Source organism: Plecotus auritus (genome assembly GCF_963455305.1).
Source record: "Plecotus auritus genome assembly, chromosome: 4".
Classification (NCBI taxonomy): Eukaryota; Metazoa; Chordata; class Mammalia; order Chiroptera; family Vespertilionidae; genus Plecotus; species Plecotus auritus.
The window spans coordinates 185,838,447-185,910,535 of NC_137775.1; positions in this window are offsets into that span (position 1 = coordinate 185,838,447).

The window sequence follows — 72,089 nt, forward strand, 5'->3', positions numbered from 1 at the left end:
CCATTTTCATTTGGGCAAATTAAATGAAAATGAAAACAAAAACCCCATCCTGCCTCTGCTGTGTCTCTGCAACTGAGCCTGGGGCTGGGGGTGTGGCTGGGGACTGTCAGAGGTGCTCCTAGGGACTTAACTGCTCATCTTCTCCCACCCCCCAACCACTTCTCCTCTCACTTCCTTTTCTCCTTCCTGAAACCTCAGGGGGGATCTGAGTGGAGGGAAAAGGGTACCGCCAGACAATATACCTCTGCAGAGGTGGCCATGCTGACTGTCGATGACAAGCTTTCATTCTAATGTGACTGTCCTTGCGGTCACAGGCCACAGCGCTATCTGTCGTTTCACTGCTCCCTGCATCCCGTCAGCTCTGGGAAGAGTCACCATCAAGGAAACAGTGGCATTCAGAGACCCATTGTATGTGAATGTGTGTGTGTGTGTGTGTGTGTGTGTGTGTGTGTGTGTGTGTGTGTGTAGGGGGGAGGTGCTGTGAATGGAGTCTGTAAATGTGGGGGCGCTGCCACCCGCAACACAGGGACCATGGAAGACAAATGGCCTCATCTCTTCTGCACAGTCTGTTCTAAATTCCAGATTCAAGTCATCCAACTGCCTCCGTGCCATCTCCATGTGGAACTCTAGCAGGTAACTCAACCTTTCTGTGTCGTCCTGAGCTAAGCTCATCATGTCTGCCTGCCCGCTCACCTCCCCCTCCTACAGCCTCCTCATTTCAGTAAAGGAAGTAAGCTTGGAGTTGCAAAGCCTCCTGCAAGGAAACTCGGGGTCACCAGTGAGGGACTGAAAAGACCAAAAAGGTAAGAGGGGACTCCCATCCAAGGGAGTTTGGTTGAACTGATGACTGCCATGGGCTCCTGGGGGCTCAGTTACATCCGGCTCTCTCTGAAGAGCTGTTGATGTTATCTGACTATTCCAAATCCCCAATTGCCAAAAGATGGCCCTGCCGTGTGAACTTCCTGGATCTCTCAGGCTTCCACAGGTACCCAAATGCCCTGGGACAGAAGCAAGAGTTGCAAAGTACAGGCAGCCAGACCAATGTGCCGCCAGGCCAGGCAGACTATTGATGCTCATCTCAGCTGGAATAAATTCCAAATCCCTTCTAAGATCTATGCTGTGAATCCTTGGTGTTTTGGTCCTTTGCTCCCTTTCTGACCTCATGTTGTACGTCTCTGCCCCTCTCTCACTCTGCTCTAGGCGCTGGTCTCCACTGGCCTCTTGCTGTCTCCAAATTGCCTGATATGTTCCCATGTCAAGGCTTTTGCACCTGTTGTTCCCTGTTCCCACAATGCTGTTCCTTCAGCTATGTGTATGGTTCATTCCTCATTCAAGTCCCTGCACAAAGATCACCACATCAAAAAGTTTTTGTCCTAATCATCTTTTCTAAAATAATACCTTTCCCTCCCAGAATCCATTTCCTTTCCTCGTTTTTCCCCCTTATCTAAACATTATGAATTGATTCCTTTGCTTTTGTCTTACCCTCCCCCAATTCAGTGCTAGTTCACGAATGCAGGGACTTTGGGGGTTTTTTATTTTGTTTTGTTTTTTACTGACATATCTCTGTGCCTAGAACAGTCCCTGGCACACTGTAGACAAAATTGCACTCAACGAGGATCCTCCAGAGAGGTGGGTGGCAAATAATCTAATCAGATACTTGATTTTGGACATACCCAGAGCAGGTGACAGTGTGAGGGTAGAAGGTCTCAGACCTTGGTGTATCCTGAGAAATGCTGCCCTCTTGCCCTGGTTCTTCATTTTCCATGTTGGATCCTGCAGGGGCCAGGTTGGCAGCATGGCCAAGAAGAAGATGCTAGACATGGTCACCTCAAATCTGGGTATTCTTACCAAGATCTCCAACATCACTGAAAGGAACCTGAGCTCACATGACTCTTCCTCCTTCACTCCAGGAATCTGATGAATAGAGCCGTTGAGTCAATGAGATTCTCTTCAGAGAGCTCTGGCCACCAGGTTTCTTTTAGCACAAATATGCACTATCTTCTTTGGGATGAACAAACCTGCTTCTCCATGACTGTAAGGAATTTCAACCTAGAAGACGAGAGAGGTAAAATTATAATCTGAGACCTGGTTGGAGGTGTCAGTTTCATGCACGGGGCTACCCTGTCAAAAAGGAAGGAGGAAAGGTAAGTCGGTGCCTTGGTGTTGGGTTGGAAAGTACCTAGCATACAATTTAAGAACCTGGCTAAGGATGCTGGTGCTATATGAACCAAGGTAGTGGCCTACTTGGGTGGGGCACATACGGTTCATGGGGAAATCTGGCCTACTGCCATTTTTTATAAATAAAATTTTACTGGAACACAGCTATGCTAATTCCTTACAAATTGTCTAGAAATGTGTTCATGCTACCAGGACAGAATTGAGTATTAGTGACAGAGACAGTAGACTGAAATATATACTAGCTGAACCTCTATGGAAATCTGCCAACCCCAGAGTGAGTGGGAAGAGCCATGTTCTGAGAACCTGATTCTTTAGGATCCCAGTCCCTGCCCTATAACTTAGCATGTCTGTGAGCAACTGGTCTGCCCTCAGTGAGACTCGGTTCATTTAAAAGCTCTTAGCCTAAAGAAGGTACTCAACACAAACTGGCTGAACAACAGCAGAAAAATAAATTACAATGTCATGGGAGTGTACTCTGTGCCTGTCAAGTGTACGGGGCTACAGTGACAATCAATTAAATGAGAACATTCACTGGGAACATTCTGAAGCCTGAAATTCTCTCCCAGTGATCACTGAAGGCCAGACTAGACCTCTACTGTCCACCCACAGCTGCACCACAGGCATTGGGGGAGGTGGTGGCTCCACAGGTGACCTTCCCTGACCTGGGAGGTTGAGGGAGAACCTACAGCTGCCCCTTGGAATGCTTCCTATGCTTAGAAGAGGAGACTTACAAATGATTCCAAATGACATATGGAATAGGGAGGAAAATGAAATGGGGTTGGGATAGAGGTGGGAGGGACCACCTGAGGTCCATTTGCCCTCCTCGTAAGACTGTCCTCAGGGTCTGGTCTCTTATGATGTTCTTGTTGCTATTTAGCTGTGTCTGTGCTGTTTCTATATGTATAACTTGGATGATTTTTTTGTTTTGTTTTGTTTCTCATTCTGGGACCCCCCTTCCTTATTTCCAGGAGTGTCCGTGGGGCTCCTGGAGAGAGCATGGGATTTGCAGTTAGAGAAAGCCAACATTATATTCTGGATTCCTCATTACCATGTAGTGTGACCTTGAAAATGTTGCTTCCTCTTTCTGAACCCCTGTTTCATCGACTATGAAGACAATCCATCCTCATTAAAGCATCATGAGCATTTTAATGAGACTGTACACCTCCCACCACCACCCCATTCCCCACCCTTTGTAAAAATAGCTAGCTTCCAAATGAGATGTTTAAAGTCTTGAGGCAGCCTATTGTCATTTCCAAGAGATGAATCCTGGCAGGCTGGTGTCTGATTATTTTTAAACCCTGCTAACATATATATAGAAGGTACGAGGGAGTGTACCCCTCACTTCTTTTAGAACAAGCTCCCACAGGTCTGAGGATGTTTAAAGCAGAAATGTATTTAAAGGCAGACATAGGTCATAGAAGGACAAGAGTCTCACATGGAGCCAAACGAACGATGGTTCAATGAGGAGGTAGCCGGGACCTTGCAGGTGTCCTGGGCTTTCTCTCCATTGTGTGTTCTTTGGGAGGCCTGTGCCAGGAGGGTCAGAGAAGCCAGGTGTTCCTATCACTCACCTGAAAGCTCCAGGTACGGGATGAAGCATCGGTTGTTGGCCAGAGAACATTTTCACTTCAGCTACTGTGAACCCGGGGCCACGATAAGATGTTTGCATTCTTTGGACTACACTCTGCACCACTCATTTGATGGAGCCCTCGCTCCTCACGGGGAAGAGGGTTAGAGAGGTAGGGGGACCTGCCCACATATAAGCAGCTGGTGTATGGCAGAGCCAGGAATTAAAAAGCCCATTGGACTTACATGATTTCCCCAGCCACCTTGAAGCCCAACAGGATGGCCTGCAGGAAGTGGGTGTTCTACTAAGTTCAGCATCCTGCTAATGGCTTACGGAAGGAGACAAGTGTGGAGGATTAAGCCATCAGCAGTCATTGCCCTGGGAGGGGTGGAATTAAGGCTTCCCACTAAATTTCTGCTGACTCACCCTGTTACGGCTCCCGGCACGGCTTCCACTGTCATAAAGGGTAAAAGGAGGGGCTCCTCATTACCACCAGGTGGGTAGGAAAGTCCTAGTTCCCTACTCAGTCTTCTCTGACACCACCCCGGCAGGGCAGTTAAGCATCTCATTACAACCTGGTGAGTGTAGAAGACTATACTTTCCAACCACTTGTCTGATGGGGGTGCTGGTGCTGAATAGGGTAGTTGTTGCCTAAATGTTTCCTGTCTTGTAGGCTGGAGAGAGCAGTCATTTTTAGAGCTCTTTTGTCTGTTCTCATTGGCAATTCTGGGTTGCTGGCTTCTCCAGCTCCTAATTTCTTTTTAAGCGAAAAAGAAAGCTCGAGGGACTCACTCTTATGTCATCAACTGGGTCCCAAGGACCTCAGCCAGTCTGCCTTCTCCTGTCTATGATTCTGAACTTTCTTGTTTGCTTGTCTTACACATGATGTCCAGCTCTTCCTGTACTTCCACCGATCACTTTTCTAACGTTTAATGCACGTGGAATCTATGCTAGCATAGGGAGCTGCTGAACCACTATTTGGACAAATGTCAAATGAACTTACGAAGAACCATTAAAAAAATCCCTTTGCCTGTTGGCTACAATTGCACTGAATTTTGTATGTTTGTTTGAAGATTGAACCTTGTTGGAGTAAGTGAGGAAACTGAATCTAAGGCTATACAATGAATTTTTACTATCCCTGAGGTCTAACACAATTTACGTTCAAACAGCTTCTTTAGGTTAAAAAATATTTTTATGTGTATCAATCATATCATATGCTCTGTGCCCACTGCTCTGCAGGTAGCATCTCATTTAGGTCTCTCAAGAACCCTGTGCAATAAATAATATTTTTATTAGACCAACAAACAATGAACTACCTTGCCTAGGGTCACATGCTAATTAGCAACTGAGTTTGGGTCATAAGTTAAGTTTCCTGATTTATACTCGATTTTTCATTCCTTATGTGTTCCAGAGCCTGAATGATTTTCCTCAGAGGATGATGGATTGCTTAGAACCTGCCAAAATTAGATAAATAAAGCACCGTGACTGGATATCCATCACTAGGAGTATGGAAATGCTTTGCTGAGATGTAGCTGCAACATTCTCTTTGTAATATATTTGTTACAGTGCGTTTTTTAAATAAATGTGTCAGCTCTCTTCCCACTGGAGGAGAGAAACAGCAAGCATAGACAACTCAAGTCATGGAACTATAAACAAAGCAACATTTTAAATAATTCCTCAGATAGCATTACTCTTCTCCCTTTATGACGAAGTGTTATGATTGCCTTAAATGATTTGGGTTCAAAGGAGAAGAAAAATACTTGCCCTTGCCCCCCCCCCCTTTTTTTTTTGCCAAGTGAAGTCCCCACTCACATCTCCTTTAAGAACCACCTTTCCAAAGTAGGTGAATTTAACCTGGATGGGTTTAATGAGACAATAATTAAAGTGTTTCTGAGATAGTGTACGTCTTTATTCCCAAATATGTTCAAGCAGGAGCAATTTGAAAGTAAGGACCATGAGCTGATGTCTCGTGACTCACAGAAGTTGTGGAAATAATTCTCAAGAAAAACTTCATGACGAGTCAACAATGTAGCGGGTGTTTGAGGAATGGAGGGAAGTAAAGGATGAGGAGCCTGAGGTGCGGACCTGGGTCTGGGGAGCAGGCTGGGACTCAGGCAGGAGGGCCCTGGGCACGAGATTCCTGAACTTGGCTCTGGGGCGGCCACAGCTGCTCAGCTGGGCGTCCACGTTCTGGAGTCTCCCGGCCCAGCCCCGGAGCACGCTCGGGCCTGGCGCTCCATGCAGAGGCAGAAGTGACCTTCTGGGAGGGAAAGAGTTATCTACTCCTGTCTCACAATTTACTCCCAAACCCAAAACCACAGCTTCTATCATCGCACAGGAGCCATGATCACGGTGTCAGGCCTGGGACCTCAGTCCGCCTCAAGGCTCGGCCTGGAAAAGGTCCGTGCGAAGCACACTGATGTGGTGTTGGCACGGGATTGGTTCACCCGAAGGCGAGTAAAGAGGTCATGAGGGCCCAGCTGGCATGACTTAGTGCTGGAGCAGAACCCAGAGGTCACAGTTCCATTCCCAGTCAGGGCGCATGCATGGGTTGAAGGCTGGATCCCCAGTAGGGTGCACGCAGCGGGCAGCCAATCAATGATTCTCTCTCATCATTGGTGTTTCTATCTCTCTTCCTCTCCCTTCCTCTCTGAAATCAATAAAAAATATTTCTTAAAAAGAGATAATTAGATAGAAATACTATCTGAAGAGATAATGAATGAGGTTTTCTAAAACATAAAAGAGACTAACTTATGGATCTAAGAAGTACTGTAAACTCTTAACAGGATTTGTTTTTTAAAGAGCAGACATACCCAGGCGCCCATGATCAGGCACATGACTTTGAAATAAACAGCTATAAGACTAACACCTGACTTCTCCATGGAAATAAGAAATCCAGAGAATAATGGATTTTCGTAGTTTTAGTACGATTAGTATGAAAAGAAAAGAAATGCCAATCTAGAAGTCTATGCACAGCAAAAAAAAAAAAAAAAAAAAAAAAAAAAAAAAAAAAAAAAAATTCTTAGAAATAAAACCAAAATGGATTGCTGAAAATATATTTTCAGAAAAAAAAAATCTGAGGGAGTTTATTGCCAGAAAGCATGCAACTCATGGGAATTTTCAGACAGAAGAAACCGATCCCAGAGAGACACATGAAGATTCAGACAGGAATGGGGATGCAATCGGAATGGTATTCATGTGGGCAAATAAGATTGTGGGTAAGTAAATACTGACTGTGTGAACAGTAATGACAATGTCGTATTTTACAAACACAGAGAATAACAATGGCATGACAGCGATACAGAAAAGATGGGGAAAGAGGTGAGTGGCATTAAAGTGTTCCAGGGAACTTTAAAGAGTAAAAATTTCTGTTAGACTTAGTTAAATCGCATGTGGTAGGTTCTCGGATAACCACAGAAAGACTCATGAAAAGACAGTATAGCTAATGGGAGTAACATTGGGTGATAACAGAGGGAAGGGTGGCTGTCCTTCAGTCTCTAAGTCAGGGGTGGGCAAACTTTTTGACTCGAGGGCCACAATGGGTTCTTAAACTGGACCGGAGGGCCGGAACAAAAGCATGGATGGAGTGTTTGTGTGAACTAATATAAATTCAAAGTAAAGGAGCAGAGGGGAGAGCAAGAGAACCCTCCGCTCTTTCGGCTCCGTGGGCCGGATAGAACAGCCGAACGGGCCGGATCCCACAGCTGCCTAAGTGGTCTATTTACTCAGGAAAACCCCTGGAGGGACTAAGTGTGACATGACAAATCCTCAGTTTGGTCTGGATGCAGAGAAACGAGAAAACAGGTATGGCCTTGATTCCACACACAGACATTCGTGAGCTGTGCTCCGGGAGTTAAAGGTATTCACATGAGCCCTACAAAGGAAAATCAGAAAGTACGGAGAGAGGCCAGCACCCAGGTGGGCTGTGAACAGGGAGTGAGACTTCGTGGCGGTGTTTGGGTTGCCTCCAAACCCTCAGACAACCAAGGAATTCACAAGCCCAGGTGACAGGTGACAGGTGATGCGTGGGAAGGCCTCACCTGAGCGTAGCAGGCAGGCGTCCGACAGTGCAGAGGGCTGGAGAGTTTAACCAGAGCTCACACTCCCAGCAAGCAGCCTCCAGAGAACAAACCCCGCTGGGAATTTCGGTGACATCTTTATGATTTGCTTGTGTACTTGTCTGTGGGATGAAGGGGTGGCTGGACTCCCCCGGGTGCTTGGGTGGTAAGCATTTTATCTGGAGATTCAAGTCCCCCAGAGAACAGGGGAATCGGGGGGTGCTGGCTGTGCATGTGACGTGTTCCTGCCCGTGGTAGCCCTGGGTAAGTCCTACTATTCCCACTGCAGCTTCCACAGAAGATAAAGTGTGTTCCATTCAATCCCTCCTCCGGCCCCTCCCCCTACTCCAATCTCCACTGAAATGAATGGAAGAAGTTAAGTTAGGGATGGTTATCTGGAATCCTACCTGGAAGCTTTATTACCACAGACAAAAACCACTAATGAGGAAACAATGTTGCCTTTCACATATAAAGCTGCTTTGAGGAAACTAATTTATGGCCAGTGTTCTCTCCTCCAGGCTTCCTTATAAAGGGCTGTGTCCTGGGCTTTCTCCCTTCAAACCCCCCACCCCACCACATCACACCTCTACTTTCATTAACTCAACCTGCAGGAAATCAAAGAGAGAGTGCTCTTCACACCTTTTACAGGAGAGGAAGGAAGGAGGTGGCCAGGACCAGAGCCAGGCAAGATCGCCAAGTCTCTGTGCTTTCTCAGGGAGCCTCTGGCTTTCCTTGGCTGCCTCCCCTCACACCTTTGTCTCTCTCATCAGCCCACTGTCATTTACTCCGCGGCTGCTTAAAGGGTCTCCTCTGCCCTCACCTAATGGATCCCCTTCCACGCTCTTTATTGCTTAGAAACAAGGAGCTGAGCGGGTTGCGGGCTGGCTGTCTGGGTTGAGAGCAGTGTTTTCCTGCCTATGGGGGAGGACACAATGTGCAGCCTTCGGGAGGTGGAGGCTGGGGGGAAATCAAAGTTATTTGTTAAAAAAAATGTCCAGGGACTTCCAAGTGCTATCACAGGAGGAGGTGGGAAACCCCAAGCAGGGGCCAAGGGAGTTAGAGACAGTTACAGATGAATAGGCCTCCTGTTTTCATATTATTTTTCTTTCCCGGCTGCTTCTCCCTAGCATCAGCAATAAAAGCCATACATTGGCCTTTGCAGCGCAGGTGGGCTTGGCCAAGGCCACTCTGTATCCCGCCAGTACCCCAGGGGACCTTCAGGGGTGTCCTGGATGGTGGCTGCTCTGGAGAGGGAGGAGAAGGAGGCGGGATGCCCAGTCTCTGGGGCTGTGACATAGGAAAGGAGACAAGTGAGTCCCTTGAGGACCAGGCAGTGTGCTCCTTCTTCCAGCCTGAGTCCTCCAGGAACAGGCCAGGTCTTTTCACTTGTGTATTCTCATTTCCTTCAAGATCTTGACACATATCCTAGGGGTTCAACATGAACCGCGGAAGAATAAGTATACGGGGGCCACAGCTCCCCCCTAAAATGAATTACGCCAATCTCGCACCCAGTATGTGTCGATCTCAACACATGTGGCCCTCAGAGTACACACAGGCTGGCTCACTAGTCCCCTTTGTGCTCACACACCTCTGTGTGGGCAACCAGGGCACCATGGGGGTACACTCCCAGAAGCAGGGGTCAGGCTGGGGCAGGGTCCGGGCTGAGGGTGGGGTCTGGTCTGAGGGTGGGTCTGGAACCACAGCAGAAGCCAGTGGTCTGAGGACTCTGAAGGCTGGATGATGCAGAGCAAGCTGGGGAGGGCTGGTGGTCTCAGTCAAGACTAGTTTGAACATGGCAAGTGTCTGGGGGCCACGCCACCAATTCTGCTACTCTCAGCTCACCTGACCTTGGGCTGGTCACTTATCCCTTGCCAGAGGAAGCCATCCAGATGTACCTGCCGTGGCAACGCAAAGCTTTGGTGGAGGCTGAGACTGGAGGGCACCTATGGTTCAGGCCACGTGCCCACCCCCTGAGGTGGCAGGGCTGGGTTGATCAAGGAAGTCAGATCTGGATGGCCCAGGGGACTCTGAGCCATTCACAGGGTCTGCCCCGAAGGAAGGAGATGTGCTGTGCATCTGCTGATCCTGCCAAGGCTCTGAGCGTCCCTTTCTGGATCTGGGCTGCCAGGCCCACCTGCGGTGGTGCTCACAGCGTCTCCACAGCAGCCAGCTCCGTGCGGAGCGAAACGATACATGGGAATGGTGAGTAAATCATTTAGGGGGAAGTCGGGAGGCATGGAGGCCTATCCCTCCTGGGCCTTGCATTTGGAGCCAAGATCATTTTCCTGTGGAGGAAAAGGAGGCCCTGAGACGGGTCCAAAGGGGCAGAGCTCCGTTTCCCCAGGCCAGGCCCCTGGCAGCACACAGGCTGCCGGGCCGGAGTCTGCCTGCGCCCAGCCTCTCCCGCTGCGCCAGGCCCACGCACAATAGTTACTCACTGGTCCGTCCAGGTGGCTGGAGAACGCTTCACCTTCTTCAGTTCTTTCTTTCTGCTTTCCAGGCCCCAGGAGCATGCTTCCTTCCGGAGGGGAGCAGCAAAGCCAGGCTCTTTTTGCTGGACGTCACACAGCGCCTCCGGCGGTTCCAAGCGCATGGCCTGGCGTGCCAAGAGTGAATTAAATGTTTCCACAGAATCATTTGCGTCGCTCCTCCTCGGCGCTGTGAAGTATTTTCCTCCTCTCACTCGTTTCAGAGGGACTCACTGGCTCCCGTGGCTGGGACTTTCGGGAAACAGAGAACTAGAAAACAGGAGAGGCCCTTCTAGAAGCGTAGGGGGAGGATGGAAAGGTCTGGGCTGAGCACTGGCTCGACTGTGGAGCAGCAGGGAGGACAGAGGACAGCACTGCTGGGAAGCAGGGAACTCTGGGTCCTTGGCCCCGGGGCTCCACAAGGTCACCCATGGTGGTCACAGGTGCCAGTGCCGTGATTCGCTCCCAATGTGAGATCCTGGCTGGCCAGCCCCTCCAAACCCCTTTCTCCAGCTCAGAGGGGACTTCCTTCCCACATGGCTCACGCCCTGTGATCTGCCTCCCAGTGGCCTTCCGGCTACCGGTTGCCATGGTGACCACCTGGAAGCCTCACAGGTCCGGGTACCCACATTACCGCCGTGATGCTTCTCTCCTGCCTGTTCTGGGAGACCCGGTGGGCTCTCCTTCCAACCCAACAGGCCCCACGCCGAGGGAGTGGGAAGAACCTCCGTTTCCCCAAGAGTGTCACGCTCCCTTTCGGAACCACAAGGAGCACGGCCCGTGTCCTTCCACGCCCAAGGTTTTCTTTGGTTCTTCTTCCATGACAGTGCTCTCTCTCTCTCCTGAGGACTCTGGAGACCCAGGCTGGAGGCCAAGCTGCGTGTCAGGGCCCCGGGCCATGGCCCGTCCCACATGGCTGTCCTGGGGGTCAGCCTGAGCCTCGGCGAGGTGTGCACAAAGCTCCTCTATCCGCTCAGCACCAGGCTCCACTGGACACTACCTCAGCCTGCTGCTCTCCTGAAATGTAGGGGGTCTCCTGGGGAAAAGCTGACTGGTACTTCCAAAGCACTCAGGATGCTCTTCCCCCAGCTCCCCTTTTATCTCCCACGAACAAAGCATCACTGGGCTTGTCCCAGCAGCCTCGCATCCGGACACCTCTACATAGCAGAGGCTCAGGAGCGGGGTAAAGTGGTGTCCCGGCACCATTCCCGCTTCCAGCACTTGGGGTGGGGGGGTTTGGGAGGGGACCATGGCTAACGGAGCAACTCTCTCCTGTGAGCCTCAGAATCCTTCGCCACACCACGCACCCGCCTGCTGGTACCCTTCATCAGCGGGGATTCTTAGGAGGACACCTTAGTGCCTTCCTCTGCTTAGGCTCCGCCCTGCCTCTCCCCTCCCTCGAACCAACACACCTCTATGTGCTCAAAAATAGCAGATACTTCATGGCAGCCTGCACGTGACTCTGACCTTAATAGAGCGTGCTCTCTGCCAGAGAGCTTACCGTCTGTTTCAGATACACCAGTGAGATGTAAATATACGTGATGGGGGTGGAGGAGGTGCTGGAGCCCAATTCTATGAGGGACAGAATTTGTCCCTTTTCAGAGCTGGGGACTGGCTGTGCCTTTTCTTCCTGCTCCGTTGTCTCTCGCTGGCCAGGTGAACGGAGGCTGTGCTCTGGAATTCATGGGCCCAGATGAGCTGGAACTCGTCCCGGGAGGCAGAGAGGGCGTCTTATTCAGCAGCATCTCTCCTGCAGCGAACGCTGTCATAACCAGGCCAACCCCTGGCCATAGGAGCAGCTGTAATAAGCGATTCTCACTTAACAGATGTCATTATGTAATTAGCTAACTTATTATGTAACAAGTGCCATGTGCACATTCTCCCTGACACAAAAGAAGAGGGACATGATGAATTGCAGCTCCATTATTTTCGTGAGTTACTTATATGTTGGATTCTTTAATAGGGGTCAAAGCGGGGCGGAGGGAAAGATGAAGGTAAATGAGGTAGGAATTTATTATGTGAGAAAGTTAAAAGATGTTTTCTTTATTAGTGCATCAAACAAATAAGTACAAAAGCAAGCAAAGAGAAATAAAATTCTCAGTTCTAGCCGTTTTGGAAATACAAGACTCAGTTATATAGCTGAGGGCTAGAAATCAGTTTCTTCTGACCACCCTCCCGCCTGTCTCCCCCCGCCCCCGCCCCCCAACTGCGCCCACAGTCCCATCACCACAAGGGTTCTCTGGCCAGACGTTTGGGAAGGTCATGTTTGACTGCATTCCTTCCCGTGCCTCCTCATGCCCCCATCTCTTCTGTTCCCAGTTCGCTGGCTTTACTTGCCCCCCCTCCACCCCCAGGGCAGCCCATCCTGCACTCAGGGGCTCCAAGGGTGCCGGGTCAGGGTCTGTAAACCCTCCTCTGACATAGGACCTCCCTGAACTCTTGCTTTGGCCCAGGCCTCGAAACAACTCCCACCTGCTTCCCTGCCCAACACTCCAGCTGCTCCAGGGTTAGGGGTCGGGACTCATCCTGACTTTCTTCAGCTCAGCCAAGGGCGCCTTCCAGGCCCCAGTCGGTCTCCCACTCTCTCCGAGGCCCATGTTCACAGCCTCCCTGTCCCTGCGCTTGGGGTGCGTGAACTGCTGCTCACCCAGCTTTTCCTTGGCTTTGCGGTCCCGGAGAGGAAACTCACTTACATTCCATCTCAGGGGGTTGTTGCTGTCTACTCCAGGGGTGGAGACCAATAGTCTTGGCCTTGGTTTCCAACGGCCCCTTTCTGAATGGCAGCTGCACTCTCTCTTCGCTTTCTGTCGTTGGTTTTTACTCTGAGGGGGGACTCATTCATTCAGCCTGGAAGCAACTTGTAATTTATCCCTCCAAGTTGGGAGAGTTTTGAGAACGAAAGAGGTGCTATTGGTAATTATGCCAGAACAGCAGGAATAAGCCAGGACCTTCACAGGCAACAGTTACCTTCTTATCCTGACCTTGCCCTTGGCAGCCAACGCGCAGCAAACGTCCCTTGGCCAGGAGCCACATCTCAGGCCATTTCTCTAAGAAGCGATAGGTGGACGTGACAGCCATCACATGACTGCTTTATAAATGAATGGACCTGGACAAGTAGTTTTCTTCGGTGACTCAGTTTTTCCATCTGTATAATGGGTATGACAGTAACTCGTTCATGCCTGGTTTTATTAAGTAAGATAACGTATATAAAGCATTTGGCTTGGGATAGATCAAAGAACTCTAGGTTTTCCTGATCGTCATCATGCCCTAATGAAACCCCTAGAGCAGGGGTGGGCAAACTTTTTGACTCGAGGGCCACAATGGGTTCTTAAACTGGACCGGAGGGCCAGAACAAAAGCATGGATGGAGTGTTTGTGTGAACTAATATAAATTCAAAGTAAAGGAGCGGAGGGGAGAGCAAGAGAACCCTCCGCTCTTTCGGCTCCGCGGGCCGGATAGAACAGCCGAACGGGCCGGATCCGGCCCGCGGGCCGTAGTTTGCCCACGGCTGCCCTAGAGCACGCCGACTGTAATGTGTCTAAAGCATTTGGCTTGGGATAGTTCAAAGAACTCTAGGCCTTCCCTTTCTTCATCCAGCCCTTATGAAGCCCCTAGAGCACATCAATTCGGCTCCAGCTCCCCTCTGCTGAGGGGAAGATGGTCTGTGATCTACTCAGTATTCTATCTCCAGCCGGATTCTGATTTTGCATTCCTCACATCTTCTAATGTACCAAATAAAAGGGCTGAAATTCAATGCATTAAGTGAAGTGATTTTAATATATGAGACAGAGATCTCGCTCATGAGCCAAATGTGCAGGAGCGTGCGATGCATCCAGGAGACGGTGCTGCTGGGTGATAAGAATGAAAAGGATTACTGGTGCGCTGGGCGTAATGAAATCACCCAGCGGACGGCTAATGGCACCAGGATGACCCTTTTAGCTGCGGGCCACTGGTTTTAATTCCACATCGAAAGCTATTATGCCCGTTGCTGGTTGCTGAGCGAGGAGACAGAGCGGAGCCAGTTGTCATGCGGCGGAGAGTGGGGTCTCAGCCAGAAGCCCTATGCCCTGGACTCAGTCTCTCACTCTCTCAACTCCAGGTTCCCACCTGCAAAATAGGCACCACAGTAGGTCCTGCACAGGACTGTGATTATATTAAAAAGGGACCCAGCAGAGACCGGGTTGTGTGTGACAGTCAAATATGCCCTTAAATGCGTTCACATGTTCATTTTTCCTCTTTAGGAATCCAATTCGCCTCTGGAAAACCATGTGCTCTTGCAGCTCCCCTTGTAACTTCAACTGGCTTTTTCTACTGGCTTTAATGAAAATGTCTTGTTTTTAGAGCTTTGGAGTCTAGATCTGGAACACTGACTGATCTCAAGTAAGAAGTGAAGAGGCACCGGGTGAGAGATCCCTTGGGACCCGCATCAGGCCATGTCAGAGACTGACCCCCCAAACATGAGTGTTGTGCCATGTATAGTTGTTCCTCCAAAAAATGGGATGCAAGCTCCATGTCTTTGGGAAGTGCTGGGTAAATGAAATGCAACGGATTTCTCCACCGCTCAGCTTTTCAGATATTTAAATGAACCTACAAGCAGCTCCAAGATGGGGCCCTGTCACACGTAATATCACAAATGTGTTGCCCTGGCCCTCACACTTCCTGTGGGGTGTTCTCCGAGGCCAATGGTCCTTGGTTATGCTTTGGCAAATAGTTTTCTAATCATTTTTTTCAGACGTAGAAAAATGTTTATGTTATGATATTCAGCGAGAAAGCAAGCTACCAAAGGTTATGCACTGTAAAATCCTGACGATGTGAAAGTGCATTTAAGAGACTGGCAGGGAATATATCAAAATCTGAACATATTAACTAACAGCCGTCATCTCGGGAGAGGGGAGAATAATGGGTAGTTTTTATATTTATTTGAGTTATCTACGCTTCCCAATAATCTTTTACAATGAGCACGTATTACCTTTATAGGCCAGACATTTTACGCCTTTCTCCTTTTGGTTAAACCGCGGCAGGAGGGAGAGTTTCTTCTCTGGGGACCACGTTAGACCCGCCTGAATGACGTTTGCCTTTCTTACGCCCCGAGGAGATGCACGGAGCAGCCACAACCACTGGAAGCCCTTGAGGAATTTTTTTTATTATTAATTTCTTTATTGATTAAGGTATCACATATTTGTCCTCATCCTCCCATTCCCATCCCAAACCCCTCCCCATGCATGCCCCCACCCCCCTGTTGTCCATGACCACTGGTTAGGCTTATATGCATGCATACAAGTCCTTTGGTTGGTCTCTCCCCCTTACCCCCACCCTCCCCTACCTTTCCTCTGAGGGTTGATAGTCTCATTGATGCTTCCCTGACTCCGGGTCTGTTTTTGTTCATCAGTTTATGTTGTTCATTATTTCCCCTAGATGAGTGAGATTGTGTGATACTAGAAATACCCTTATAAGAACTGAAAATGAGACAAGCAATAATGGTTATGCTGGAAGGCAGGAATGTTGAGGGCGGTATAAGCAAAGGCCATAAACCAAAGGAAAACACAGCCAGTGCTGAGAATGGTCAGAGGGAAGGCGGGAGGAGGGGGCCGGGAGCAAGGGATATTGGGTAGTGACAGAGGAAAAGTAAGAAACAGCCTTTCCTGGAAAAGAAACGAAATCTCATGGTAAAAAAATCAACTGTGGGTTTTTGTGAGAACTCGCCAAGCAAAGGAAGAAGCAGCCAATACCCCACAGCCCAGGAGGGTCCCTCATCGCAGCCCACCTTCCTGCCTCGGGGTCACCCTGGACATGCTCACAGATGACAATAGAGGGATCTGCTTACACGGCGGCTCCTCGAACCCATGTCTGGATCCTGAATGAAGAGGCTGGACAAGCAGCAGAGGGCCCAGGAAGGGCTATCTGCGGGTGGGGCTGGGGGCGTGGGAGGGAGGTGTGAGCAAAGTGCTGTGAGCACCACCGATTCCCAAAGGCAGCCGTTCAACACCCTCTGGACGTCCACTGTCTGGGTTTAAATCTTGGCTCCACTGCTTACACTTGTGTGGTTTTGGATGCTTCTCCTAACCCCTCTGTGCTTTCGTTTCTGATAATGGAGACATACACATACATAGATGACCTGGCAGGGAGCCCTTCATAAATGGTAGCGTTCGTATTAATTCAGAAATGACTCACACTTGTAAATAGTTATGCAGGCTTTCCTCAATTATAACGCATGGGAATCCCATCCTCATTCCTGGACTTCATATTACTTATACAGTGAGTGGCATGTCAGCCACACAAGGCCATATTCAGACAACACCGAGTGAAGGAAGTTTCTTACCTGGCTCACTCCCCTTCTGGATCCTAGGAACTTAAATGCAATTATCAATTGAGTTGAACTTCTCGTAGGTATTATGGGAAGTCTCTTTAACTTGGGACTTGTGTTAACCAGGTTATTCTGCAATGATGCTGTGTAACAAACAGCCCCCTCACCCCTCACCCCTCACAGTAACAAATATTTCTTTCTTACTCACAGGCTTATGTCAGCTATGACTCTGAGGGGCCTTGCTGGGCTCAGCGGGGCTTGGTTTCAGACTGTGGGCTGGATTCAGGCCCGCTGTGTGGGAGTCTCGTTCTGAGACTGCTGAAGGTTACCTGGGTCGTGCGCAGGTCATGGTGAATGAGAAATAGCTGAGACTCCATGGGGACCGTAGGGAACTGGCCACGTCTCAGCTTGGGACATGCTGTCACCTCCACCAACAGGGGATTTCAGTTTCTGCCTGCCTGTTGCTTTAGGTTTAACGCTTTTGTCAACTGAATGTCTATTCCTCTGATGATTTTTGTGTCCTGGGCTTCTGTGTGCTCTCATCTCCAGAGATGCCCACGTTGCCATTCATTCATTCATTCTTGAGTTCAGGATGCCTGCTTACTCTGATTCTCCTTGCAGGACAACTGTCCTAGTTATAGGTGGCCATTACTTCCTGGTCCTGAAGCCTTTGGTCTCGCTGACAACCCTGTCTGCCACCCTGTGCTTCAACAGCACTACCTCACTGTCTGCCATGCTGGGCAGTAAGAAGGTTATCTTTTTAAATTGAAATACAGTTGACATACAATTTTATATTACTTTCAAGTGTACAGCATAGTGATTTGATATTTATATTCTTTATGTAATGAGTAGAGGCCCGATGCATGAAATTCATGCAAGAGTAGGCCTTCCTTCCCTCGGCTGCCGGCACTGGCTTCCTTCTGGCACCCGGGGCCCAGGCTTCCCTCGCAGTCCCAGCTTCGTCCGGAAGGTCATCCGGGAGGACGTCTGGTCTAATTAGCATATTACACTTTTATTATTATAGATCATCACAAGACAAGCAATTATTTGTCATCATACAAAGTTATTACAATGCTACTGACTACATTCCCTATGCTGTACGTTACACCCCTGTGACTTATTTATTATATAGCTGGAGCTTTGTACCTCTTAATCTCCTTCGCCTCTTTCACCCATCTCCCCTGCCCCTTTACCCCTATGGCAAACATCAGCTTTTTCTTTGTATCTGTTCATCTGTTTCTGTTTTATTTTGTTTGTTTGTTTTATTTTTAGATTCCACATACAAGGGGAACGATGTGGCCTTTGTCTTTCTCTGTTTGACTTATTTCACTTAGCATAATACCTTCTTGGTGCATCCATATTATCACAAAAGGCAAGGTTTCATTCCTTTTTATGGCTGAGTAATAGTCCTTTGTATATATGTACCACATCTTCATCCATTTGTCTGTCGATGGACACTTAGGAAAAGAAGGGTTTTATAAGCTTTAGCAGAGGGTGCCTTCCTGACCGGGACCTGGTTGAAAATTAGTTCCTCCTCCTCATTATTTAAAGAGGTGAACACAATGTGTCATATCGTGAGACAGCCATGAATAGTGTCTCTTAACTTCAACAGGCCGCTTAACCAGGTAATTCTCAAAATTATACGGGCGATTCATCCTCCAGGGGCGCTGCAGGTCTTACTTACACAAAACTAAACAAACAGAAAGACTGCAAAGCCTCTAAGGGCTGCGTGTGCCCACTCACTTGGAAATATTTGTCAATCCCGCTCCTGCACCTGAGAATTTCGGTTTCCCTTCAGTAATCTACAAGTCCATATGTCTGCCTCTGGGGTAAGAGATACACTGAGGTCACCCAAATATGGACAAGGCACATTTTCCATGATTCCCCCAAAACATTACTCATATAAGGTGGGTTGTGTCTAATTCACTGTCACTGAAAATATTTGGGGATATCAGAGAGAAGGCGGCCCAGAACAGGAAGCAGCCTCTAGTTGTTCCCTCAGGAGTTACTATTCCTGGTACTTTACCTGCCATCCGCTAACCCCCAGAAAAGTCTCAGTATGTCTCTCCTAGTTGGACCTGGCTTCCCACCACATTGCCAACACCCCGTCTTCCTTCACAAGAGCTTCTCCTCCCACTTCTCTCCATTCCAAGACCCTCTGTCTCCTATTAAATATCCAAGAACCCCATTTAACTATTAACCTTCTTCTCTTAGATTATGGCAAAGCCTTATCTTTTACACTCAGCAGGGCCATTCCTAAGACCACCAGTTTCCCTTGAGATGAAGCTCTCAGAACACAGAATTGATGACAGTCCCTAAATATATAAAATGCGCCCTCTCCCTCCACTGAACATTAAGTAGCACAGCCCTTAGAGACTGGTCCACCCAACCTTCCATCTTGGCCATCAACGTCCACACACACCCCTCTCCCATTCTCGCCCTCCATCTGCCTCTCTCCTTGGATTCCATTTACGCAGCCAACTCTGCAGCCCTTCTCACTTTGCTGGGATTGTAATTGATAGACCCAGACACCCGACCTCTCTGCTTACTCTTGAATAGCAGGTACTGGGCCAAGATGTTTAACGCCATTCACCTTAACACATGTTATCAGCCAACATCCACTTCCTCTATTTCCATTTCCTCTTGCTCATGGGGCTTCCTGAACTGCTGGAGACCATCCAAACAGTACACTAACCAGGTCTTCTTGGGGTTTATTTTTTCTTTCTTTGACCTGCACCATTTAGTAAGTGATTACTTTAGCACACCGCATGGTTAAAGGAGCCTCACAGAGGTCCTTCACCTCTTTCTTGAGAAAATGTGTGATGTTTGAAGATGGGGAGGAAGCCTTAGCCATTGCTGCCAAGTGCTCTTACCCTGGTCTCCTTCAGAAAACTCATCCATCAGTGGGCCTGGCCCTCCCACCTGCCTTAGACGTGCTCATTTCTCATGAGTATAATTCATTGCCGACATTGAGAGCTTGGCGTTGATTCATATCCACTGCCTCCTGTGGCTTCTAAATAAAACATTTTAAGCAAAGAATAGACAAAAGGGAAGGCTGAGCACAGTGATGAATTCCTACATCGCTCCCAGCTGACAGGTGCTCCTCCCAGACCAGGACCAGGGCATTAGGAGTAAAGGGATCACTCATATCATGATATTTTTGTAATAAATTACAATGCTCGCTGTAGTGTGATTGAAGCCTTTTTTTAATGCAGGATGCTTTTAAAATGAAAAAAAGTTCTCCCTCAGTTCCGATAAGATTATACTGAGATTTTGATAGAAAGTCTTTCTGGTTAACCTAACACCAAGAATTCAGCCAGGAGGAGGCTGCCTCCATCTGAGATGCCGGGACCTGGAACCACACTGATACATCTTTACTTCTGCTCCACCTGAATCCAGAACTCACCCCAGCGCTCACTACCAAAGGTGGGTCTCAGGGCTGTCTAATGTAGGTCTTCTCTTTGTTGGCTACTCCCAGGCCCATGAAAGAGCTGCTCTCTTTACTCTTCAGGAGGAGGCGATACTCACCGTCCCAAAGCACTTGGAGCACAGGGTTGGAGGTGGAGCATGTGCTCTGGAAAGGGGACTAACCATGAGCAGGGAGGAGAGAGAGAATGTGACGAGCACTTCTAAACTGTGCTTCTCAATGGGTGGCCAGCAGCATCAGCATCCCTTGGGAGTTTGTTCGAACTGCAGCATCCCTTCCTAAACCATAATTGGCATTCCTGACGGGTCTAATCCCAAGGCTCCCAGATGGTGATCCTGGGGCCGGAAGCATCAGTATTACCTGCAAAAGACTAAGTTTTTTTTTCCCTAAAACTATAGTTTTAGAAATGCAAATTCTCTGTTCCCATCCCAGTCCTACTGAGTCATCAGACTTTGGGGGCTGAGCCCTCCAGAGATTGTAGGGCACACACATTATCTTTTCCGGGAGTTGGTTTAGAAACCCAGGCTTCAGACAACTAATGGCCATAGCATTGCTTTAGGCATGTATATGGGTCCCCGATGCAGGTTAAAGAGACTCCAGTAGCCTGGCTGGTGTGGCTCAGTGGCTGAGCGTGACCTATGAACCAGGAGTTCAAAGTTCACTTCCCAGTCAGGGCATATGCCTGGTTGTGGGCTCGATCCCCAGTGTGGGCATGCAGGAGACAGCTGATCAATGAGTCTTTCTCATCATTGATGTTTCTATTTCTCTCTCCCTCTCCCTTCCTCTCTGATACCAATAAAAAAACATATATTTTTTTAAAAGAGAGAGACTCCACTGGAAGGTTATTTGAATATTTGAGAGAAGTTTTGTCACATATAGACAGAGCCTTGGGGATAACTGGTTTCTTTCACTGTAGACAAGTCTGCAGCCATCTAGTTGATATACTAAAGGGAGCAAAGGTAGGGATGGGCACAGAGGAGAGGGGAACACAGGCAGATGACCTGGGAGCCTACCTTCCTCTAGATCAGCCGTGGGCAAACTATGGCCCGCGGGCCGGATCCGGCCCATTCAGCTGTTCTATCTGGCCCGCGGAGCTGAAAGAGCGGAGGGTTCTCTTGCTCTCCCCTCCACTCCTTTAATTTGAATTTATATTAGTTCACACAAACACTCCATCCATGCTTTTGTTCCGGCCCTCCGGTCCAGTTTAAGAACCCATTGTGGCCCTCGAGTCAAAAAGTTTGCCCACCCCTGCTCTAGGTTATAATTATGTAAGCCACTTCCTTTCTTAACTTCAGCCAGCTCAAGTTGGCTGTTATTTATAGCTTAAAGCATCTCATTGACACAGTACTGATGCAGTGGAAAAGCTGCTTTTGCCTAGTTTTGCTGATGACCTCAACCCTCTTCAAACACTGGCAGGCTAATCAAACTATGTTTCATAACTGGTACAGTCCAGGCACTGACAAAGGGGAGGGGGTGATGGCTGGAACATTTCTACTATTCACTTAGCGGGGCTCAACCTAATCAGACCAGCCTTCTGATCATGCTTGTAGCAATGGTGGCACCTCATCAATGATACACCATCAGCGAAGAGCCTGATTTTTTCTTTCTCTAGTGGGCCATTTTTGCTTTTCTGAAATCCTACTGGCTGGCTGGCAACCACAGGGACAGGTTCTACTGAGAATTTTCTTATACTCCAATTTCAGGACTCCTTTTTCTTCTCATATTTTTCTACACATGTAAAAGGAATAGCAAGTACTCATATTTTAATAAATCATAAAATATTTTCTTCAACTCTCTTCCTCCCCTTCCTTAACATTTCATAAAATTTTGACAAGTAACAATTAATAAAATAAAATTTATTTTTAAAGCTATATTAAAATTAAATAAATCAGGGTTTAACACATTTATACTAGCACAATGTATGTGAATCTAAGGTAGTAACTTTTTTTCAGGACTATTTTAGTGTTGAGTTAATTCTGTTCAAATTCTTTGAAAATTAGTAATGTCTATATGGTGTGTCTACATGGTGATCGCTCTTTATTAGTCAGGATATTTGATTCATTAGAAAGTCATTGCATCTATCTCAAACCAAATAGTCTGGAATTTTAATGTACTCCATAAAGGAGAGAGAGAGTGGTTAAATTAATTTATTCAAATCAAACCCCAGAGCCTTTAACATAATGATCATGGGTACAATGGCGTATGAAATGAGACTTTGCATTTTAATAGAATTTTTGCCTTCAGAGCCATTGGTAATAGCTGGAGCATGACAGCCTGAAATTTCAATCTGTGTGCCGGCTCCTGTTTCTCCTGCCCATCAAAGGCATGCGGTTTCACTTGAGTGTGAGACACTGGTGATCAACAACTAGATTTTTCCCTTCTGGAAACAAACAATACTGAACATTTCATATCTTATTGTTTTCAGAAAGTGATAGCATAGTGGGATTCTACTTTAATTCAGACCGAGATGTCACTCTGATCACACCAGTAGCTATTGTAGACATGGCATGTGTCCTGGCACAGCTGAGCCAATTATGCTCATGCAACAGATCATGGCTGCTGCCCAGTGGCACTTAGTCTTAACCTGTATGTTTGCTTTGACCCAGTAAGTCTTACTATGTTGGATGATTTCTCTTCCTTTGCTTAACCTTATCAGGTGGGGTGTCACTTTGATCCCGTCTGGTAGATAAGGGAATTTCACTTAGAAATTGTGGAGGAGCTTTATCAAAGAATACAGGTGCAGGTAAAGGGGGAAGGGGAACTTCAGATAGACCTCTAGATAGATTTGGCTGTAAATATTGTCTATGTAAGTGGCTTTTCTATTGGGGCAGGAAGAGAGCTAGAGTCAGAAGCACAGCACAGTGAGATTCCTACTGAAGAATTTATCTTCCAAGTCAAAGTTACCGTGGGCAACGTCCCCTTTTTTATCTGGCATGAGTGCAGTGGAAGCTGTTGTGTTTTATTAAAAAATGCTCTCTGGGAATAAGCTGGGAGTTAGCTACTTCCCATACCAGCCTTGTACTCCCCAAGAGACTCTATTATCTTCTGTTTCTCACCAGCTGTGCTAAAGGTTGTATTCAGCTCCAGCCCCTGCAGCTTCAAGTTTTGGGAGTATTTGGATGTGTCCTGTGGAAAGTGCTGTCCACTTTCTGTCCACACACACTTCCCTCTGTGAAAGGTACATCTCAGCTCCACCGATCCCTTCCTCGAGCCCATTTTTCCTCCTCTAAGTATTACATTATGTTCGTGGCATTTGGATGGTACCATTATCAGTTACAGTTCTAAACTAGGTTTTCACTTCCCTTTTTGCAACAAGGATCTACACGGAGTGGAAATGATTTTGGATTTGACTGCAGCAACCTTCTCTCACACGTGTTCGCACTGATGGTTTGTAGAGGAGGTCAAAAGGGAGAATGATAAACAAAAAAATACTGTCTATATTGTATTCAGGCGTATTCTCTGGTAATAAGCAAAAGTCTCTCCTTTAGTGGGCACCTCAAGTTCATCTCACTAGCATGATGTTGCTAAGTCTGGGGCAGGACAAATATGAAGCTGGCAGAGCTTGGCCTCAGCACCCTCACTCCTTTTCCTGTGTCCCTTTCTCCCCTATTGTGTCCTCTCTCCACATCACCCACTCTCCCACACACACATTCTTGTGTTTTTTTCTGGTCAGAGGAACAATGAAAATTTAGAATGAAGTCGACTCATTAGGGCTTTTTCACTTTTCAAAGAGAAGCTGGAGAAGAGGAGCAGTCTTTAAATAATAAAACAGTAACATTTCAAGGCACTGCATCCCTGAGGAACTTTCTGGAGACTCCTTAATCACACTGCTCAGTTTGCTGCCCCAGCTGTCAAATTGGAGAGCCAGACCTCTGATGAAGGTCGAGATTGTAGAGTCTGAGCTATTTTGAACCTGGCCATCAGCCACAGAGTCAACTACTTCCTGTCCCAGCTCCAGCCCACCCATCTGAAGAACCTCACATTCAATTCCAACTAATGTGCAAAGAGCACCTAGTATGGGTTGCCTTCTTTTACTCATCTTTTCCCACATTTGTATGTTCTGTGGATACGGTGGTTGAATACCTCATTGATTTGTTGACTTAGTCAAAGTCACACAGCTATGAGGACTTAAAACAAGAGCTGATCCTGAATCCAGCACTGTAGCATCCTCCTCCATTTCACCCATATCTTACAGTTACAGAAATTTAAATTTATCTCTTAACCTCGAAGGGCTTGCTGATGAAACCATATAGGTTCTGAGCTATGTTTTCTCTTGAGTAATTTTTCAGAAGAAAATCTCTTAAAGGTTTTCACCTCCAGCAGTTATGGAACCAACTTGCCAAGTGTGGAAGACCCTACAATGTGCCTGCCACCATTCGGATCTTCAGGAGGGGCCCCAGAGTCCCACACCTTTACTTCTTCTCTTTCCAGATGATAACTTGAAGCTCTTTACATGCCACAATGTGGCTGAGTGGTTCCCAAACATGGCTTCATAGAATGATTGCTGTCAGGTTCCTCCCAAAGGACTCAGTGGACCTGGAGTGGGGTCTCCTCGGTGGTTTTGATGCACGGCCACATCTAGGAGCTGTTGGACTGGTTGAAGAGTATGGTCATGATGTTGGAGACCAGAGGCTTGGCCCTGGCATTACTACCACTCCCTGGGGCCTGGAGTGCTCACTTGTGAGCTGGGAATGAATAATTCTTGCCTTTACACACCCTCCGAGGCAATGAATGTCATGGATGCTAACACACACGGTAAAATGCTTTGTGAATAAGAGTTTATCTCTATTTCTCTTCTCTACAGGCACTGCCAAGACAGCATCGAAAGTGTAGTATATCAATTCAATATTTAATATCCTTCAAATTTTTATCCAAGGGGAAAGATGTTATGACTTCTTCCTCATAAAGAGCAAAGAACAGTTTCTTTCTTGAGATCTCCCAGGTGATCTGTCTGTCAATATCTAGTCTGCTGGGCCCCTTCCAGCTCTAAAACTCCATGACTCACCGCTTCAGCTTTAACCTCACTTTCACACCACAGAGGGAAAAGCTTCCTTTTGCCTTCCAGGAGATGTCATTCAGGCTCCTTTGTCTGCAGGTCTGTCTTAATAAGCTTCCATGATCATCATTTTCCTTTCCATCCATTCAGTGCTTGGGCCACACAAGAGTTTCTCAAACTTGAATGCACCTTCTCAGGCCTCACCTGCTATGATTTTAGTCCAGAAGGACTCAGGCAATGCCCAGAATGTTGTATTTAAAAGGCATTCCAGCGAATTCTTTACACATGGGGCAAGAAGCACACTTTAGGAAATACCTTCTCATTAAGTCAGTATGTGTTCATTTTGATCCAGGACATGGGATTGGTGGCATTAGGAAGGGACTGGCCTGAGGAAGGCCTTTTCTCTGGGATGGAAAATTTAACTGAGCACTACAGAGCTTGCTACTCAACTTGTGGTCTGCAAAGCAACAGACTCTTCTTACCTGGAAGATCATCACAAATGCAGAATCTTGGGCCCTGCCTTAGACCTTCTAAATCACCTCCTGCATTCTAACAAGTCCCCCAGGTGATGCATGTGCTCATTAAGGTGTCAGAAGCTCAGCTGTCAAGACAAAACATGCATTTGGAGTGAAGCTGACTTTGGTGTTAGTGGCTTGACCTCTCTGAGTATCTTTTTCTTAATAAGTGAAATGAAAAGAATAGAAACTGCAAACATTGTTTGATTTACTCTCCCCTCTGATCTTAATAGAATCCATAGACAGAAAATAGTGCCTCATAAATGACAGTTTCTTTGCACTCTTTCTACCTTACTTAAGTAATAATGTCCACTATTTATAGGAGAGAATATGGAAATTGCTGAAGAAACCAAGTTATTGTTTAAACACCGCTGGCAGACAATTTAGATATATATTATAGAATTACACAGGGTGGCACCTGAGAGACCTGAGGACTGTCTGAGAAGAGCAGGCCAAGGACACTTTGTGTGACAAAAAGAAAAGAAAGATGAGGGAGAGAAACCAAGATGGCGGCATAGGTAAACACCTAAACTGCTGCCTCGCACAACAATTTCAAAACTACAACTAAAAGACAAAACGGACACCATCCAGAACCACAGGAAAGCTGGCTGAGTGAAAATTCTACAACTAGAAGGAAAGAGAAAAGCTCACAGAGAATTGGAGGTACAGCAAAGAGTCTTTGTGCACGCAGAGAGGAAGGGCGGCTGAGAGCCTGGCTGACTTTCTCTGGCGGAAGGGGGAAGGAAGCCCCCGACCGCACTGAACCCCAGTTCTGACTGCACTGAACCCCAGTTCCGGGCGAGCCCCTGGGGACCCACGCTCTTACGGGGGGAGTCTGGACCCTCGGGCGGAGACTCGGGAGCTGGGGAAGGCGGAGGACTGAAAGCGCGCGCGTGCCAGTGCGCACAAAGGCTGCGGAGGTTGCCACAGGCTTTCCCTAGTGGAAGGGAGTCAGAGGCTCCTGACGGCACTGAGCCCCAGTTCTGACTGCAGTGAACCCCAGTTCCAGGCGAGCCCCTGGGGACCCACGCTCTTGTGGGGGGAGTCTGGACTCTCGGGCGGAGACTCGGGAGCTGGGAAGGCAGAGGTCTGAAGGCACGTACGTGCGCACAAGGGCAAGGCTGACGGGAAGCCAAGACTGAGACTCCACCCCATCCAAGCTGAGCACAGAGGCTATTGCAATTTGGCAAGTCTAATCCTATAAGGCTGTCTCCAGCACCGAACTTCTCCCAGCATAGACACAGCTGATCCTTACAGCCAACTGGCCTGGAGGTCAATTCTTCCCAGTGATACCAACAACAATAAAGACTTAATTACAACAAGGCTGTACACACAGTCCACAAAGGGGTGCACCAAGAGTGTCCACCTCAGGTTAACTGGGGAGGCAGACCCACTGGGCCATATTGGAAACCTAGCACACAAATCTACCTTACCAACTCAGGGAAGCAGTGAAAATGCGGCGTCAAAGAATCAGATCACAAACGAAAGAAATGGAGGAAAGCAAACGACTGGATATAGAATTCAAAACCACGGTTATAAGGCTTTTTAAGAATATCCTAGAAAAGGCCGATAAATATAACGAGACCCTCGAAGATATGAAAAAGGACCAACTAGAAATTAAACATACACTGACTGAAATAAAAAAAATTATACAGAGACCCAAAAACAGACAAGAGGAACACAAAAATCAAGTCAAAGAATTGAATTACAAAGAAGCAAAAAACACTCAACCTAAAAAGCAAAAAAAAAAAAATCCAAAAAGTTGAAGATAATGTAAGAAGACTCTGGGACAACTTCAAGCGTACCAACATCAGAATTATGGGGGTGCCAGAAGAAGAGAGAGAGCAAGATACTAAAAACCTATTTGAAGAAATAATGACCGAAAACTTCCCCCACCTGGTGAAAGAAATAGACTTACAAGTCCAGGAAGCCCACAGAACCCCAAACAAAAGGAATCCAAAGAGGACCACACCAAGACACATCATAATTAAAATGCCAAGAGCAAAAGACAAAGAGAGAATATTAAAAGCAGCAAGAGAAAAACAGTTAGTTACCTACAAGGGAGCACCCATATGACTGTCAGCTGACTTTTCAACAGAAACTATGCAGGCCAGACGGGAGTGGCAAGAAATTTTCAATGTGATGAATAGCAAGAACCTACAACCAAGATTACTCTACCCAGCAAAGCTATCATTCAGAATTGAGGGGCAGATAAAGAGCTTCACAGATAAGAAAAAGCTAAAGAAGTTCATCACCACCAAACCAGTATTATATGAAATGTTGAAAGGTATTCTTAAAGAAGAGGAAGAAGAAAAAAGTAAAGATAAAAATTATAAACAACAAATACATACCTATCAACAAGTGAACCTAAAAATCAAGTGAATTAAAAACCTGAGGGACAGAATAATCTGGTGAATATAATAGAATCAGGGGCATAGAAAGGGAGTGGACTGATAATTCTCAGGGGGAAAGGGGTATGGGGGGTTCATGAAGAGAATGGACAAAAATCATACACCTATGGATGAGGACAGTGGGGGGGAGGTAAGGGCAGAAGGTGGGGTGGGAAATGGGTGGAGGGGAGCTATGGGGGGAAAAAGAAGAAATAATTGTAATAATCTGAATAAAGATTTATTTAAAAAAAAAAAAAAAAGAAAGATGAGGATTTGCAGAAGACGTTGGGGATGGGTAACGAAGGACTGGGTTCCCTCCCCAGTGAGGCCACAAGGACTAGGCAAGTGGCACTGGAGGCTGAGAGAGGAGGCCAGGCAGCCACCAGTGACAGCATGCCTGTGGCTTTCTGGAAGGTCCTGAGAGATGGTGTTGCGCTGGAAGTGAATCAGAGAACATTTCCCACCTGATGCCCAGTCTCAGCATGGGCAGGGTCAGAGTTAAGTCTGTGGAAGTGGTGAGCTTCGGAGGGGCTCTGGTCAAGGCATTCAGGGCAGAGCTGAGCAACAAGAAGGTTTGTTACCAGACTAAAGGGGTCCATGTGTCTGCTCCCATCAGAGCTCAATAAGAAGGAGCAAGAGCTTGCAGCAAAGAAAGTAAGGGTTTCTTTTTAGGAAGTGGCCGAGCCTCGAGTCACAGGTTGAGCTAATGCTCATAGACCTGGCTTCCCGACGGCTTCTAGGGGATGGGTTATATAGGGGGAAATCATTAATCATGATGACTAAGGGAGCTAGGGTCATGGCCAACACTAGGGTAGGGGTGATGGTCATTGCATCTGGTCCTGATATCAGCCATGGTGTGGCTTTATCTGGTTTTGCTGCTTTTCTGGGCCTGGAGCAGAAACACAAATGAGGCCTGGATGTTATTTCTAGTTTAACTGAAACTCTGACTCTGTGGTCCCGAGGCTTTGTTCCTAAGATTATTTGATGCTGATTAGGACCTCATTGTTCTGATGATTAAGGGAGTGGGTGTACAAGGGAGAAGGAGGCAGGTGAGTCAGGGTGCTGGGTGAGGCCAGTGTGAATCAAAAGGAAAGAAAAGGCGAAAAGGTCATATTTAAATCAGAAAAGTCAGTGGCCATGCCACCTGTGACAACCAGAGCCAATAAGTAGAGACAAAGATTGAATCTTTATGGGCGCTTTATTCAGATGGCAGGCGATCTGAGAAGACGGCAGGTTGTATATATTCTAAAAGACCGTCTTACCTCTCATCCCAAGCCAACCCTTTTTAGAAGGAGAAGAAAAGTGTCAGTAAAGGGTTTGGAATTCAGGAGAAAGTAGGTGAGGGGTTTGGAGTTCAGGGGGAAAGGTTTAATCAGATAAAAACTGCAGTCTGGTGGTTTTTCCGAGCATCCCTTCATCTGCTGACCCGTGATTCTCTATCTGTGTCCTGGGTCGTGGATGTTCTATCCCCGGAGCACAATGACTCGGAGACAATGACTCTACCTGCCTCCAGTCCCCTGCCGAGCCCACTGTCCAGATCTAGGCCACGCACTATGTGTTCTTGGTTGAAAGACACCTTATTCTTTTAGTTAGATCCCTCTTGAAACATCTGAGGAGCCGCATCTCCAAGCACTGATTCAAGTCTGATCAGTGGCAGAGAATAATTTTATGGGCCGCCCCAAACGAATCCAACTGAACCGTGGCCATTCTGATTAGGTAGCTTTGGAATCTATGTGACACTGTGATTTAAAACGCACATATTAAACTTTTTGGTAGGGAGGGTTAATTTTGCTACTTCCATTGGGTCTTCTAATAGGATGGATTTGTCACTCTTCGGGGGGCAGTACATGACATATCCAAAGGGTGTTGGTAATGGTGACTCTCCTCATTGTCGCCATCATTCTCATCGTCCTGACAGTTACTCCCCATGAGGACCAAGCCAGGTGGGAGGTCCAGGAATCCATTCCAGAGAGCATTGCTGTATAAAGCTGGTCGCTGGTGCAATGTTGGGGTTGGTCCACCACAGGGAAACCGTCGCCCTAGGCTGAAATGCAAAGGGAACCTTGACAAAGATCCATGGGGAGAAACGGGCCAGTTAAAGGGGCCGGAGCCCTGGGCCCTGACTTTGCGTGGCGAGCATCTTCAGGCAGAGAGCGCAATGACATAGGAAACAGCATCGCATCGCTTGGGGTCCTTCGTGCATTAACACAGTTGGTGCGGGTTTATACCCTCGGGAGTGGGCAAGAGCCAGGGAGAGAAGCCCAGAGGCATAGTGGCAGATGGTGGGCGATCTCCTAGCCATGCAGGGCAGGGAGGGGGTGTGTCTTGATCTTGCACAAGCTAGGAATAGTATGTATAAGCGTAATCGGGTCAGAACCAAACATATTTCCTGGTAAAATCTGTGGCGTGTATAAGGAATCTTCCAGAGACTTCAGGGATAAAAATGGCTTTACAAGAGTATAAATGTCGCAGATTCAAGGCTGCTGTAAAGCTACAATGCATCTCATCTCCCACCGACAATGGCAAAGCAGCTGCATGTAATGTTCACAATATGACTGCTCCACAAATAGTTGCTCCAGCTTCCCCAGCACCTGTCTTGATGGCCACACAGGCCTCCCTGGGAGGCTTCAGTCTTTGACCCCTCTTTCTATCCCTGCTCTTTCTATCCCTGCTCTTTCTCTCCTGCAAGTTCTCCAAGCAATATTTAAAGCTGTGACCTTTTAGATGAAATAAGTATTTAAAAGTCTTGCTAGCATTTAAATTCTGAGCATGAGCCAGCTGCTTTTTACCTAGACATGCCGTGGATATGAAAAATCCTAGAGCAATTTAGGAGAGAACTTTCTATTGCCAATTGGCGTCCAATGACGAATCTCAGTGTTTTTCCATTTTTTTACAACTCATACTGTGTCACACAACTAGATCAGAATTCACTCTTGCTGCATTTTGAGGCACTTCCTGGATGATCATTAGCTAGCTCAGTCCTACTCCTAGAGAGATGGTGGGGCCAACTCTTTCTCACAGCTTACAGTTTGGATTTATTTTTCCTCTGCTGTCTTCCAAGCTCTGATTTTACTGGCAGGGGGAAAAAAGTGGACCTCTTATGCTATCAGATAATATTTTGGAACCAGTATCCTTTTCACGTTCATAAAAGCCAGCTTGAAACAATCAGCAGGGTTATCGAAGTAGCCATGTTTTGTCTTTTACAAATGACTGGAAATGACTGAGAGTCCTGACCGAGGAATTTCTGGACTCAACTCGGGTAATGAATTATGATTTAATCTTTATTTTGAAACTGATTATCCTAAACTAACTTCCAGTTTATATCAGGGATTTCAAGGAAATTGGGATATGTTCTACATGAGATTAGGAAACTGGCTTCAGTCAAATAATCCTGTATGATTGCTGGTTACATCTCCTGAAACACATGGTCCTTGTTATAGAAAGAAAGCATTTGTCTTTAGTAGAGTTTCTGACTATTGTCACTCTTTTTTTTATTTTTCAAAGAAATGGGAAATGTGTAGGGAAGTGTTTGAGAAACTTAGAATTAACATTGAAAGAGCTGGGAAATGGGTAGGGAAATGTGTGAAACACTTAGAATTCACATTTACTATTGTCACTCTAATTACTATTATTATGGTGAGGGTGTGTGTGTGTGTGTGTGTGTGTGTGTGTGTGTGTGCGCGTGTGTGCTTATGGTGGGCAGTGGGGGAATGGACTGGGGTGTGGAGCTCCAGGAATTCTTGTGGTGAGGGCTCAAGTGAGACCACTGTTGGTAACCTATGTGCTCTCTTGTCTCAGATAGGTAAGAGCTGGGAAACATGGGTTATTTTATTAGAATTCACATGAGAAAGCCAGGGGTATGAACAAAGTAAATGCAACCCCTTCCACACTTCCACTTTCCAGCCCTTAGTCTTCCCGTTAATGACTCATGAGGCAAAAGCTCTTACTCTTTTTCAAGATCTAGCTCTCAGATCAAACTGAGACTGTCTGTTCACGGGCAGTTTATAAAGCAACTAACTGATAGTTTGACTTTGAACCACGTGTAAAGCCTTGGGCAAGGTAAGTTGGAGAGCCCTAGACACAGTGGCCTCGGTCCAACCATGTTCTAACTTTGGCCCTGTCCGGGGCTTCCATATTCTTTTCATTTATCATTTATTTATTTATTATTTATTTTTTCCAATTAAAGTTTACATTCAATATTATTTTGTATTACTTTCAGGTGTATAATATAGTGGTTACCAGCCGTGGGCAAACTACGGCCCGCGGGCTGGATCTGGCCTGTTCGGCTGTTCTATCTGGCCCGCGGAGCCGAAAGAGCGGAGGGTTCTCTTGCTCTCCCCTCCGCTCCTTTACTTTGAATTTATATTAGTTCACACAAACACTCCATCCATGCTTTTGTACTGGCCCTCTGGTCCAGTTTAAGAACCCATTGTGGCCCTCGAGTCAAAAAGTTTGCTCACCCCTGGTAGACAATCCTATGCTTTACAAAATGTTCCCTCCAATATTTCCAGTACCTACTTGGCACCATACATACTTTTTACAGCATTATTGACTATGTCATATATTCTAATAAGAAAGAATGAATGTGTGGTTAGGAGGGAGGTAGTTTCTCTTGACCTGGAAGCCACTGCCTTTATCCACACCCCTATTTCTAGTTCAAATGGATTTTGAAATTCATTTAGCAACCCTAGCTGAAAGTCCATTATCCTGTCACACTCAATATATGTTATTCCTACCATATGAGATCCTCTCTTCCTCTCTTAATTCTTATTTCCTCAATGGAACATCTCTCCATTCTCCCAATCTCCAAACTTGAAAAAAAAATCTTTCATTTTTCTCCTAAAACTCTTCCAACCCATAAAACAACACATCCTTAAGTTGTTCTGACAATTATTCTTAAAATGGCTAATCTCTTGCTCTTTGTCACCACTGTCCCACCATAACAAGAGCGTAGAGCAGTTCACTCCTGGACTAGTGTGTTCCTCCTCTACTCCAAGGCACTGGCACCCCTCGGTGTCCCTCTGCTGTTCAGAGATCTAGTGTGCTTCCCACTGCCCGAGCTGGCAGTTCAGCCTCATGCCCCGCTCAGGGCTGGCTGACCCAAATCATGAAATTCCCATCTCTTCTCAAGAAACAACCTCAACGCCTGCCAAAGTCTACACAGAGCCCATGCATTTCCTCATGGACGCCATTGCTTAGCTAATTCCCGAACCTGGCAACTCCTCCTCTTCCTCTTTTTCTTCCTCCTATCAGCTCTACTCTTTTACCATCATATAAGCCTATTTGAATTATCACCGGGTGAGTAACATGATCCTTAGTCACTTTGGCAGCCACCAACCTTGAATAGCTCTGAGCTACACATTTTTCGACTCATGATGGACATTCAATAAACACTTGAATAAAATTATATTCTGTCATATTAATCTCCCTCTCCTTCATGTGAGAAAGTATTGGCCATTAAACGATAGTATATGATTTTTGAATTTGATCACTATCTGCCAAATTGAATTGACTAGCTCATATCCTGGAATTAATTTCAATGTTTAACTCTGTGCTTGGGCATCGTCTAAAGTGGCCCTTTAAGCACAAAGGAAACATAAGCACATGTTTCTCTGCCACAGTTTATCTGAGAGGAGGAGGGATGATGTGATCTCCCTATGCTTTTCCCTTCGGGGTACATGATGTTCTCTCATGGGGGAGGGCAGGCTCTGCCACTTTCATTTCCCGACAGCATCACGGGGCACATGCTCTGACACACAGCGCTGTGGGGGAAGACAGGTCAAGGAATGGTCCCTACTCTCTGAACCGCTGTATCATTAAGGGAAGGTTAATGGAGCAAAGCAAGCCATAGCAATTGCTCTTGGAGGTGGGCTAGAGGCATCCTGGAGGGGTTAGCAGTGGACGCAGAGCAATCAGAAGAGGCCCGGAGGGAAAGAGGGCGCCAGAGAGGAACCTTGAGTAGAATTTGATAGGGAGTGGTAATGCTCTGTGAGGGTGGGTGCCCCCTTATCCTATATAATAAATAAGTAATATGCAAATTGACCATCATTCCAACACACAAGATGGCTGCCCCCATGTGGTCAAAGATGGACACCTCCATGTGGACATAAAATGGCCACAACAAGATGGCTGGCAGGGGAGGGCAGTTGGGAGGGACCAGGCCTGCAAGGGAGGGCAGTTGGGGGCGATTAGGCCTGCAGGGGAGGGCAGTTAGGGATGACCAGGCCTGCAGGGGAGGACAGTTGGGGGGGACAAGGCCTGCAGGGGAGGACAGTTGGGGGGGATAAGGCCTGCAGGGGAGGACAGTTAGGGGCAATGGGGCTGGCAGGAGATCAGTTAAGCGTCAATCAGGCTGGCAGGGGAGTGGTTAGGGGGTGATCAGGCTGGCAGGCAGAAGCAGTTAGGGTTAATCAGGCAGTCAGGCAGGTGAGCAGTTGGGAGCCAACAGTCCTGGATTGTGAGAGGGATCCCAGATTGGAGAGGGTGCAGGCTGGGCTGAGGGACACACACCCCCACGCATGAATTTTGTGCACCGGGCCTCTAGCATTAAATGAGGAACTTGGATGAAACTGTTTCCTAGGCTGCTTTCAGGGACCCTTGGCAGGGAGAGAGGGGCCATGATAGAGGAGAGACAGTGAGCATAACAAAATACAGGGCTGAACAAGCCTGGGCAGTGGCCTGGTGAGGGTTAGGAAAGCTCTTTGGGTGATATTTTGCCTTACAGAGGTAGATAGAGGTGCCAGGAGTTCAGGCTAATCCAGGCAAACAATGCAAAGTACGTGGGGCGCTGGGGTTCCTCCTGGTCGGGCACAGCTCCTGACGCCCAGCCCCTGAGGGTTTAGGGATGGATAGGTCAGATTCGGCTTACACATGGCTTCAAGTTATAGATGGGTGTGTACGTGATGGGGAAAGGAGAAAAATTACCTGGCTAAGTTGGAAAACCTATTTTAAAGAGAAGAGTAAAATAGGTCACCCCGGCTACATTTCTGAGGCTCAGTGTCCACATGTGCTCGGTGACCATCACATTGCCCAGTGCAAATGCAGAGCATTGCCACCAACGCGGGCAGTTCTGTCAGACAAGCCCGGCTCCAGAGATCATGGCGAGGGCATCCTAAACCCCAGAGGGAGACCAGAAGAGAAGAACACCCGCCCTCCCCAAGCTATCTTTGGCTTTATGATACTTCAAACATTTCCAGAAATCTCAAAGAATGCCACCAAATTATTTTAAGTTAATTCATTCTAATTCAGGTCAATAGAAACAAAGAAAAAGATATGACACGCCGCTTCCACTTTTCTATGAAGAGCAACCCTTTTATTGTTTGTATTTTCTATTTGCCAAGCTTTCAGGGACCCTCGGCAGGGAGAGAGGGGCCATGATAGAGGAGAGACAGTGAGCATAACACAACACAGGGCTGAACAAGGACTGGGCGGTGGCGCTGGTGAAGAGTTCAGAGACTACCAGTGGGATGTGAAATACCTGGCATGAATGTCACCCCGTTCACCTCCCTCACTGCGGCAGACTGTCAACGTAACATTTGCTTATACAAATAGTAATTGGGTGTCTACTGTGTATTCAGATTGAGGCAGGCACTGGGGATACCAGGGTATAAACATCAGACAAGGTCCTTGCCCTTGTGATGTCTGCCCTTAGCATTCTCCTGTTGAACTCACATGTAACCTCAGAATCCTTCTAAACACAGTGCTCACTAATTCCTTAGACGGGCAGAGAAGGAAATAATCTCTATCCAGACAGATTCCTACATCAAACAGTATAATACTGAGGGATAAACACTACAGAAGAAGTGCAATGTTTTAAGAGAACAAAGAAAGTAGGCGACTTACCTGTGGCCTGGGAAGTCAAGGAAACGCCTGAGTGGTAATCGTTTTCAGGGACTTGAAGGAAGCATAGGAGTCGGCTGATCAGAGGTGTGGGTAGTCGGTGGAGAGAGGCACTGCAGGCAGACAGCGGAGCAAGAGCAGAGCCTAAGGGGCAAGAGGGCACCGTGATGTTCAGGACACACATGATGAGAATCCCCCAGGCAGGTGGGTGAAGTGCTGAGGTGACCAGATGTCCGGAGAGGGAAGATGGCAGAGGTAGGTAGGAATAGGCTCCGTTGTGAAAGTCATCTATTCCGTGCGGTGGAGCGGGGACTTTATCCTGATGGCAGGTAGGGCCCAGAGGAGCTTTGTAAGTGACAGGCTTAAACCTAAAAGAGAAACAGTAGAATTTAATGCCTAAGAGAACATGACACTGAGCCCAGCGTCCTAGGCTTGCATCCCACCTCTGCTGCTTTCTAGCTGTGTGGCTGTGGGCATGTCACTTAGCGCTTCTGTGCCTCAGCGTCCTCCTCTGTAAAGCAGAGGTGATCATCAGAGCACCCACCCCGTCGTGATGATTAGATGAGGTGATATATGTAAAGTGCTTAGAACACTGACCGTGCAGAGGAGCCCTCTGTGTGGGTTATTTCTGTGCTTATCACCCTGTTTTTGCAGATTTGAAAGCTGAGGCACAGAAAAACAAAACCTTCACGCAGGACCACAATGCTCCTTTTGGGCGGAGCCTGGGTGTCTATCCATCACACCGAACAGCTTTGAACAGGAGCACTATCAAACACGCATCTCTCCTAACGGAGCCTGGAAGATCCATGTCTGTTTGTTTAGATGATGAAGAGGAAATTAATTCTTCTTAACACTCTGTCACTTCTCTTTCCCCCTTTCATCGTGAGATGCTCCAGCTGCTTCCCAAATTATGTTCCCGCACTCCGTTGTTCTTTTATTGTAACATTTACCATTTCAATTTCCCAAAGCACAGTGCAATTCATCATAGTGCAAAGGAAATAAATAAATAAGTGAACCTGAGCAGAAACACAAAGCACCATTTTCCCCTCCAGGAAACCTCCCTGTCCTCAGTCACAGGGAGAGAAAACCCAGTGGCACCTTCAGCGTATGTATGCATCAGTCAGCGCATCAATCACACCACTGAGGAAATGGGTCCAGCTCTGCTATAATTCTGTGCTTACAATTGAAAGAGAAAGCATGTGTTTGAAGATTGGCCAGAACTGTCCAATCACCGCACCAGTCCAAGCCGTTTAAAGTTTGCAGTGCTTCTTACATTCACAAAATAAACACATTGGCCATTAAATGGTCCTCAAGGAGGCATTTTCCCCAGATTTTTCTCTCTCTCTTTTCTTTTTAAAAAATAGACTTTTATTGGTAGCAGAGAGGAGAGAGAGGGAGAGAGATTTAGAAACATCAATGATGAGAGAGAATCATCGATTGGCTGCCTCCTGCATGCCCCCTACTGGGGATCGAGCCAGCAACCAGGGCATGTACCCTTAGACCAGAATCGAAACTGGGGGCCTTCCGTCCACAGGCCAGTGCTCTATCCACTGAGCCAAACTGGGTAGGGCAAGATTTCTCTTTATAATAACCCCAATCCTTTGCTCCGTAGATGAAGCGTACAATACCTGTGGTCAGAAGTAGACAGTATCCCCACACCTTTGTGTTAAGATAGAAGTGTCTACCTACTCCCAACGTGATGTGAGTGATTAGCAATAGGGATGTGCGACCAGGAACAAGAAAAGGAGTCAACGCGGACGGGAGAGAAGACTGGCATTTTCAGCTGTAGAGCTTTGGGCAAGGTGAAGGTTGTAGCGGTTTAGTAGCACACACAGGTCTCGGAACTCTAGGCTTCTGCCTTTCGTGGAAGGAAGCAGCTGAGGCTTGTTTGAGAGGAACTGATAGAATGGGGCATATGTTTGATATAGTCTAGTATTTTCTGGAGGAGGAGTTCTATGGGTGGAGTGAAGGCTATAAAACTCCCCTATCAAGGATTGGGGTTATTATAAAGAGAAATCTTGCCCTCCCCAGGTCGGAGAAGGGGTGGGATTCTAGACCTCTGCTTGGGTGAGGGCTCTCCATCAGCATTGCTATGCCCAGTGGCTGCTTGCCATGGCTGCAGTTAATGCAGTTGGGAGGTGGGGCCTTGCGCTCAGCAGTTGGTTTAAAGCACCAACACCAGCCCTAACTGGTTTGGCTCAGTGGATAGAGCATTGGCCTGAGGACTGAAGGGTCCCAGGTTCAATCCCGGTCAAGGGCATGTACCTTGGTTGCGGGCACATCCCCAATAGGGGGTGTGCAGGAGGCAGCTGATCGATGTTTCTCTCTCATCGATGTTTCTAACTCTCTATCCCTTTCCTTTCTTCTCTGTAAAAAATCGATAAAATATATTTAAAAAATAAAGCACAAACACCAGCCAACTGGTAAGTATCACAGATTTTGTGGTTCTCAAACCTGGATCACATTAGAATTTCTGAAGATATGTTTTTCTTTTCTTTTTAATTAAAAAAAAACAACAAAAAATAAAAACAAGAAACAATATATACCCAGTAAAGTTCAGAAACCCTAAGTGTATATCTCCACAAATATTTTAAATGATAACTACCCCATATATCATGTGGATCAACATTGAGACCATTACCAACACCCAGAGGCCTCCCTTGAGCCCCTTCCTGGTCGGCATCTGCTGGACCCACAAAGTAAATCACCATCAAACTCGCCTCACTGTAGAGTTGTTTTGCCTGCTTCTGAGCTGTGTCTACTGTAAATGAGGTTATACAGGATATACTCTGCTATGCCTGGAATCTTCTGTCAGCATGATGTCTATGATATCCATTCGTGTTGCCACATATGGGAACAGTTTGCTCTCTTTCACAGGTGTATAATATATCTCTGGTAATAGATGCATACAAAGTTATGTCTTATGATATGTTTTTGTTGAATTATTATCTTACATCCTATTTATTGTCATGAATATGTCTTTTATTTCTAGTAACACTCCTTGCCTTAAAATCTTTGTTGTCTGATCTCAGCAAAGCAACACCAACTTCTTTTTGTTTACTTTATTTAAATTTTTTATTTCTTGATTTGAGAGAGAGAGAGAAGAAACATCGATTTGTGGTTCCACTTATTTATGCATTCATTAGTTGATTCTTGTATGCACCCTAACCAGGGATTGAACCTACAACCTTGATGTATCAGGACAATACTCTAACCAAGTGAGCACCCAGTCAGAGCTGGCCAGCTTCTTTTTGATTAAAGTTTACATGACATGTCTTTTCCTTTCAAAATTTCTGTGTTTTTATGTTTAAGGTATATTCTTGTAAGACATAATTTTCCCCCCAGTTTTTGTAGTTGGATAATTTAGTCTATCTACATTTAGTGTACTTACTGACGTATTTAAATTTACATATACCATTACAATTAGTTTTCTATTTGTCCTATCTTATTTCTGTTTCTTTTTCCTTGCCTACTTTTATATCAGTCTAGTATTTTTAAATTTTATTTATATTTATATTAGCTTTCTTGTTACATATTCTTTTATTCTTCTCTTAGTGGCAGCCTATAATGCATTCTTGACTGAATAGAATCTACCTTAAATTTGCACCTTTAGTACTTCTCAGATAATGCAAGGATATCACAAAATACTTCGATCTATTAATATCCTTTCCCACCTTTTGTGCTATGGTTGCTATTTCATTTCATTCTGTATTTATTTGAACCCTCATAAGACATTACTTATGATTTAATTTACCAACATTCCTCCCATTTTAGTGCTATCCATTTCTTGTTACCATCTAGGATTGTGTGTGTGTGTGTGTGTGTGTGTGTGTGTGTGTGTGTGTGTGTCTAATAAACTCCCTTTAGCATTTTTTTTTTTTTTTTGGTTGAGTCTTGCTGGAATGAATTCTCTCAGTTTTTTGTTGGTCAAAAAAGCTTTACCTCATTTCTGAAAGATCATTTGCTAGGTATAGCATTCTAAGCTGACATGTATTTTCTTTCTGCACTGTAAACATGTCCTTCTCCTGTCTGGTGGCTTCCATTATTTCTATTAAAAATTTTGGCATCAGTCTTATTGCTTCTTTTAAAAGGTTCTGTGTCTTTTTTCCTCTGGTAGCTTTTGAGATTTTCTCTTTGTTATTATGAGGTGCCTAGATGTACATTTCTCTGTATTTATCTTGTGTAGGTTTAAGAGATTCTTGAATCTGTAGCTTCCTATTTTTTATAAATTTTAGATAATCCTTGGCCAGTTTTTCTTTGCATATTTCTTCTGCACCATTCCGTCTTCACTTCTTTTTAGAGCCCAATTACAAAATTTAGAAATTATTCTATTTGAATCTCACCCTTTTTTATTTCATCCCTCCTTTTTTATGTGCTCCAATCTAGATATTTTCTACTGACTACCTTCCAGATGCTTAATCCTCTCTTCTGGTTTTTCTATTCTGCTGTTACACTCATCTATTTAATTCTCAATTTTAGTATTTCCTTCTTTTTGGTTCTAGAATTTCTACTTAATGCTCTTTTTAGACATTTTACTTCACGGGAGAATTTATCTATCTTTTCATCTTAAACACAACAGTTGTATGTATTTTAAAGTCCATGTCTGACAACTTCAATATTGTGGTAATCTACGGTCTGTTTCTATTTTATGTTTTCTTTTCTCTTGCCGTTTAGTCATTTGGTCCAGTTTCCTGGCATGCTATTAATTCAAATGCCAGACATTATCTATGGAAAACAATATGGGGCTTGGGAGATTTTATCTTCGTCTGGAGTGGATCTAATGTTTTTCTGGCAGGCAGATGGATGCGGGCTGCTCATCTAATGCAAGCAGCAGTTGCCACGAGGTCAGGCTTTGTGAGCACATGCATTTTCTGTTGGCCCTTACCCCTCGGGAGCAGCTCTTTGGGGAGCTGGGTCTCAGGGAAAATTCCAAGACATTCGTAAGGGCCTCACCTCCCTAGCAGGCCCAACTCCAGTTTTAGTCTCCCCAGGACCATGAGACTGCACGAATTTCTGTTTAGCTTTTAGCCTCTTGGAAGAAGCTTCTGACTTTGTTTCTTACCCTCTCACACCTCTACCCCCATGCCTTCTGCACACCACAGATGCTTCAAGAGAAAGTGACATACACTTGGGGCTCACTTCTCTGTGGCTTTTTCCCCCTTAGGATCTTGGTCCCTCATGTCCTTGCCACATTGGTACCCCTGAACTCTACATTTTTATTTTTCACTGCAGAGGGATGACTGCTGTGTTCAGTCCACTAATTTTGGTTCAGCCATGATGCTCCATAACATGAATTGGCAAATGCCCAATTGGCCAATTATTATTTTAAAAGGATAATTAAAATAATAATAATAATAATAAACCTCAAATAAAACAACATAAATAAACAGCTGCTTATCTCAGTGTACCTTCCATCTTTCTGGGATCATGATTCCTGCATTCTTAGGCTGGTTTCATTGCTCACTGGACTGCAATGTATGTACATATGTTTATGTGCCTTTCCGTAATTTTGGTAGCTTATCTGACAGAATCTGCCTTTTAGTTACAAAAAGTTTTAGAAAATGTGAAATATATACAAAACTAGAGAGCATAGTATAAAGAATTTACAGGTATCCATCACCCAGTTTCAACCATTAAAAACTCAAAAGCAGCCCTAGCTGGTTTGGCTCAGTGGATAGAGCACTAGCCTGTGGACTGAAGGGTCCTGGGTTTGATTCCAGTCAAGGGCACATGCCCAGGTTGTGGGCTTGATTCCCAGTAGGGGACATGTAGGAGGCAGCTGATCAATGATTCTCTCTCATCATTGATATTTCACTCTCTCTCTGTTCCTGTCCCTTCCGCTCTGAAATCAATAAAAACACATTTAAAAAACATTTTATTTTATCAATATCCTTACACACGTGTCCACATGTATGGCTGTCAAAACCAGGGGAGAGGGCGTGCTAATGCCATCTAGTGAGTGGAGACCAGGGATGTTGCCGAACATCCTACCGTGCACAGAGTGGTCCCCCACAACAAAGAATCATCCAGTCCCAAATGTCAATAGCACAGAGGCTGAGAAACCCTGGGTTAATTAAAGCCTTTTATCTTGCACAGAAGGTGTTTAAGACATTCAGAGATGAGGTGTCCTGTTTAAATTCAGTTAGTACCAGAATGAAGGCAATAACCCAGGACTGCAGTCTTTCCCACTGTAGCAGCCCACTTCCTTAACAGATGTTCATTTAAAACACACCCTCGGTACCCACGCCAGACAACAGCACAGAAATTATGGCAGTGATCGCTTCTTCCCTAGCGAATCTGAGACCATTTCTGCTTATTTGGCTTTCTAGGTCAACTTAAATCTGGGAGATACTATAAAACTTCCGTAAATTAGAACAGCCACATGAACAGCAAATACTGTTGCTTTTTTTTGAAAAATATTAAATGTGAAGTACACAGACTTTGAGCTAAGGAAGTTTATTTTGGGGTCATCCCATTCCACCTCTCATCCATCATAGTCATCTAGACCGACTCCACTCGGACAATTTCAGGGAGGGGAAGGTTCGGACACTCAGATGCAGTTTGGGAATGGTGATTACTGTAAATGCAAGGTATAATAGAAATTGCAACCGTGATTATGGTGACCATAAGGTAACAATTGAATTTATGTTCATAAATCAATCAGGGAAGAGTTTGTCAAACAAAACAATGTGGGTTTTGTTGAGCAAGGGATCCCAAGAGGGTGCAGAAGAAGGTATGCGTTTGGGCAGTGCTTTGGCATGACAGGTGATACAATCAAACTTTCCAGGCCCTACAAGGAATCTCGGCCTCCAAGGACCAAGGAGCCAACCCACTCTGCAGACCTAAGTTCCTGGATCAGAATTGTTCCTCCTGCAGGGAAAATTGTAGGAAGAAATTCAAGATTTAGTCATGATGGTTGGCTTAACTGCTGAGTTAATCAATGATCATAAGAGGGAGAAGAAAACCGCAAGGGTTTCTGGGAAGGAATCAAGCTAATAAGATCTCAGTGACTTTTCCTGTCGTCTCTGCGGGAAGGGAAGAGAGGAGAAAACATTCTTTACTTGGATCAACATTTTACATTAATATTTTGAGTGTACTAGTAAACAGAGAAAAAAAATCACCCCAAATGTAGATACAAATGTGAATTCTAGTTTGGAAAACTATACTGTTGATGTCTAAAAGTGGACTTTTGTTCTATTGTTGGACTGTATGTTACTCCCACCCCTCAACCTGACCGCCTTCCCATTTCCCCTCAGTCTTCCCCCAATTAATTAGTGGTGCTACCATCTACTCAGATGCTTAAGTCATAGGCCTAGAGGTTATGATTGATTCTTTTTGCTTCACGTCCTCTCACAACCATCCCAACACCAAATCATAGGGACCCTATCTCCTGAAATTGTCTCAGTTGTAGACACCTGAAACACCTTGGCTGCAATGATCCGGGAACAGGCCACCTTAGTCTCTTATTTGGAAAATTGTGCCATATTTTTCCTGGTTACCCAATTCTTGACCCCTTCTAATCTGTTCTCTACACAGCAGAAAGAGGTTTTCGGTTTGTTTGTTTTTAAAACAGAGATCAAATGATATCATAGGTCTCCTCCTGGATATGGCCAAATGTTTTATCAATAAACAGCTTTAATAATAATAACAATCATCATAATAATGCTTTTGATTTATATGCCATTACCAATTGGTCCTAAAATGACACAATGTTGTTGTTATTGACTCTTGTTCTATGAATGAGGATATTGATGTTCTGACGAGGTTCAGCAGTTTGTGCAAGATCAGAAAATTAACGAGTGCTTGAACTCTGATTCAGCTCTGCTTGAGTTTAAGATTTAACTGGCTGCTCTGGTTTCTTGTGTCTAGGAAAAGGCGAGTCCTTTTCTCCTCTTTGCAAGGAGATGCTTTCTATGTGTTCTATAGCTGACTATCCCCCAGAGCAGAAAGGGGAATTCTACTTCTTGTATGTTAATAATACTGTGAATGTAAACTGGCTGTTGTGGTAAAATGTTCAGCCCTCTTCATTACTGTTTAAGAAAAAAACAGAAACAAGAAAACTAATCACAGCATTTCTGAGGTTAAGTTTATAATGGTTTTCTCCTTACAATGAAACATAACTCGCATTTTTCTTAAACAAATGAAGTTTAACGAAGAATATCAGCCTAATCATGAAAAGGTGTATTTTCAAACACTATAGTTTGTTTTCCACATAAATTTGGGACTTTGCTATCAAGAAAATTTGGTTTTGAATGGGATTTTGCATTTCACATTCAATTGAATTCAACACAATGTACTCAGTATGCAGATGGGGAGGGCAGGATATGGAAAAAAGGAAGCTGATGCTCAATGATAAGATCTGGGCCAAAAGACTTGTGTTGACCACCTGCTAAATGTATGAAAAGTGTGTAAGTCCACTGCTCTTTAGAAGTCTCCGTGAAACTCACCTGAAGAATGCAGGCTAATTCCTACCTCGAAATGTTGTTGTGATGATTACCTGGGACAACGTACGCCAAAGTGCCTACCTTTGCACCCAGGCCATAGGAAGATTTCACAAGGACATACTGTGTCTGAAGTGTAACAGAAGTCCAAGCCATGCACGGTGATGGAGACTAAAGGAGGTCACAGTGAATGAGTGATGTGGGAAAGCGTCCATGGAGGAGGTGACATTTAAGTTGGCATTTAAAGAATGGATAGAATTTCAACAGGTAGAGATGAGGGATCAGAAAATTCCAGTAGAGTAAATGGATTAAATAAAGGCCAAAAAAAAAGTGTTGCTCTGATTCAGGAATCAGTAGTGGTGAGGATCAGTGTGCTATAAAAGGGTAACAGGAGAAGAGATGAAAAAATGAATAGGGTTAGATTGATAGATTCCATTTCAATCAAATCGAAAAACGCCACCCACAGTAAGCTGCACTATTATTTCATGCTCCATTTAGAAAGAAAAAGATCTGAGCCAGCTCAACAGTGACACAAAATACTTATTTCATTGGCAGGGCTTTTGAAGAATTAGTTAGACATCATGTGCCGTTCTCATGCGTGAGGAGGGAAGAAAATAAAAGCAAAATGAGTTGCTTTAAGAATGCCTACAGTATCACCATGTTCAGCATGCTGAGTCACGTAGGCATTCGGCACAGGGCTGTCTTCTGTGCCACCCCGAGCTCTGACGATGTGGTGTTTCTTAGAGGAGGGCTCCCTATGTCTTTGGGGTTCATTCCAAGCTGCTGACACCCGTTCTGCAAGTTCTGATGTGTGTTCTCAAGCGGTGGCAACCATCTCGCTATGGCCACATGGCCGCCGAGATCCTGGGAGGCACAGTGATTCCAGTGATGGGAAGATGTGCTTTTTAGAAACTCTCTGGAAGTTACTGGCTGTGAAAGGTGTTGACAACATATGATGCGTCAAGTCTGTGCCTTAATCCGCAACCAATGGAGATGCACAAACTACTTCTGAATCAGGTGGGTGCTGGGGGTGGGTCATTCTGGGGGCAGGTTATGGAGGGATGGGAGGGTGGGGTGCTCCAAGGTCTGGGGGCTGCTGAGAGATGGCGGTGTTCTCAGCCAGGGGAACAGCAGGTGCAATGGAAAGAAGCCACAGACTTCCCAGGGGGATGCCACCCTACTGAGCAAGTTCACAGTATTTCTCTTTGTTATTTAGACATAAACCTAATCTGCTGAACTCTGTTTGCTTTTTCAGCAATCATAGATCTGGGACCTACACTAAGAATGGGGAGATTCATACAAGAAATCTGCCAAGCTCCAGACTGACAACGAATTGTTTCCACCTTTTGAGTCTGTAAGTGCCTGGTGGCCCTGAGCTAAGTCTAGATTATGCAAAAATGGGTGTGACTCACTCCCTGCCTCAAAGGATCCCACAGCTGTATGGGGAACACAGAGAAAAGAGGAGGCAGAGTTCCCCATAAGGGATTCTGTGCGGAGGGACGGAGGGGAGGAAGTGTGAGCACAGAGGGGAGCGCGTTTGATGTCTCAGAGCCTGGGATGGTACCAAGGGAGCATCAACACAGCTGTCCATCAAGACACCAGCAGCAGTAGCAGGGGCAACAGGGGGCGGGGCTTCCTGCTCAGAATCCCAGTGGCTTTCAGTGGCAGCTTTCTTCCTGTGTCCTTCAGGGCATGCTATGGAGACTGGCTCCCAGCGAGACAAGCAATATCCTTAGGTCATTTGTAGACCCAGGGAGTGCCAGGAGCACAGGTGGCCTTGGACCCTGGTCCCTCCCCTGTCATAAGTGTGACCCAAGAGCGGGACAGAGCTCCTGGCCGCACCAGCAGGCACTGCCTGGGAATGTGCATTCCAAGTGGAGGAGGGACAGCCAAGTCCTCTTTTCAAGCCCATGGGTCTCTGCCTTGTGGGGGGAATGTGCCGCTGGTATATTTACTCTGTGTTACTGAGGAAGTGGGTTACATTGCCTGCTCGGTCGACATGCATGACTTGCACCAGAAAGATTTCCAGGAGGGAGTGTGGCGATCCATGTAAACTCTGCTGTCTCGAGTCATTATGCCAGTGATTGGCGTGTGCTCTGCAGCGGCTGTCTGCCTATGGACATAAAGGTGTGCTCAAGGCGAATGTCCTGTCAATTACTGAGAATAGCTCTGGAAAAAAAAAGCATATATATATATATATATATATATATATATATATATATATGCTTTTTTAATATATTATATATATATAATGCCAAAATAGAGAGTGTAAAAAAACCTGAGAATAAAATCTGCCTAAATTCAGCACCCTGCTGATGCTTAGATACTGGTGAGGGAAATAAATCTCTTCGGTGGAGTTATTATCCATGTGTTTATGGCGCTTTCCATTTAATCTTTTATATTTAATGCTGGAGAGATTTCCTGCTAGAATAAGTCCAACTGTGGCAATAAACAAACGGCGAAATGCAAACTGGCTCAATGAGAAACGACGGGCGAAGTCTCTTTCCCACTCACACAGAGTTCGCAGTGAGCGTTTGGAGTTGGCCAGCAGACTCAGCCACCCAGGCTGGCTCTCCTGTTTCAGAATTTGCCCGGCTCACAGGAACCCAGCCCGGAGAAAGGGGGCACGGGGGGGGAGGGTCTGGGGGACAGGCTTGAAAAGAGCCTGCACGTCTACTCATATCTCATAGGCTAGAATTCAGTCACCGGTATATACCTTCTTTTTTCTGGACTGCCCTGTTTTCCTATGCTTCCAGGTGTCTGGTGTCACGTGCGTCTTCTCCAGACCCACTGAGCAGCTGTGTTTTGGATGCAAGGGTGATGCTTCGTCCTGGCCATCCACCCACCCACCCATCCATCCATCATCCCCAGGTCTCAGCTCACCTTTCTTTGCTCATGTCAAGGACACGTTGGCTTCCATGTCTGCTCCTTTAAAACAGCCCATTGGAGCAGAGCTCTGGAGAACACCCTCTCAGCCCCCGTGCTTTATTCTGTGTGCACTCGATGGGATATATCCACCCTTGTTGAGGTTTGGTGAGGTAAGTCTCCCCCCAGCTCAGGGCTGGCCACTTTACAAACAGAAATGCCCAAAAGTCAATGCAGCCAGCAGACATGAAATATGTCTTGGTGAGGCATCTGAGCTATTGTTACCGGGGGAGTCATCTTCTCGAATTTTCTGACTTTACTTAAAAAGCCTAACCACCTTGACGTTCGCTTAAACTCAAATCCAATTCCATCAGTGTGTAGTGTTCTGTTGCCTCACTTACATGCTGATAGAGTTTTGCACATTTGAGAATATATGGCCTTCCAGTCGGAGGCTGTGGGACCCCTGCCATCTTTCACGCTGTCCACACTCGAAGCTATGTGTTTGGGCACCGACTTCTGATTTTTCTGCCTTCAGCTTGTCTGGACCCAATTCAAGCTTTCCTCCAAAGCTGTGTGAGGGCTCACTTGGGGGACACAGTTCATATTTCCAAGGAAGAACACGGAGTTTTGAGAAAAGTAGTAAGAGAGCATTATGGAAATCTTCTGTTCCAGTTCTGTTCCCGCTCACTCATTCTCTGTGTGATGCCCCAAATGATGCAAATCGTCTGCACGCCTGGAGCCACGCACTGCTTTCTCAAACTGAGTTTGGGTCCTCCGTAGGTTTCCCTGGTCCTTGGACTTTGACACAAAACAAGCTCATGTTCCACTTTTGCTGCTGCTTTTTTATAACGTATTCCCTTGGGTCCCCTGAGCTACATGGATCCCGCACGATTTATCTTGGGCCTCATTGCAGCTGTTACCACTTTGCTCCAAAAATGGTTTCCTCTTATCCAATGACTTTGTCACTCAGCCTTGTTGTGATGTTGACATATTATTCATCCCCGTGTCTCGTTAACTTAACACTCTAATGTGCTTCAGAAAATAGCAAATGCATTCGGTGTCTCCAAGTGGCAGTCCTGGGCTGGGGAAAAATTATTTGTAAATTTGTCAGTCTAATTGGGCACTTTGTAAATCTATTCTACCATCATTTCATTTCTTTTGATTCTGTTTCAGAAACAAAGACTATATTTCTGGGGACTAGTAAAATTCTTTTATGTAACGATAGATATTCCAGAAAGAAAAGAGTGCATTTATCTCCATTTTCTTTCCTTTCCTTCCTTTACTTGTTTTCAAAGGTTTTGTTAGGATGCTGACAGCACGCGCCATGAAATTTGTGAGGATTTATGTTTTAATTCATTTAACCAGAAGGCTTTAACCTCTGCCCTTTGAGAAAAATTCCATATTCCATTATTCTCCTAGGAAGGGGAACCATATCTAACAGCTACCCTTAATGTTAACTTTCCTAATTTCATTCTGTTGTTTTCCGGTTAGAACCTGGAGGACTTTTACCTTGTTCTTTGTTCATAGAATTTTGGAACTGGAGGGAAACGAAGAGAACGTCTTGTCCATCTTCCCAATTTTTCAGATACCAGAGTTAAGGGTGGTTTAATTGGTTGTCTTTGGTTACAAAACTGGTCTTAGCAGAATTGGAACCAAAGCTCATGTCTTCAGATTCCCAGCCCATGTCCTTTAACCTCTATGATGCTCAAGAGGAGTGAGTATTTCTACTTGTTTGTCCAAGTTGTGTGAATTGTCTTCTTAGAATGTGTCACTTGAGTGTGCCTTAAGGTCCAGAGGCCCCAAGTAGTTTAATCTTTCTTTTCAGTGATGGGACATTTATATAGAGACTGAGGGGGGGATTCAATCATTCATTCACATCTTGAAAGCAGGAATGGTGTTATACTCATCTCCGTTAGTTCTAAGCTGATTACTATTCCTGGTACATAGAATATTCTTCATAAATATTTGTTGAAGAAATGAAAGAATGAAAAACATCTCCTGTCTTACAACTCTATGTGAACGATGAGGCATATAAAAAAGGAAAAAGATTTACTGCCATCAGTGAAAATGTAATCCTGAAGCACAGGTGGGAAGTAACAATGCAAGGGACTATATTTAATTGCCAGAGTGAGAGCGCTATAAAAGTTCAGCGATGAAAACCTCAAAGAGCCAGTCTATAAAATACGAGGCGTGTTGCTGGAGGGAACAACAATCCCAGTATATGTTGTGCAAAGTAGAGAAGTATTCAGTGTTGAGGGCATCTCTTCTTGACAAATATGAAAAGGAGAAATAAAGAAATAATTTCAACAGAGAACGTAGAGAAAGACACCTGTAACCTAGGGATGAGAAAGAGAGATACGGAAAGAGAGACAGAAAGACAGAGAGAGAAGAAGAAACTGCTTGATTAATTTAACTAAATTCATGAGTAATAGATTCATAGGTTTTATTTTTTTAATTTATTTTTTCTTTTCTTATTGTATTTATTGGGATGACTTCCTATCTAATAAAAGAGTAATATGCAAATTGACTGTCACTCCAACACACAAGATGGCTGCCCCCATGTGGACACAAGATGGCTGCCACAAGATGGCCAGCAGGGCAGGGCAGTTGGGAGGGACCAGGCCTGCAAGGGAGGGCAGTTGGGGGCAATCAGGCCAGCAGGGGAGGGCAGTTAGGGGTGACCAGGCTGGCATAGGAGGGAAGTTGGGGGCAACCGGGCCTGTAGGGAAGGGCAGTTGGGGGGACCCAGGCCTGCAGGGGAGGGCAGTTAGGGGCAATGGGGCTGGCAGGGGAGCAGTTAGGCATCAATCAGGCTGGCAGGGGAGTGGTTAGGGGGTGATCAGGCTGGCAGGAAGAAGCAGTTAGGGGCAATCAGGAAGGCAGGCAGGCGAGCAATTGGGAACCAGCAGTTCTGGATTGTGAGAGGGATGTCCGACTGCCCGTTTAGGCCCGATCCCAGTAGGGGTCCCAGATTGGAGAGAGTGTAGGCTTGGCTGAGGAACACACTACCCCGTGCATGAATTCCATGCACTGGGCCTCTAGTTGGTTAATAAAATGATATAGGTTTCAGGCGTACAATTCCATATCCCAGTTTCTAATTCAGCTTAAAAATATAAACCATTATGTGGGTTTTAAGAGCATCTCATGAATTCCCTCCAGGGCCTGTCTCACTGCTGAGACCTCTGCTGAGTAGGATGAATTAATTAATGCATTTGTTGTGAGCCAGATTTTCATTAATTCTAGAAGTGAATTAGGGAGGCACAAATGTATTTCTTTGCTATTGGTCCGAAACATAAGGCAACGACTTAACTCGGGACATAGTTTAGGTTTTTTAGCCACAGAGAAAGCATCGCCTGAGAGAAGACTTCAGTACTGAGGTTTGCCCACCCTTGGGATCTGGGGCTCAGGTTGTTCCTGAAGAAGGTAACACTCCCTCTGTGGACTTGGACTTCATTGGCTGCCTCTGAAAAATTGGCCTGTTTCTTGTTTGGAATAGAGGAAAGGCATTGGGCTGGATGCCAGAAAGTCTGGGCCTTCATCCTGGCTACCCACCTGGAGCAATGACCTTAAACGTCCTGGGGCCCCAGGACCTCCTGTGCTGAATTAGAACTAGAGTCCGAGGCTACTTTCTCTCAATGTTTATGTATCAGTTAAGGCTCTTTGGTGGCAGGCACTAAAGGAATTCACTGGAGGGGAGAATTGGAATCTGTAAGGAAGTCACATAACTGGGTTTCAGAAGGAAGAGCGAGGCAGGGTGGAGGTTTGGAGATGGAGGATGCAGCAGCCCACCCCTCAGGGTGCCTTCTACAGGATGCATGGAACTCGTGTCACACCACTGAAGGTTCAACTTCCCTGGAACCAAGCATTTGATTGTCCGATGCTCATTCCTGGGCCAGGATGGGCCTCCCTGGAAGCTGAACTTCAGGAAAAGTGGCTGAGAGAATACAAAGGTAGTGAGACGTGCTCCTGGGGAAGTCGATGCTGCAGGTCTTATGGACCAGGCTCAAGTCTTCTCTCCCAGTGACTAACATATTTTTATTCCTCAATAGCAAATATACAGCAATCAGGTTTTGCTTTAGGAAATGTTCTTCTCCCATCTGATACAGGGTTTGGAGATGTTTAGCAATCTATTATTGCCAAAAAGCCACCCCAAACCTTATTGGCTGGCTGAAGACGGAAACAATGAGATGGCCCATGAGGCTCTGGGTCAGGACTTCGGCCAGGGCTCCGTGGGGCTGGTTTTCTCTGTTCTACGTGGTGCTGCTGGGAGGCTCAACTGGGGCTGGGCCATCCACCATGGCCTCACACACATGGTGCTCGCTGCAGCTGGGGAACCCCGAACCACATCTAGGCTTAGCTTCTTCCCTCCTGAGCCTCTGTGCTCCCTCACACAGTCTCCATCTCAGGGCCTGCTTCTCGGGAACTCGGTCTAAGACCCTGGGCCTCCATGTCCTCACCTGCCCATGAGAAGCGTGGGACTAAATTGTATGTCAAAGCCACTCAGGCTGGGCTGGGGGAGGTGACTCTCTCCTACTTCCCTCTCTCTTCCTCTCTGAGTTAATGGGAGTTTATCTCAGACCCTGAAATCCATGACAATGATGGGCAGTAGAAAGGTCCTAGTCTTTCAAATCACACGAATCTGAATTCAATTCTGGCTGTGGAGCCTTGGGCCTGCTCCTTCATTTCTCTGAGCTCCAGTTTCGTCATCAAGACGGTTAGGAGAATTAATTGCACTAAAACATGTGAAGCACTAAGAGAAGGCCTGGTTCGTGGAAAGTGCTTAATAAATAGTATTCTCATTTTGTTCTTTCGCTCAGAGGCTCCATCCTTCTGGGACTTGATTACATTCCTTTTGGGCAAGGAAGTCCAGTTCAGAAGTCCAAGCGCAGTACCGACGTGGCTCGATGAGAAACCAGTGCTTCCACAACGTCCTTCGGAAGGACAGTGGTTTGGTGTGAAGTGTCAACAGCTGAGATTTGATCCTGACTCCTGACCCGGGGCTGGGACCCGGGGCTGGGACCCGAGACTTCCTAGTGTTTAAAAGAATAAACAGCTGCGCTGTTTCCCAGGACCCAGAATTCAATATAGAAAAGCAGATGAGAGAGGGATTCTCACCTTCTTCACAGTCACTCAAGGAAACACATCTTCCCACCCCTTTCCTGCCTCGATTTAGGCTGTTGCAGGATTAAAGTCAAAAGCTCTTCAGACTCCAGGTTAGAATCTCATTGAATGATTTGCCCATTTGCTTCTGAGTCAATAAAAGCTTGCGATTCAACTTCGGAAATGAAAACCACTAATTTGTGCATTTATTTTATGACCAAGCTCTCAGCTTTTATGTCTACTTCCTGATAAGCTCTGAAGAAATTCCTAGATTTTTCACATTTTGCCAATAAAAAGTACAGGTAACAAGTCACAGTGACAGGTCAGTGATGGTTCAGACCGCACAGCCCCACGGCTGAACTTACCGGGCCCTGGTACCCCCTGAAGAGTGCCCAGAGTCTGTCTCTTGGAGACACTGCTTTCTCACTGGCATGGTTTGCCCGACAACTTGAGTTCCCTCCCTTTCCTACAGAGCCACACACTCTGATTGCTCAATTTCTTTTACCGCAAGACCAGCATGGGATTGGCAAGAGTGGCCCAGGATCATTTGTTAAGCACCACGTTTCACACACCAGATAGCAATGAGGACCAACTTTCAAAGCAGTTACTTTCATTTACACACATTGCCGACTTGCCCAGAGAGTTAGATAGCATGCAGCAGCGGAGATTTTATGTAGACCTGAGGAATAACAAACCAGAGACTTTCCTGACGGGCCATGTTTCTCTGTGTAATTCCTATTCCTATTCCCATGATTTCAGGAGCCTTCATGCTCCTTAACTCTCTGCTCTACTTTGAATATGGTTTATTATTATTATTATTATTATTGTTGTTGATTTTTAGAGGGAGAGGAATAGAGAGATAGAAACATCAATGTGAGAGCAGAATATCTATCAACTGCCTCCTGCACCCACCCCACCCCCCGCCCCAACCAGGGAATCGAGCCCAGCATGCCCTGACTAGGAATCGAACCAGCAACCTTTCAGTGCATAGCACCATGGCCAACCAAATGAGCCACAGCAACCAGGGCCCTAATTCCATTTTGTAATCAAGAGAGGAAAACCATGGTTTCACCATATTTCTCTAGTTTTACATCTAAATTTCAAAAGCCTTGTGTAAACTTAAACCATGAGAAGAGTAGGAATATTGAAGCCCTGGGAATTGCATTTGGTTGAAAGTATGAGAAAACAATTGGCGGCCTATTGGATGTGATTTTTCTCATACGACAAAAAGATTGGAGTCAGGGAGTGAGGGATGGTATGATGGCTCCATGAAGCCACCAAGGGACCAAGCACGACTATTTTTCTGTTCAACCATCACTCACATGTGATCCCCGTGCATGTCTCCCAGGGGACAACCACTTTTGGCATCTTGCCTCTATCCCAGGAAGAAAGAAGAGAAAAGGCCAGGGCAAAAGGCACGTATTAGCTGACTCAGCACCTTTTGGGAAAGTTTTCCCAACTTCTGCTTACATCTCAGTGGCCTGAATTGGGCCATCTAGTTGATCATTCCTAGTTGGAACAAAGTTGGCCAATGTGTTGCTTTTTCCCTTTATAGTTTCCAAACTAAATTGCTTTACAGTAGTCAAGAAGCAGAGTTATGGCTGCTAGGCAGGCAACCAGCCATGTCCCAGAGGCATTCACCATCCACACCGGCATCTTCTGAGACATGGTTTCTCCTCAGGTAATGGCCTCTGTTTGCACTGACATTTCCCTCCCATTGAGACCCAGTGGTCCAAGATTGTAATAGACTTCATGCAGGAGACTGGATGGATGAAAGGGTTCTGCTGCTGATTTGAGCATCTTGCAAGTGAGCATCGTACTCATCTGAGTAAGAAAACCTCAGGGCTGTTCGGGCCAGTCTCTTCCATTCTTACCCTTGAACTTGGACACTGCAGTAACATTTGCAATTTACTGTAGGCTAGACTAGATCTAAATCTCATAGGAAATAAATTGTTCCCTTGCTTGCTACGCTCAGATAACATTTAGTGTTTAATTAACCCCAGAACCTCAAACAACACTCCGTAAATTCTCTGTCACTGAGCAGCAGAAGCTCAATGTTGTTCTTTTGTTCTGGGATGTGTGTTTCTTTGGTCAAAAAGACAAGCGCATTGGCCATGTTCTCTAGCCATTGGAAAGCAGGTCTCCAGATAATTTAAAGATAAAATGAGGCAACTTGCCTCTGCCCTCTGTCAAGATCAAAACCTGCTTTGAAAAGGAATGAATCTCCGTTCTCTCTTACTGATTATCTTCTCAACACATTCCCCAGACTTTCCTTAACCTACTGTGTCTCTTCTGATGTCAAAAGAACACATTAGAGCCAGTAAGTTTGCATTGTGCTTCCTGGGTTTCTCTTGAGTTAGTGAATTATTTAGGCTCCTTTAGGATTTTCTGGCAAGTCTGGCTTTTCCGAAGTCCAGCATCCTCTTCTGAAAGCCCTGAATTTTTTAGCAACTTCAGGGACTCCCCGGGGGACTGGTGCTCTGCAGCCTGTGGTCTATGACACAAGGAAGAACTATCCAGGGAACAGAACTATCTTAGAGAGAACTGGGAGGGTTTGAGGAGCTGTGAAGACTTGGGAGACTCTAGAACAGCACCATGCACCTCTTTTTGGTCACAAACCCCTCAGGGTCTTTGTTCATAGAATTTTGGAACTGGATGACTTGCCCTGTCTTTGTTTGTTGCTTTGTTTGATAATGGATACGTTTCCATTGATTTTTTTTTTTAGCGAGAGAGGGAGAGATAGAGAGAGAGAAACATCCATGTGAGAGAGATCATATCAATTAGTTGCCTCCCTCACGGGCCCTAACCAGGGCCAGGGATCGAGCCTGCAACTGAGATCTATGCCCTTGACTGGAATCAAATCCGGGACCCTTTAGTTCATGGACCAATGCTCTATCCACTGAGCCAAACTGACTCTGTCTTTTCCGAAGAGTAAAGAGTGTTGGCTGCTGGCTCAAACGAGGTAGATTTGGTAGGGGATGCTAATTCAAGGCCACCCATGGGAGAATGTCACAGTCAGCCTGATGAAGTGGCTGACATGCCTCGTTCAAAGGGCAAGGCCATCAGGATTCATTTTTTTGAGGAAAACAGGATCATCTTTCTCCAATCACTATTTGCCACAGACCTCATTGCTTGTCCCCAAACACAGTGCCTCCTTGGAAGTGACTCTAGGCTTTTCCAAACCAGTCCTAGGAAAAGCTGTTTTATCTTCTTATTCTTCCTTCTTGTGGGACCTGGAGTCATATTAATAACAAACACACGAAGGAAGGGTAAACATTCTCAAATGTGTGCAAAAACTTCAACTCAGTTTTGCCTTTTCACACAAAAACAAACAAACAAACACACAAACAAACAAACAAAAACACCTTAGAAATCGAGATGAAATACGTGACAATAGCACATTTACCTCCTCTCTACCGTTTTCTCCTCTTCTGGCCCTTTTCTATGAATTTTTTGTTTGTTTAACCCCCTATGCGGCTATCTTAGCCAGTGCAAGGCGAAGCCATTTGTCCACTAGGGGGAGACTTGCCCACATTTATAACCCAGACCTCAGGGGGCCTTGCCTCACTCTCAGAGATAAGAAATGCAGTTTCATTTCAGCGGCCACTCATTTGCCCCGTTTCTTTTGCTAAGCAAGGCATTTCAGATTGATTAGCAAAACTCTCTACTTAAGTATTCAAGTCTTATTTTCAGAAGCCAAGAGGACATGGAGTGATGACTAGTATGCTGATACTACAGTGACTTTTCCCCATTTCTCCAGCGACCTCTGAGATGAGTGCCAGAAGGCACAGCTGCAGAATCAGGAGCTTGGATGTGGGCAGCGCAGACTGAAATATGCAGCGGGCCCTGCCCCACCTGTTAGAGATCCTTTGCGGCCAGGCTGACTCACAGCTGAGGCTGCAAAATGCACCTGGAGCGACTGCTGATGCTCTTCAAGCATCCCTGTTTGCTTTTCCATTTTCTCGCCTGTGCTCTGCCCCACTTCTGTCTCTTCCAGCGCCTCTGCCAACACAGGCCTCAGGCCCCCGCGTGGCCCTGGGCAATGGCCGGTCCTGCGATGGGTTCTCAGTGTTAAAGGAGCTACTGACCCTGGGGGTGGGGGAAAGGGGACTTATGTAATACTTTCAACAATAAAGATTTCTTAAAAAAAAGAAAATAAAGGAGCTACTGACTCCGACCTTGTCGGAAGGGTACTCCCCAGTTCCTGAATCTTCTGAGCCCTTGTGCATTTAAATGATGTCGGGAATTGCATCTCTTCTACCAAGACCTGCAATAGGCAAGAACGTGTGCACGCTTTTTTGAGTTTTATTTGTCTAACTTCAGAAATCGTTCGAATTGGAAGCGTTTTCTTTGCTGCACCGGAGGATGGAAGATGGAGGATACCTTGCTTTCAGTCCTGTCATTCGTATTTGCAGTAGGCACCTGTGCTTAGAGAACATCAGGGGAGCCACGCTATACGTTTTCATTTGCTTTTATTACCCTGAAAATACAATATTTGATTCAGAAGAGGAAGATTATCCTGACATGTTCCTATCCTCACACCCGAGGACATATTCCTAATTCAATATTTACCCCAAAGCACAAAACAATAATCTTTTGAAGTTGTATTAAACCAAAACAAGTTGTAAGCATTTTTGCCGTCTGAGAGGAGAACTATGGGGAAAATAAACTACATCTGTTCCCAGCCACCTTCCCATCACAGAGATGCGGGAGCGAGGCAGGGAGTCAAGGGAGGGGGAACGTTGATGAGGGTGTGGATATACCAAGGCAAGCCCTGCGCTGAGTTTGGATGGAGGGGCTTGGGTGGGGACTGCCCACAGAATGGTGTGGGCAGGTCTGCTCCAGAGGGAGGTAGGATGGAGGAATTGGAAAAGGAGAGGATGGAGGGCGAACAGTGGGGTGTCTGCAAGCCTTCAAGCAGACATTGACTCTAAGATGTAAATTTCCTCCATTTCCTCAAACCACTGGTAAACCTGCATGAGGAGAAGGAATTCTGTTGATAATTTTTTAAAATAGAAACCAAGAAAAGGGTCTGGGTCTCATTTTTATGTGTCACTCTTTCAACAAATATTCACTGAACATCTATGAAGCAGGTTTTATTCTAGATGCTGGTGCTACACAGGTGAACATGGCAATAGAAGATTCCTACTCTCTTTTTTTCTCTTATTATGTAACTTTAATCCAGAGAGTTCTCCATCCTATATAATAAAAGGCTAATAGGCAAATAGACCCAACAGTGGAACAACCGAAAAACCAAACCACGGTCTCCAAGATGTGCGCTGACCACCAGGGGGTGCACGCAGAACATGGTGGGCGTGGGCAGCAGGAGGCAGAGCGTGGAACATGGTGGGTGTCAGCTGCGGCGGGGTGGTGGAGCAGATGAGCGGGGGCCAGACCAAGGCGGGCAATGGTCGCTGTCATCAGGGTGAGCCTCTGGTGGTTACTGAAAATTCTTTGCTCCCACAAACCGCGGTCCCACCCACTGCTCGAACCTGCTGCTGGTGCTGGCCCCTCTTGCACCCGCTGCCATGCTGGCCCTGATTGCTCAGTGCAGTCAGCAGGTGCAAGTGGTGGCTGCTGGCCCCGATCGCCCCTAGGGGCTTCTCAACCACCCCTAGGGGCTTCTCCACCTCCCTCTGCTCCTGAGAGGTGAATGGGGCAGCAGCTGCCACTCGCACCCACTGACGGCACCAGCCCTGCTCGCACCTGCTGGGCACTGGCCCCAGTCGCTCCGCGCCATCAGCAGGTGCGAGTGGCAGCGGTGAGAGTGGGGCTGCTGGCAGACAGGGGACTGGGTGCCACGGCAGGAAGGGCTGGGTGGAGGTGCAGAGGATGGGCCGAGACCCACCCCTGTGCCCACTGCAGCCTCGTGGCCCACAGTTCCTTTCAAGGTGCACGAATTTGTGCACTAGGCCCCTAGTTTCTAAATAATAAAACAAAAGCTTATGGAAATTTTAAAATAGCTGACTAAACCAGCATTTTAAAAATGACCAAAAAGGCCTGGCCGGTGTTGCTCAGTTGTTGAGCATCGTCCTATGAACCAGGAGGTCACAGTTCCATTCCCAGTCAGGGCACATGCCCGGGTTGCTGGCTCAACCCCCAGTAGGGGATGTGCAGGAGGCAGCCAATCAATGATTCTCTCGCATCATTGATGTTTCTATCTCTCTCCTTTCCCTTCCTCTCTGAAATCAATAAAAATATGTTTTGAAAGAAACTGGGAAAACTTTTTAAAAATGACAAAAAACAATACTTGATTATAAAATCGTATTTCTTTTTTTATTATTTAACATTTATTATGTTATCTTTTTTAAATTTTATTTTTTCAATCACAGTTTACATTCAACACTATTTTGTACTAGTTTCAGACGTACAGCATCATGGCCGGACGGTCATACACTTTACACAGTGATGCCCTGATATTTCCAGTACCCCCCTAGCACTGTGGACAGTTACTACAATGCTACTGACTGTACCCCCCATGCTACGCTCCACATCCCCGTGACTATTTTGTAACTACCACCTAGTACTTCTCTCTAACCCTTGCCTTTGAGCAGGTGAAGACAAACAAAAACAAGAAGCAACAAAAAAACAGGATCATGTCAAGAACACTCCTGCCTGTGAAGACTACCTGGGGGAGGGGGAGGGAAGTATCAATATCCAACCAGGAAAATAGTCATCACTGCAGGCTATTGAAATAAAGGAACTTGAGCACGGGACATTTCTTAGTTATTGGAAGGACTGGAGGAAAAAAGGGAAGATTCTGTCCATGAGAGGCAAGCAGGGGGAGGGGAAAGGCATGTCTTCTGCCATATTTGGTGGAGACCTGGGCGCACCAGCAGCTCCATAGATAGCAGTTTGGGTTCCAGCACAGGTCTCACAGGTTCAAACCACAGCAGAGGCCTAGTCGCTCTGCTCCTCCAGTCAGATGGGTGCCAGCAGCTTCCTGTTCACAATCTCTGGGTGCCTTCACCCAGAGGCGTGGGGTGGGGTTTGCTTGAGATTCTGTTGAGAGAGCATTGAGCTCCACGCCAGGTTCCTTTCCCTCTTCCACGTGGCCATGTAGACCAGCAAAGGGGCACATGCTCAACTGGATAAGCTCAGAGGAGGCCTTCATCGTGGGTCTTACAAACTCAGAGACCTAAAGGAACCACATAGGATAGTCTGGACATCAAAATCCCTAACTAAGAACAGGTCATGGCGGTAGTCACATCCTGAGCCTGCAGCTTCCTTGACAAAGGTCAACCTTGACTTCATGTGAGCCTGTCTATTGTCTTTGTGCACCTATAACACCCCTCTGAAATGTCAGAGTGACCCTCTTTTCCAGACCCTTCAGGGCACAGTCTCCCACCAGAACGAGAGACCACAGGAGCCCTGCTTGTTACCTTACTTCCCGCATCCCATCTCTCTGTGCTGCAAATGTTAATTGCTCACCGTCCTGTAGCCCCCAATGCAAAAGTATGTGTCTCTTTCCTTTATTTTTTATCCAATTCTGGAGATTTCCCCACTTTGCTTTCTCCTGACCCCTTCATCTACCATCAATGGATTTCATAGAACCCCCCCCCCCCCTTCCATCTCTCCCTTTGATTCCAGCGTATAAAATAAGCTGCAAAACTGCCATTCTCCGGAGTATTTTCTGAATCCCTTGAGATTTTGCTTCCTGGCAATTGTCGTCATTTGGGCTCAAATAAACCCTTGTAAGATTTTTTTCTTAAGCTAGATGTACAGCCAGTGGACAATTCTAGCCTCCCCAATACACTCCATAGAAGGAAAGCTTTCTAAGGTAAGTGAGTGGAATGAGTGGAAAGTTGCCAGAGTCCAGTTTTTGAGGAGATGAGGACGGTTGGCTAGAGGAGCAGGGATGAGTCATATGAACTCGGATCGAGACCAAGTGTGAGCAGAGGATTGGAGGGTGGGAGAAAATCAAAGCCAGAGTGAGGATGACGCAGCACTCCAGGAAGGAGTGAGCCTCCGGAGGAGGATATTAGACATTTAATTGGGTGTGGAATGATGGCTTGTGTAAATCTCAACTAGATCTTAAGGGGCAGGGTGACCCATCTCACATCTGGGTTCATTCATTTCTCAAAAGGAACATTTTAAAGCTGTTTCTAATTAAAACATTGTCTTTCCAGTGTTTATACCTTAGCCTTCCCTTTTCTAGTTCAGTCTTCCTTTTTAATATATTTTATTGATTTTCCATAGAGAGGAAGGGAGAGAGATAGAGAGTTAGAAACATCGATGAGAGAGAAACTTCGATCAGCTGCCTCCTGCACACCTCCTACTGGGGATGTGCCCGCAACCCAGGTACATGCCCTTGACCAAAATCAAACCTGGGACCTTTCAAGGCCGCAGGCTGACGCTCTATCCATTGAGCCAAACTGGTTAGGGCTCTAGTTAAGTCTTTTCCTCTCTTACATGTACCTTATATTCTGGTAGAATTGGCCCACAGGAAGAACTCAACAAATATGTATGGAATTCATCCTCCTCATGTCTCTGTGGCCTTGCTGGAGCTCCCGGTTCCTGCCATCCATGTTTTCCTGGCTCTGCACTTTTTGTTGTTGTTACTGTTTTTTCTCCCTCATCTTCCTCTTTGGCTTCTCAAAATCTTATCCCTTCTTCTTGGGTCCAATTCATATGCAGCTTTGTGAAGCCCTCTTTGACCTCCCCACTCAAGTCTGATACCCCTCCGTTACAGTCCATAGAATGTTCTGTATCTGGCTGATTTCTCAGAACGTTCTGTGTCCAGGGTTATGGTTACTTCTGGAGTTGTTAATATGTGTCTCCCTTAGACTGTGAGCACACAGAGGACAGTAACCATGTTTTATTCACCTTGTCTATATTGAACCCCCTGGCACAGCATCTGTGTATAGGGACTAGTCAATGAGTAATAGTTTCCTTTTCATTTAATTTACCTACCCAGGTGTCAGGACTCATCAGTGGGCTTCCTTCCTTAACTCTGGGACTACCTCCTAATCAGCCCAGGCTGCACATACATAAGTCCTTCTTATCACTCCACTTTCATGATTAAGGATTTTTTTTCCCCCAAAACTCACCACCTTCCTCACACTCTTTGCAGAAACACACACACCTGCAAAGGCACACATGACACATAGGCCCCTACATGCTAACGCACATTCATTTACACAGACACACTTTCCCTTGCAGCTCAAAACAGAATTCTGATTAGTATTCTGAGTCAGTTTTTTTCTTGTCGCTGTTTACTGTGGTATAATTTACACATAGTAAAATGTACTATTTTTAGGTATACCTATACATTCTGATAAACACATTGTATGAGGTGGGTTCTCCAGAGAAACAGAACCATTAGGAAAAATTATACAGATATACCTACATAGGTAAAAGTTGTGTGTATGCATACAAATATATAAAGCTATTTATCCTAAGAAATTGCCTCACACGATTGTGGGGACTGATAATTCAAAAATCCCTTGGGAAAGGCCGGCCGCCTGGAAATTCTTGGGCAGGAGTTGATATTGTGATCGCGAGGCAGTTTCATCCTCCTCAGGGGAACCTCCCTTTTGCAGTTAAGGCCTTTCAACTGATTGGATGAGGTCCAACCACATTTGCGCCGCGCCAGCACAGCCAAGGGTTCAGTGAGCCTGAGGGAGGGGGGGGAGGGATGAAGAAAAGGCAGACAAAGAGAATAAGCTGGGTCTAGGTGGAACTTCTGTGCCTGGCTGAGACCATAGAACAGATCCAGCCTGCAAGCTGATGCTTTATTTTATAGTCAGAGGTAAACAAGGTAATTTACAATGTTCTTGTGAGTTTCACTTGTTTTGGCAGCACTTGCTGCACCTCCCACAGCCCATTAGCTAGCCAGGAAGGGAGTGTCATAAGGTCAAGCTTAATTATGCTAAGAGGTTGTGCCCTCTAAGCTGGGACTTGTTTGTGGCTTTGCCAGCAGGTCAGTCCGAGGCTTAACCCTATAACCGATCCCTACACACATTATCAAGGACAATCTCCTTTACTTAAAGTCAACTGATTGTAGGTATTAATCACATCTACAGAGTGACTTCACAACACCCCTAGATTAGTGTTTGGTTGAATACTACAGGCTAGCCAAGTTGACACATAAAACTTACCACAGCAGACATACAGCTATCTGTGTGACTACTACCATAGTAAAGATACAGAACACGCCCATCATTCCAGAGAATTCCCTCATGCCTCTTCTTGGTGATCAGTCTTCCCTGCCCTCCACTCACCCTTCCAACACTGTCAACTCCTGATCTGTTTTCTGTCCCTACATTTGTGTCTTTTCCAGAATATCATTCAAATGGAATCACACTTTATTTACTTCTGAGTATGAAACTTCTGAGATGAACCCATGTTGTTTGTTTATTGTTGAGAACATTCCCTTGTATGTAAGCACCATGTTTCTAAACAAGTTTTGTCATTGGATTAGGTAATATCTCCTATAGTTCTCTAACTCAGGCCCGTTACAAAAGTTTGAACATCTATAGGCATGTACATCGAGTTAAAAAGACTCGAAAGCTCTCCTAGGCATAACCCAATGAGAACCAGTTATGAAGCACATTCCTCTCCCCCACTCAGATATTTGGCTTGAAAAACATGATTTCATGAGCCACACAGAGTCAAGGCCAAGGTGGATTTTAAAAGCTTTAATCATAATAATCTCATTGGCCACATGGCACAGCAAACCATTTCAGAACAGACTCAGTTGATTCTGATTGTCATAATGGTTAAAGGCTAAACCACACACACACACACACACACACACACACACACACACACACACGTGCACACACACACACCAGATCAGGGAAGGGTTGGATCCCTGAACTAGTTACGAAGATGCCAAAAGGCATAACACTCATGATCAGACATGAACAGATGGTCAGAAATGACAGACCTTCAGGTTTCAGCCTACGTGTCAGTCACTCCACATAAAATGGAAGTGTGAATTTTATCCATGTGATTTGATATAACAGAACTCCCTAGAATCTATGCTCAAGAACTCAAGGGTAGTCCACAGTCTAAGGTAGTCCAGTTATGCCACCCCCTCTGTATTTAATGGACCCTCAGTCTGCTATGACTAACCTTCATCCCTGCTATGGCATTCTTCTTTAGACAGGTGATGGAATCTGGAGCAAGATCCAAGTGTCCTGTAACCTCAACACCAATGTTGACCCATTGTTGATCTGCAGAGTGTCAACACATATTCATCCTGCGGTTTCTCGGTGCTCCTGTCAGTGCTCAGCACCTGGGATACAAGAACAAACAAGGCTGTCCTGGTCCCTGTTTTCAGGGAGCATACATTCTGTTGTAGAAACAAATTCAATCAAGTAATAGAGCAAAGAACTGAAAAATCATAAATTGTGATACATCCAAAGAAGGAAGCAGATAAGGAGCTGAGATTCAGGATATTCTAGATAGGTGGCAAGGGAGTCCTCTCTGAGACTTTTGACAAAAGACAGCCAGAGGATGTGTTTGGGGAAGAAAGTTACCAACAGGAGGAACAGCGTGTTGTAGAAGCCCCACTGGGATGCGGTGTAACTGGAGCTAAAGTTAAGCAGATGAGAGAGGGACATGGGACAGGGTCCAAGGATGTGCAGGGTCACTGACAACTCGTGAGCGGAGATAAGGAGTTTGGGTTTCCTTTAGTGGAAGAGGAAGCCTCTGGAGGGTTCAGAACTCAAAGGTCAAATGAACTGATTTAGGTTTTAAAAGGATTCTTTTTGCTTTTATGGGATAGTGTTTACAGTGGACAGGATTTGTGAGAGCAGCGAGTACAGTTGCAAAAGTCCAGGTGAGAGATGAAAGTGATAACAAAGATAAGAAGAGAAAAAGAGGAAAGAAGAGAGCAGCAATTTTAGTTTTCCTATTATAAAGGCACCTTGGAATATTGAAAAGAATATTAAATTTAGGGGCAGATGGATCTGACCTTGATTCCTGACTCTGACACTAGTTGGCTGTGTTAACTTAGGCAAATTATTCAACTTCTCTGAATCTCAATTCCCTTACCTGTAAAGCAAGGGCAATAATCATGTTCATCCATATACTTACTCTAAGGCATAAATCAATTAAGGTAAGGAAACAATTCTGAAAATTAAAAAGTTATATCCGTTGTTAGTGTAGTAGGAATGAATCCTAGTCTACAACCATAAATGCATAAGAAAAATTGTGTTTCATAATTTTCCTTCAGATAATTTTCATTCAGAATCGGAGTACCCACCCACCTCTGAAAGGGCTGAAAATTCAACTTCAGACATTATTCAGCTGCCATCTCCTCCCCCTCTAACAGGTAGTCAACAGGCCTGGGATTTTCTTTCTTTTTATTTTATTTTTCAATTACAGTTGACATTTAGTATTATTTCATATTAGTTTCAGGTGTATAGTGTAGTGGTTAGACAATTTTATAATCTATGAAGTGATTCCCCCAGTAATTCTAGTACCCACCTGGCATCATGCAGTTATTAGAATATTACGGACTACTAGAGGCCCAGTGCACAAAATTCATGCACTGCAGGGGGGGTCTCTCAGCCCGGTCTGTGACCTCTCGCAGTCCGGGAGCCCTCAGGGGATGTCAGACTGACGGCTTAGGGGGAGTGGGCCTAAGCCAGCAGTTGGACATCCTTAGTGCTGCCACGGAAGTGGGAGAGGCTCCTGCCACTGCTGCTGCACTGGCCAGCCATGAGCCTGGCTTCTGGCTGAGCGGGACTCCCTGTGCGGGAGCGCACTGACCACCAGGGGGCAGCTCCTGCATTGAGTGTCTGCCCCCTGGTGGTCAGTGTGCATCACAGCAACTGGTGGTTGTGCCGTTCAGTCGATTTGCATATTAGCCTTTTATTATATAGGATATCCCCGTGCTGTACTTTACATCCCTGCAACTATTTTGTAACTACCAATTTGCACTTCTTAATCACTTCCCTGTTTTCATCCAGTCCTCCAACCCCCCTTCCATCTGGCAACAATGAGTTTGTTCTCTGTATCTGTGAGTCTAGTTCTGTTCTGTTTGTTTTGTCTTCAGATTCCACATATAAGTGCATCATGTGGTATTTTCTCTGTCTGACTGACTTCACTTGGGATTTTTCATAACACCACAACATTGCTTTGGAACTGCAGACCCCAGTGGTTACTATGGAGACACCATCTGATTCCTTAGGCCCAGCATCTTCTGTGGCACACGTGGGCAAGGGGAAGCCACCTAGAGGAACTACAGTTATCCCTGCAGAGGGGCTCCTGTGAGGGACAAAGCCCAGACCTACTTGAGGAACTGGGGCACCTCTTCTCCTCAGCCTGGGGCAATCATTCTTCTCCTTCCTTGTCCTCAAAAACTGTCCATCACTGTGCTCTCCTTCTGGGACACTTAACATGATCTTCTTAAAGAACTCTGGCATTTACAAACTGGGGAAAAATCATGCCTTGGGAGTCTTTGCTTTCAGCTTTCCCCAAATCCCTAAGATCGGGAAGCCCGAAAGGCCCTGTTACCTCTGTGCAAAGGATGAGCAGGAGGGAAGGGAGAGAAAACACAACTACAGTGAATTCAATAAACTATTTCTGCGATGGTTACCCTTTTCCTGGAATCTTTGGTGGTCTTGGATCCATTGCTTCATAAAGATCTGGGAAAACATCAACTTTAAGAGTAAATGGGCTATATGTGAAAATTTCAATTCTTTATAGGAAAGTGCTGTGTAAATCCAAGCACGGAGAGCAGATATTGGCCACTTGCTAATGTGGACACTACCTTCTCGACATTGGGAAAAATGCCCAGTGAGTAGGCACCATGTCGGGGATCCATACATATGAACTGCACATAGAAATGGATACTGATAAGCCGCCTGCTTCCAAGAATGGCCATGGAGCATGGAAGCCAGTCTTCTGTTGAGGGTGTGGCAGTCATGTTCAGCCTACGAAGGAAATGAGCGTCGGTCAGACTAATGACTGGACTCAGCCCTACTTGACTGGACGGTGTTCCATCTGGCTGAGCACACAGCACTCGCCTCTCATGTTCCCGCACCCACACAGCAACAATTAAGACCTCATTAAAACACTGGCCTTGTGGGTTCAGAACAGTGACAAATTGAGTGTCACTCTCAGATACATGCAATAAATCATCATAAAAACTCAGGAGACGCCGACACCAGCAGAAAAGGCCCCTTCCAGAATTTCTGGATAATAACCAAAGTTCTTGCTCATTCTTCGAAGAGAAAACAAGGAACCTTGAGATGGTGTCTAGGGTTATTTCCTGCCTCCAAGCAGCCTGACCCACCACACCCTTACCAAGGTTTACCTCAAATCTCTGAAAAGACGTCTGTTGAGGTCTGTGTGAAATTCCCCCACCCCTATGGTTGTCCGATTCCTGTAATTTGTAGTTCAGCGTTTTGTGAAATGTTTGGGTTGTATTTGTTTCAAAATGGCAGATTGAACCACTACTGCAGCTTAGTGTATATAAGACCGATTTTGTACCATTTGGAATTTTGGGGGGAAATGGCCCATTTTTTTTACTGTTAGAAGTTCACTCCTTTTTGTTAAGCTGTGAGGCAGATGGCAGACAGACAAATGTACAATATGGAATGGCGGAGGAGTACAGTCTTATGTAATTCCAGCCCCTGCTGACTTGTCTATATTCCTCCTCATGCTCTAAGTTCCTTGGGATAAAAGTTTTGTTTCTTTTATTATCCTATCCCAACAGCCAGCACAGCTCCTGGCATAAATACTTGGTAAATATTTGTTAACCGAAGTCTGGTTTGTTAAAATTAAATATAAATGTGTTTTTTGTATAAGAATTTTCCTTAGAATTCCATGACATTTTAGAAGGAGCTCAGAGGAGGAAAGAACCAAAAACCCATTTACTTTGCCTCTGATGAGCTTGTGGGGTTGTCAGCTGGTTGGTACCCTCCTCCTGTCCCCAAGCTTCCTGCCTCCTTTCTGCTCGCCTTGCCTCCCACTGCTTCTCTGCAGGCGTTATCAGTCTGTCCTGAGACCATGTTCCCCACAGAATATTTCTCATGTCCCCCACCCCCACCGAACCCCAGCTGGAGGTCTCTGTCCTGGTTGTCACTTCTCTCCACGATGCCATCTCCTTAAGGGACACTGGGAAATGCTCATGTCTCATTTCCGGGTGATGTTTGCATCTTCCCAGAATCCTTGGATGACAGGGGTTTTACCCTAACACAGTGGTCGGCAAACTCATTAGTCAACAGAGCCAAATATCAACAGGACAACGATTGAAATTTCTTTTGAGAGCCCAATTTTTTAAACTTAAAACTTCTTCTAATGCCACTTCTTCAAAATAGACTCGCCCAGGCCGTGGTATTTTGTGGAAGAGCCACACTCAAGGGGCCAAAGAGCCGCCTGTGGCTCGGGAGCCGTGGTTTGCCAACCACTGCCCTAACACAATGGGTGCCTCTCATGGTGCTGGGACAGATAGCTAAAGGCTATTCTGAGACTCACAATCCTTTCTTCCATCCTGTATATGCAAGCTTCCTCAATTTCACCCCAGGAATCCACTTACATACACAATAAGCTCCATTTTCATGCTCATTGGAAGGAGACCTATTAGGGAATCATTAATTCCAATCAAAACATTCTTTCTCTGTAATCCTAGGTGTTCTGTTGTTTTGAACTAAACACCAAGAGAGCCTCTAAAAGTCGATAATCCTGTTAGAGGGAAACCTTGCTAAACTGGATGAGAGGTTCCCTTGGACACATGCATTCTAAAGCCTTCCCAATCCATGCTACTCAGCCCAAGCTGTGCTTGCAACAGCCTCGGGTTACAAGGACGGTGACTAATGAGTTCTAGAGGAAGGCAATTAACTTCCTACACTCCGCTCCCTAAAGCTTGCTGGGTGCGAACCTCCCCAACAGGCCCTTGGAGAAGACGTGTCTTCTGAGCAGCATGGTTAGACTGCCCACTTCTCTTCTATTTCCAGACTCAGTTCCGACTGGGGGCGTAGCTGTAGCGGACTGTGGAGATTTGGAAGCGGATCCAAAAAGGAAGTGGGGCATGTCAGAAGTTGTTTTGCTATTCACCAGCAGTGGGGTGGGGGCACGTCACTGAAACTCTCTATGCTACATTGTATGTGTAAAATCGGGGGGGGGGGGGGGGGTGTCAGACACATGAGTTTCCTTCCATGCCTTATGTTCCATGAGCCAAGCTTTCTCATCCGAAGGCTTATGAAATGTAGGCTGTCCTGTGGCTCATGAGGGTTTAACCAAGCTTTAAAATCAAAATCAAAACGGAACAAACTTTTCCACCTGGACAACTTCTTTTGATGCCTGGGCCACTAAGAAAAGAGAAGGACCGATTTTCCTTACGCAACTGACGTATATGGAACACGCTCAATGTGTGGGCTAGAGTCAAAACACAAGTTCAATTTTATCTCCCACCATCCTTTAAACGCTGCCCCGCGGTGGTCATCTTTTGCCCGTGGTGATCTTTTTCCTGCAGGCTCCTGATTTTTCCCTTCACTCTTAGGAACTAGTACAACCTTTGCTTTAAGTAGCAAGCACTCTCAATTCAGAAGTACGGTTTCTTATCATCACCAAAATGCCATCACCCGTCTGTGTAAGGTTTTCTTCCCTCCACCATCCTGGACCTGCTTCTCGGAACAGGGAGCGTGGTCCTGTGAGTTCCGTGGTAATAACGGTGTTATTACCCGCAAGCGCGGCCCTCGCGGGGGAGCCTCGGGGGTCAGAAGAGGACAGTTCTCTCTGAGCGCCTGGTCGTTGTGCTTTATGAACCCCGCACTGGTGAAAGCTTCTCCCATAACGTGCTTTGGAGAACCCCGCAGAGGTTTTCAGCCGGGACCCTCTCTTCCAGTTTCCTGAAAGATGAGACAGAGGGCGGGAGACCAGGACTACAGGCTTTATTCCAGGAGAAGGACCCGGCCGGGCTGCCTTGCAAAGGAAGAGAGCGCACGTGCAGGAGTGAACACGCCTTTTGAGGGGAGGAATGGGAAGGGATGGGGCTTAGGGTACTCGGCACGCGCTGATTGGTGGTTTCATATAAGGCACATGATTAGGCACTTAGGTACTTAGGAATGGGGGCTTAGGGTATTTGGCAGGTGCTGATTGGTGGTTCAATGTATAGTCCATATAAGGTGCCTGGTTAGGTGCTCAGGAATGTCCAGGCCGCAAGTGCAGTTTACGTCATACTCTGTCCATCAGTTGGGGGAAGGCAGGATCTATCATTTCCTCCGTTCAAACAGACACAATTAATCTGCGTTGGAAAGGGAGACTTCTTTCCCAGCCCTTGGTCACCTAGTGCTATGTCCCTAGTTCCCCCGCTTCCAGCTTCTCTCTGCTGAGGTCTCCTTACCCTCCAGCTGACCCTATGGGACAGGACCCTGGACAATTCCAGCACAGCTGAATGCCCACTCCTTCTCTCTCTCTATAGGGGAACTCATGTAGCCCCCGTCCCTAGAAACCCTGGGAGACCAGGCTCATCTCAGCACAGCAATTACTTTGGCCGCCTCTTTTCCTCAAGATTTCTGGGGCCAGCTCAGAGCACCTTCCACAGTTGGCTTTACTTTCTCAGTTGAAAACCAGGAATCATCTCCCTGACACGTGTCTCCTCGTGTCAGGGAGCGGAATTTTACCAGAGTGGACACCGTGGAGACCACCTGCTTCCTACATCAAGGGCTTCTGCCTTGCCAGTCTCTAGGCAGGGGCCCATGTTTGCCCTCTGATGTCCTTCATGTTTCCAGGAAGAGGAAGATGGAGAAGCAGAGCAAGACAATGGGTCTCTCTCCAGAAAAACAAATCTCTCCACCAAACTCCTCCCCAAAGCTTTGCTCTGATGCTTTCTATACCTTTGATCTCATAGCATAATCTAAAATTTTAGGGATTTCTATTAACTATAAATCCTGCATTGGACAGTGATGGACTGCTTTGTTTTTCTGATATTTACTGTTCTGGTGTCTCAGGAAGCTAAGTACAGGAATAGTCTCATTCTAACAACTATGAGGTTATGTTAAGCCCAGGGCGGACATGGTACTAGAAAAAAATATTTGAAAAGATAATGAAGCAATGAGAAATATTTTAATTGCCCTAACAAACATTTTTATTTTCTAGTTTATAAAGCCATACTTCTTTTTTAATCGCTGTAATCTAACTGTATACATGCATTTTCAATCTATTTTAAAAAAAAAACTTATTCCTCACCAACAGTTTGCTAACTCATGCTTAGAATTAATATGTGAGTGTATTATTCCATATACTGATGTCCATTCCTTCATCAAAGACTCAGTGCATTCCTGCTCTAGGGCCAATACTGGTTTGGATGCTGGGGTTGCAAAAGTGAAAAGAATTGAGTAAACATGCTGTTTAGGGGAGTGCACATTATTGTAATGCAATGCTGTGTTTGCCCCAGAGAGTTACCCAGGAGAGGTGGGCGTGGAGACTAAGACTTCTGTGTTTTTCAGAGGAAATCAGGAGGGAAAAGCAAGGAAGTGTTGAGGGAGTGTGGGAGTTTGCCAGGCACATGAGTGGGAGGAGGGCGCCCCCATGGATGGAGCAGCTTGAGCAAAGGCTTGGGTCTTATTTTTCTCTTGAAAAAGGTGTCAATGTTTTCTTTTTTTCAAACTGTTACTGAATTGTTCTAAAGTTACTCATTAAATCAGCCTTTCTTCTCAAGTACAGAGTTATACGGAAAAGCTAGCTTTATCATATATTAAGTTTGTTGTGTTGTTTGTTCTATAAGTAGTCTATTCTTGCAATTCCAAAGATTTTTCATCTTTGGGAGGGCCAGGACCACACTTCTTATTTTAACATGCACATATTTTTTATTGACTTCAGAGAGGAAGGAGAGGGAGAGGTAGAAACATCAATGATGAAAGAGGATCACTGATCAGCTGCCTCCTGCAAGCCCCGGCCTGAAACTGGGCTTGTTCCCTGACCGGGAATCCAACCGTGACCTCCTGGTTCATAGGTTGAAGCTCAACCACTGAGCTACACTGGCCAGGCCAGGACTGCACTTCTTAAATTATTATTGCTTGCTAATCATTTCAAATACCTACACCCAATCTACTCTCAGAGCTTCTTTGAAAGCAATTATTTTCCAAATTATCATAATTCTAACATTTTTCTCAAGGAACCTATTCTCTTTTAATGTTTTAAAATGTCAGAAATATTTTTGATATTGAAAACACTTTCAGACAAAATTGCTTCAAATTTTCGGCTGCATTAATCATTGATTTCATTACATTCTCTCTGCCTTTGACTTTAGATGGAAAGCTTGCACAAAAGCTAAATCCTGCAGATTGTTGGAGAATGTTTTGTTCTTGTCACTGGGGTTTTGTTTAGGTTTGTTTCTTCACGAAGCCTAAACGCATGAGCTTTCATAACCTCCTAAATGATTTCAAAGCATCTTTGTCTTTAAAAGCATGGGGTGTAGTCTGAGCCTTCCAAACTGTGTAATTTGATGTATTGAGCAAAATCCCCAGATAACTGCCTACTTCTCTTCCGTCCTCTACAGGTGGAGGCCTTCTTACCATCATGGGAAGATGGTTAGGCTTCTTCTTTTATTCTCAGTGTGAGGCTTACATAAGTTTAATTCTATGTATTTCTTGCTCATGAGAAAATATACACAAAATAACACAAACATAGGAGAGGCTCCATTCTGAGCCAAGTTCAGGTTCAGATGTGCCCTCAAAGGACCTGATCAACAGGCGGGATGGGTCCCCAGTGATAGAACTGAGAGCAATAAGAATGTGGGTAGGAAGGCTGTGGGAGGCCACGTGAAAATGTTAATTTTCTCCTTTTTAGCAGGAAGGCAATTGATTCTTTGAAATGAATACAAACCAAAAAATTTGGTTTTATGACCTTTTACCGTTTTCTAAAATTATGGATTCCCTTAGCCTTAGGAGGGGTCATTTGGGGGAATATTTCTGCTGTGAAGAAACAGTTATACAAAAGTTTATGAATTGTTTACATTCTGCTTATTCCCTTTTCTTCTTT